General features: G+C 36.8%; 1 protein-coding gene across 1 annotated transcript; it reads right to left on the minus strand.

The window, feature by feature from the left end:
* Positions 1–20,772: 20,772 nt before the first annotated feature.
* On the minus strand, positions 20,773–50,736 carry LOC108556820 (methyl-CpG-binding domain protein 5-like; the record flags this gene model as incomplete). Its single annotated transcript, XM_017913094.1, has 9 exons — positions 20,773–21,189; positions 21,360–21,639; positions 23,409–23,796; positions 23,857–24,483; positions 24,548–26,529; positions 26,606–27,389; positions 27,453–27,571; positions 33,900–34,041; positions 50,613–50,736. Coding segments are annotated over 9 exons (4,597 nt in total), but the record flags the coding sequence as incomplete, so codon positions are not given.
* Between the last annotated feature and the right edge of the window lie 9,410 nt (positions 50,737–60,146).

Below are 60,146 nucleotides of genomic sequence, written 5' to 3' on the forward strand. Positions count from 1 at the left end.
GTTCTCTGACTACTTTCCAGATCTTGATGTACAAACTGTAAATTGGGTTGTAGATCCTTTTAAATGTGAAATTACTAACATACCAAAAGAACCTCCAGGTTTGGCAGAGGCAATTCTTGAACTTCGATCCAATACTGAAGCACGTATTCAATTTGAAACCAAAGCAATTCTGTCGTCTTTTTGGTTGTCAAAGGCTGCAAAGGCTTTCAAAATTGCACATGAGGAGGCGGTAAAAAAAATTGCTGCCATTTGCAACAACCTACCTTTGTGAACAAGGCTTTTCCACTCTAATGAACATAAAAACGAAAAACAGAAATCGATTAAACGCCGAAGACTGTATTCAAATTGCTCTTACATCAAAAAGTCCCAATTTTGAAGTAATTATATCAAACATGAAGCAACTTCATTTATCCAAAACTCGAAGGGGGAAAGTTTTCAATTAATTTTTGTTTGTTCCAATTTAAAAAATTCATTTTGTTAGTCTATTACATACTTACTATTTTAATGTAACTTTTTTTTATAAATATGTAAATGTAAATTAATTCAATAAATAATGTTTATTTAAAATTTACAGTGATTGTTTTCTTTTCAGAATGGGGATGGGGAATATCGACTTACGCAAAAATATTTTGGGGTAATTGTTAAAAAAGTTCCCCGCCCGCTGGTCTAAAAGGAATGAAACGTAATACAATTTCTAGAAATTTTTATATAACCTCAATTTTAGATTTAATATTACTCTAAATGCATCATCTGCACTATTCAAATTCTATTCATCCAAATCTTTGGGGTATAACTTATACAAAGCGCTGGAACACATCTGTCTGAAGACATTTCTCAGGGTCAGCCAATTTGAACGGTTCCAAGGCCAAACGAATTGGACATTCGACATGAATCGAATTGAGTCGTTGCAAGGTTTGCTGTAATAAAGAGGATTTCCAGAATTTCCTATTAAAAACATCTATATCAATACTAAATAATTCCATTTAATATTTTTTTGTATTACAACAATTTACTAAATAACTTTGCACGCTAATTACAATGCCAATTAAGATGATATTTCCAATTTATACTATATCATAAATTACTAAAACGTTACTATAATGTATACCGATGATAACTTCAAGGATTCACGGTAGAACCATTAAATCTCCGATTTTCTCATCACGTTTTTTTGTTCCCCGTCCTTACCTATCTACTTCTTCCACGAACCCGCCCTTTCGGCTTTTTCCTCCTTAGCACAATAAAAGTCAGCGCAGCCAATTCGCTTCTTCTTCATCCTCGACCGACGGGAATTATTGTTTTTGTATCAATCAATCACCTCCACCCACCATCCACCTATTCCCCATTCTCAAAGAGCCCTTCCATCCTCCTTCTATTACTTTTTATTGCCACTCGGCCCTTCGATTCACAATGCCCACACACAGAGAGAGTCATCTCTTAGCAAGGAAAGAAAATGTGACCCTCTAATAATGCGAAATTGCAGATAGAAGGATATAGTTTGGAATCCTAAAAGACCGCCAACATATCACATTTTATTTACTTGTTTGCTTTCGACGCCCACCGCTGAACACAAGTGGTTCAACCATAAATAATTGGAAAGAAGAATGTAGGAAAAGATGAGGAGAAGGAGATGAATAAAAAAAAAGAGAGAATAGGAGAGAAGGGTCTTCGGCTGCGCTTCTTATTGCATCCATAGACCCGACCAACTTTTATAACTTTATCTCAATGCCTGTCTGCTATTATGACTACTCCATTTCCTCGTAATAGTTTCCAAGAAAATAGATGAAAACCTATTTGCAATTCATGAAATATCAACAGCAATTGTAAACATTTCTACCTTTTAGTAATTAAGATATTTAAAACCTAACCTAAATTCATCAAATTAGAACTAATCTAACCTACAAATATATTAGATAACCTACATAACCTAATATAACCTTATAATACAAAAAACTTAACCTCATCTTTTAGAGCCTAATCTTCACATTAGAACAGGTCTTCCCAAACTTTTCTTGCAACGGAACACCTCATAAATCCTAAAATTTTCATTGAACACAATAAAATTTAATAATTATTTAATTCCTACATAATTTGGGAAATCTTATAATATATAAAACTTAATCTATAGTATATTTAAAACTGTTGTAATTACAACTGTCTCTTCGTGTAAATGTATTTTTTTAGATTTATTTCATTCTTCAGGCAGTAAGTTTCCAATTAAATTCTCAACAGCGGCAAAGTCTTTGAAGCCCCTCTGTGGTTGCGTGATGCATTGTTCGTCTGGGAGCCGAATGTCTTAATTGTTTCCTTAAACAGTTATTAAACTCCGATCAAGCCGAAGACGCGGATAGACCAGACGGTGGGGAATGATGGTCGGGGAGGTAAAGGGATGGTGGAGGCTGTTGTCTGCGCCCGTTTCTCCCTTATAATGAGCCGTCTTGAAAATTCACCGCCGCCGAAAATCATGCCGGCAGCAGCTGACGCCGTGTAATTACATGTAATATCTCATTAGTTTTACTTCTTGGGCTCATTAACGCCCGGCGCACATAAACGCACCGAACATCCTCCGGGATCCTTTCTCATCCTTGATGTCTTAGGTCATGTGGAGAGAGAGGCTGTTAAGGAATCCCAGGACGAGATATTTCGTGTTCGCCATTCGAGAAACCCGCATCCCTGTGGTCATGAACAATTTGGTTACAGAATCTGCTCAAGCATATTAACATACACTGATTACACTCTCTCCTCTATATATACACACACATACACACATTAGATTACAAGAAGATGGACCATGGGAGTAAATTAGCCGTAATTTAGGAGCCGCATACGTTTATTATTGCTAGACTGTTGATCGAAGCCCAAAACCCATAGCTTCAAACCAAATATTTGCCTTTCCTTTACGCATAGACGCAAGGGCAATTACTAAGGGCAAGATTTATAAATTTCAATCAAAAAAAGCATAATCATAACTGCAGATTAATTTGTCGCATCCTCTCGTGTGATGATATCTTCCCGTCATCGTCCAACCGACCGACATGCATTATGAATTATCCTTCGTCGACCACCTAGCTCAAAATTAATTAAACCTTCCCCGAGATGTTGTTATTAATGTCGCAGGACCTCGCACCTCTCTGTTATTAATAACCGGAGGTCCTTCGTCCGTGAAAATCGTCCTTCCTTCCTCTTAAACTTCGCCGCGCTTAATGATTCAATGAGCGGAATTGTCCGAAAATTTTGCGGCGAATTTGCATTAATCCCAGACCACGTAATTGAAACAAATTCCACGCCGATTAATCACGAAAATAAAACCGTCCTTTAGACCCGAATCCATCTCCATTCTTCTTTGATTACTCCCTATATTTTTAGCGCTTAGCCGCGCTCCATTTAATTACTCTCCGCCTTAATTAATTGCATGTTAAAATTGAATTTAATAACGACCGCCCGAACTCAATTATATGAATTGCATTCATTCCGCATTACTCCTGTCAAGTTAATATTGAAAACTGCCTCTTTCGGTTCAGTTTAGTTTTGTTCACAAAACCGATGATAAATTTTCAGTTTTCATGTTAAATACCCAAAAATACATTTATTTAGCGAAACGATTATTAATTACAAAAACTAATTAATTTTTATTACCTACATACCTTTCTTATTATTATCTTAACATCATTTCTGAAGAATTTTACAAATAATGATTTATTTAAATTATACTTCGAAAATAAATATATTTTATAAATTCTTCTTTCAATTCTTATTCTAGATTATTAAACTCATATTTTGAAATAACTTATGTAATCCAAGTAAAAATCCTTGCTTAACTTTTGAAAAATGTGAATTATCGAATATTTGATAATAAAATGTTTGTTTTATGTTTTAAATGTTTTTTATTACCTACATACCTTTCTTATTATTACCACAACATCATTTCTAAAGAATTTTACAAACAATGATTTATTTAAATTATACTTCGAAAATAAATATCTTTTACAAATTCTTCTTTCAATTCTTATTCTAGATTATTAAACACATATTTTGAAATAACTTATGTAATCCAAGTAAATCCTTGCTTAACTTTTGAAAAATGTGAATTATCGAATATTTGATAATAAAATGTTTGTAAATTAAATTTAATATAAAAATATACTCAAATTAAATGAAATAATTGCACATTCCTAAAAAGTCATAAATTTAAAATTACATAAAATGTAGTGAAAAGAATGACTGAAGAATTCAATGGATTGCAAATTCCTGAAATTGTGCAACGTTAAATGCACTAGATATTCAAATGGAATGGAATGAAATGAAACAAGAAATAAACACTAATAAATACGCAATTTCACGTGAATTCTCAATTGCGATAATTTAAATTGCACACATTTCGCATTAGCAAGCGTCCACTCGATAATGATGAAGTCAACAAAGTTTCGAAACTATTTAGATTATTGCAAACGGCACAATTCGAACTCTGTCCAAATGAAACCGGTCAATAAGTATTGAAACGCGTATAATTGATACACAAATACCGTGTTTTTGTTGTCGCTCTTTGTGCAGAACGTTTCCGTCATTAAAATCGCGTATTGTGCAATAAACGACGTTATTCACGCACGACAGGATTGGTGTGTATGTATGTTTGCGCACCGCTGCACGTATAATATTTGATTTGTACGTAACATATTTTAGCGTTTTGCGTTCATAACATTTCACCCTTCAAATTAAAATATCCTGGAATACAAAACAAAAAAAATGGAAAGGACAACGTTTATGCGTATCCTGATACGTGTGCGAGAGAAGGATGGAAAGTATAAAAAAAAATATGGACAAATACGTAATTGAAACTGAAAATGAAATACAGCGCGATGACAAGTTATTAAAAATCCCGAATTGCTAAATTGTGAACGCATTCATATTTTGTTTATGCATTTCGTTCGTTTATTTATATATTGTTTTACAGCTACATTTTTTTTTTTGATGTGTTCTATTCTATTACTAAATGGTTTGAATGCAAAACAAATCAATTTGGTTTCTAAATCCATTATTCAATGTTTTGAAAAAAAAAAAGTAGACTGATTATTATTGATTTCCAAAATCCTACTTTTCCTCCTTTAAATCGTTTGGAAGTTCATTGTATATTTTAATTCTTGACCACATCCGTTCTGCTCTTCTTCGTTCGAAAGTTGTTTTTGTTTCTTGTATTGTATGGGTATAATTCTCCGCTCATATGTAATTCGATATTTGTTTTCATTTTCTTATTCCTTATTTTGTCTATTGTAGTGCATGTCTGTATCTTCATTAGAGTATCCAGGTCAGGATTTCAGTTTTGTTTGCTGTCTCTGAATCTTATATACCTGGGGTGGCCAAACTGTGGCTCGCGAGCCACATGCGGCTCTTCAAGTGGCTAGTTGAGCCACAACAAAACACAGCTAGGTATCTCGGCGTCCTGCTTCATCGGACTCTCAACCAAAACACCCAAATTGTAAACATTCTCAAATCAGTTAATCTCAGGCTTCAACCTTATAGCCTGCTTCAGATCCAGACTGGGAGGATGCTCTTCTAACACACTACTACACATATACAAAACATACATCCGTCCAGTAAAGAATTTTACAATTTGAAAGGAAAATAATACGAAAAATTCTAAAGTTTCACTACAAATATCCCTCTGCTCAACTCTACGACCTTGGTCCCTTCCCCAGCATTACAGACTTCATAAATACACTCCAAGGAAATGTTCCCATTTTCAATGATCTTACTGAAAACATTCTTTCTGTGATATTCCATATTCCAATTTCTTTCTTATTTATATTTCTTAGTGTCTATAAAATGTGTGATCTTAATATTTTCTAAATGTGTACTTGTCTAAATGTGTTCTCTAAAATTTCTATTCATGTTCTAAATCTCTTCCTGATTTCAAGAATGTTCTGCATTTACTCTACAAATGTGCTTCTACCCTATAATGTAATGTAAAAGTCGAACCAATTCCAATTTTTTTCTTATTTACATTTCTTAGTGTCTATAAAATGTGTACTAGGTGTCCTTTAAAATGTGTGATCTTAATGTTTCTAAATGTGTACTTGTCTATATGTGTTCTCTGAGATTTCTATCCATGTTCTAATCTCTTCCTGATTTCAAGAATGTTCTGCATTTACACTACAAATGTGCTTCTACCCTATAATGTAATGTAAAAGTCGAACCAATTCCAATTTCTTTCTTATTTATATTTCTTAGTGTCTATAAAATGTGTATTAAGTGTCCTTTAAAATGTGTGATCTTAATGTTTCTAAATGTGTACTTATCTAAATGTGTTCTCTGAGATTTCTATCCAAGTTCTAATCTCTTCCTGATTTCAAGAATGTTCTGTTTTTGCTCTACAATGTGCTTCTATCCTACAATGTTAATTTTTTTTTTAATACTCATCAAATCTAACCCTTAAACTGCATGCTGAAAGAGCTTAGGCTTAAGCAGTATGAATACTATGCAAAATTCAAACAAAATGTAAACCACTTCATATATGAATAAAAACATTTGAAAACAAACAAAACACAAATATTATATATATATTTTATATTATGATTGAGATTTTCTAAAAAATATTATACCAAAAAGTTTAGGAGCGGCTCTTGCTGCAAAAAGTCTCTCCACCTCTGGTAGATACATTTCTGTCAGATATGTTTCCCCAAACCACCAATGAGTAGCGCACTCTAGATGTAAACAGCGTGAGATACAGCGGTACTCTGGGTACTCTGTCTCTATCCGAGAAATGCCCCACCGACCTATACATCATCCTGATCACCACCGCTGTCCTTCCAGTTATTGCATCTATGTGCGTATCCCAATTCATTTTCTCATTTATCGTTATGCCTAAATATTTTGTGTGTTCGACTCGTATATTTTGTTGTTGATCTTAATTTGAATTTTCTTTTTATTTTTTGACCTATTTCATCAATGATAACATTGATTAAATTTAAGATCGTGGTTAACATTAAATGGATAATAATTCCCGGTGAATAGTTACCATTATGGGAATTTGATTTTGATGCTCTGCGATTCCACTATTTCCTTTCATTGTGAATCTGCTGCTATCCTTAAAACTGTCATTGTCCATCGACTTAAAAGTTCATATGCTGAACCTCACTTGACTGTCCATCTGTGATGAACCCTATGGCCCTATTGCTGCAAGCATCGAGAGGGCTCACAAAGGGCCTGACTTGACCAGGATTCGAACCGGCGCCTACGAAATCGTTTGTAGGGCGATTTAACCGTTCGGCTATTAGTCGCCCTTATAGGTAGTTGGTTTTGTTTTCATTTATCGTCAGTTATTAAGCAAATTAAGTAGACAAATAAGTAAAATGTATACACAAATTTGAGTAAAGTAATAATTGTTGATAATTTACCTACCATTTTATGAATTCAATTATTTAAGTTTAAATATGTTATTTTTCAATTGTTCGTGAGATAAAATAAAAATGTAAATAACATTTACGTAAACATTTGTTTCTCCATTCGAAAGTTCTTGTTGTTTCTTATATTGTATAGGTATAATTCTCCGCTCATATGTAATTCGATATTCGTTTTTTATTCCTTATTTTGTGTATTGTGGTGCATGTCTGTATCTTCATTAGAGTATCCAGATTAAGGATTCTCTTCAGTTTTGTTTGCTGTCTCTGAATCTTATATACCAGGGGTGGCCAAACTGCGGCTCGCGAGCCACATGCGGCTCTTCAAGAGTCTTGTTGTGGCTAGTTGAGCCACAATAAAACACAAAAAAGTTTAGGTGCGGCTCTCAATATTTTCGGGTATGTAACAATGGCTCTTGTTGCAAAAAGTTTAGCCACCTTTGTTATATACATTTCTCTTAGATGTGTTTCCCCAAACCAGAAATGAGTAGCCCACTTTAGATGTAAACAGCGTGAGATACAGCGTTACTCTAGGTACTCTGCCTCCATCCGGCAAATGCCCCGCCGACCTATACATCGTCCTGATCACCACCGCTGTCTTTCCAGTTATTGCATCTATGTGCGTATCCCAATTCATTTTCTCATTTATCGTTATTTTTAAACATTTTGTCTCTTCGACTCGTTTTAATATTTTGTTGTTGATCTTAATTTGAATTTGAATTTTATTTTTATTTTTTGACCTATTTCATCAATGTGAACATTGATTAAATTTAAGATCGCGGTTGAATGGATAATAATTCCCGGTGGATAGTTACCATTATGATGATTTGATTTTGATGCTCTGCGATTCCACTATTTCCTATAACTGTGAATCTGCTGCTATCCTTAACATTGTCATTGTACATCGACTTGGCTGAAAGTCCATATTCTGAACCTCATTCATTTGACTGTCCATCTGTGATGGCCCTATTGCTGCAAGCACCGAGAGGGCTTTCAAAGGGCTTGACTTGACCAGGATTCGAACCGGCGCCCACGAAATCATTGGTAGGAGAACTTAACCATTCGCCTAAGGGTGACTCCTTATTAATAGGTAGTTGGTCTTGTCTTCATTTATCGTCAGTTATTAAACAAATTAAGTAAAATGTATACACAAATTTGAGTAAAGTAACAATTGTTGATAATTTACCTACCATTTTATGAATTCAATTATTTAAGTTTTAATTTGTTATTTTTCAGTTCGTGTTCGTGAGATAAAATAAAAATGTGAATAACATTTACGTACATTTATTTATATGTGAGAGAAAATCCCTACGGACAGTACAATATTTTAAATTATTAATAAATATATTGTATGAAGCATACAGCATGCATAACGCTATAAATAATAGAGAAAGAGATTTGGATTTAGAGTACGTCACATGCGGCGTTGCATTATTTACATACAGTGAAAGGACACGTATATATATAATTTGTGTGTGTGTGTATATATGCGTAATCCTCCTTCGTCCTTCTGCTCCATACGTTTTTGTGTTGCATAGGCTCACCCCATCCTGGAATGGTGTGCAATGTGCGTGTGTATATTCCCCATGGGAAAGAGCCAGAAATACGTACCTCCGGGCCCAGTCATATGTAAAGGCATTTCTTCTCATCCTCCCCATATACTCCGCAAAACACCCCCAACGCTTGGAATCCTGAGTCCACTCGGGGGAGGAGGCCGAAATTCTGGCGTAGAGCAACACAGAGAAAATATAGATTCTCATAAAGCTCGGAGACGGGCGATGGCGTAACACGAGACGCGCCCGCATTATTCAATCAGGAAGCCTCCCACGAAAAGGGGATTCTATTAAATTTCGCTGCAAAGCTTCTGGAATCCATAACATCATTGTTTGCTCGGTTTAATTACTTTGGCCGAGGGTTAAAAAATCAAATAAGGATACAATAATAAACAAATAGGATTTTTACCATATAATAAAATTTCAAATACAAATGAAAAATCATACACTTATTCATTTATAAAATATATACGTAATTTTAATTACAAGAAAATAAAAACTTAATATTTCTCAAAATTGAATACCCGGCACCTCCATCAGAATAAAATTCAGTTTGAAAAAGATAATTTTCTTAATAAAATTTAAATATAACATTTTTACTACTTTGAATATTCTTTTCAATTTGACATAAAAATATTCACAAAAATTATATTTTTAATTATTAAATTTTCATATTTAGAATATATTTTAATATACTTTTAAAAAGGTTTATTTGCTAATTAACAATAGTTAATAAAATTTGAAATTAGCTAAATCCACTAAGTATTAATTTTAAATTATGTTTTTTATATTTCATATTTGTAGAATTTTTAAACGTTTAATTTTTAAATTGACATTAGAAGCAATTAAATCCACTAGTGTAGTGATTAAAAAAGTTATTTTATTGATTTTTTACTTTATTTATATTTTTACTGATGGAATTTAAACATATCCTTCAAAATTTTAAATATTAACATAATTACACTACTTTTGATTAAAAACAAACATTTCAATGTAATTACATTTCTCATAAATGAATTATAAATTTGTCGACACTTTTTTGTTAATAGTAATTATATTTAATTTATGAAACTACAGTGAAACCTCTCTTAACGAGCACCTCGCATAACGAAAATGTTTAAATGCTTAACGAGCAAAATAAATTGTAAGAAAAATGTCTCGCTTAACGAGCAATGTTTTGCATAACGAGAGACGATGAGAAGAGTAGTCTCGAATTGTGCGCCTGCTACATCATTTTTAAAACTTATGTTGTCTATACGAGTAAAAATCCGGAAATTTTGGAACGGTTTAAACTCGTTAAACGAGGACAAAAAAATTATTAGTTATGAAGTGTTTACTAATTGTAATTTTTAAGCTTGTGTACACATATTACGTGTATTTTTTAATGTTAACCATTTTCCTTGTCATTTTTGTTTAAAGCAGACTATACTTTCCAAATACAATTTGTGTTTGCAGTAAATGCAAAAGACAAATGTATTGTGTCCAACCATTATTATATAAATGTATAAAGATACCGCCACCAAGTCCCCAAAAACAAGTAATATAAACAAATATAAACTCATATCACCGTGTGTGAATTGGAAATCAGCTCCTAGTATTAGTGGTCATTCTAGTTGCATCTTAGTGTTGTTTGTGATCACAAAATTTTCAAACTTGTTACTTGTGTTTTTTTTATGCAAAACTTAATAACACTTACATGTTTCCGAATAAAAAACCAAAGAATAAAAAGAACCATAGATATGAAAAGCAAAAAAAAATAAGACCTGGGTAGGCCTGTTTTTCGGCTGTGACACACACGATCATAATACGAGATCTAGAAAAAATATAAGAATGGAACGAAATACAACTAACATAATGAACAGGAGTTTGCTGGTACAGGGTGTTGCACAGTACAATATGGTTCCAAACGAAATAAGAATAGAAAACGACATAAAGAAGTTCAAATCGTAATCTAGAATCGTAATTTACATTAGTTTATATGGGAAAATCTGGAAATTTTGTAACAGATTAAACTCGTTAAGCAAGGTTCCACTGTATACCAATTTAATGGTAACATATTGATAATGTGCAGTTTAAGTGGATTGTATTTATGGGAATATAAAAGTGTGCGGCAAATTTAATGCCAGTCGCATCCAACAGAATTGAATTAGCCGGCTGATTGATATTAGGACCATTTTAACCGTCATCGATCGATCGGCTTGATAGGTTTTATTGGTCGAGTGCAAATTAGTAACAAATCAGTGTCAAATTAAAGGGATATTATTTAGGCAGTAAAATAGTCGGCGGTCGTAACTGGATGTTAATGCGTCGGGCATGGAATCGGAGGCGGCGGGTAGTGGATGTGGGACAGGGGGATGGGTATAACCACCCCCGCAGCAGTATTGGGCCCTATCTGCACCGAATATATGGCTTCAATGGGACCCGGAGGTCCATTATTCCCCGGCCCCGGAATGCATTCGCACTCTCGGCCACCTCCGATCCGGGACCCATTGTTGCTGCACCCGTAACCACCCCAACTCACACGTGGACTTAAATCACATTCCATCCCGACCGTAATTACACAAATACAATCTCCGACCATTCAAAATATAATACAGAAAAAGACCATATCCTTAATCCAAACCATCTCCGTGACCTTATTGATTGGATTTTGCTTGTATATATCTGTGTGTGTGTTGTGTTCACCGGTTTTCTGGATAGATAGAGAGTCTAGCGACAAAAGATCGATCTCTCTGACCCATAAGTTGTGTAACTTCTTTTCGGCGGAACTTTTCATCCCGCCGTGACTTTTATTACCTGGCACAAAAGGCCGCTTCGGCGGCGCGGGCTATCAAATCTATACGTTCTGGATTATTGCCAAAAGACATATCCGTACATCTACGCATACACACTTTATCCTCGCTCTCCCTTTCCAATATCCAAACGCAAAGGACGACGTCGTTTCGAAAGGGGGAGAATAAAAAATACCCGCAGCTCGCTGAAAAGGAACCTTTGTAACTGTAAATATTTGCCAGCTTTAGATGCCTCCACCCTCCACCCGCTTCTGGATTATAATATATGCGAAAAGCAAATTGAATCCTGTCCGTGCGTATTCATAGCGCAACATATCAAAAGCCTACTCTATTCCAATAGAAAGACATGGAACGATACCTTTGCTGCTCACATTTTATTTATTTTTTTTTACGTAACAAAAAAAATGTCAAAACCAATTTTTTATACATACGTATATCAAATTTTATATTTCTTTAAATCACAAAGTTTTCAATATCTAATAATTAAAACAAATTATTGGATTTTTCTTTAAATCACAATTAAAATTATCAATGATAGTAATATATAAATATGTTTCGAATTTTATAATAAACAAAACATAAATAATTAACAACTTATAATACAATATTCCTAATGAACTAATCAATTTTCACCAAATTATGAATGAAATCAAAATCAAGAAAATTATTTCGAGCAGTAATTCAAAGTTAATTTTTCTTCTCTACTTTAATTAAGTTAAATACACAAAGATTCAGAAAAAAAATGTTTTTAGTTATTAAATTTTCATATTTAGAATATATTTTAATATACTTTTCAAAAGCTAATTAAGAATAGTTAATAAAATTTGGAATTAGCTAAATCAACTAAGTAATTTTAAATTATGTTTTTTATATTTCATTTTTAAACGTTTAATTTTTAAATTGACATTAGAAGCAATTAAATCCACTAGTGTAGTGATTAAAAAAGTTATTTTATTATTTTTTTACTTCATTTATATTTTTACTAATGGCATTTAAACATATTCTTCAACATTTTAAATATTAACATAATTACACTACTTGTTATTTAAAAAAAAATTCAATGTAATTACATTTCTCATAAATTAATTATAAATTTGTCGACACTTTTTTGTTAATAGTAATTATATTTAATTTATCAATTTTCACCAAATTATGAATGAAATCAAAATCAAGAAAATTATTTCGAGCAGTAATTCAAAGTCAATTCTTCTTCTCTACTTTAATTAAGTTAAATATACAAATATTTTAGAAACTTGTAATTAAAATCGCATATTCCTAATAAACTAATCGATATTCACTAAATTATGATTGATACTGTCAACGATACTAATATATGTCCATCCAACTGACAGGCAATTTGGGTCACCATCAAATCATTAACAGAACACTTTATTCATGATTGATCAGCTATCAATGATCCCCAACATCTGCCACAAATATTCATAAATATTATATATATAAAATTAATGATTTATGTATTTTGTGAATGTTCTAATTTTTTTAAATAAAAACAAACAAATCTCAAATCAATATTAATACAAAATTATAATTTATTAATTTCTCAATATGAAAATTAAAAAAAAAATCAAATTATTATTACTTATTTTTTCAATACTTAAATAGAAATTCCCTAAACTAAAATATTTCAAGAAACATTACAAAAACACAATTTAAAAAAAAAAATTAATACATTTCAGTGTTAATTAAATAATGAATGTTTTCATTGAGAGTGGATGACAACAAAATCGTGCTGAAAACTTTTAATTTAGTTAAAGTGTTTAGTACGTTAATTAGTGAATGCAACTGGAAGCAAGTACGCCCATTTTAATGGGGAATCATTTCCAATTTAAATCGCGTGCATTGCGAATGGCGTGGAACGGCCACGATGAAATGTTTATGTTTCGCAATTTCGTTTTAATTACCAATAACGGGGGTGTACTTATTCAGACGTGAATTGCGAAGCTGTTGCATTAAAATATGTTAATCAGGGGGATCCCCCAGCATCGAAACGCGATTTACATTTATTATATACATATACGCGTATAAAACGCAACGCACCAACATTTCATACATTTATATTTATTACCGTCATTCCAAAATCCGAATGCAATTTCTATACACCTCATCAAATAGCTAATTTTGAATATTCAATTCATCATTCTCTTTAATTACAACATTCAATTTCAATACAATTATATTGCGTCATTTAATTACACACATCTAATCACTGCTATTTGTTATGCAAATCTTCTTTTTTTTTTATAAAATTTAATTTGAATAAAGCCATTAGTTTCTTACATCGATTGTGATCTTTCTTTGAGGTTGAAGACGCCCTCCATCTAATAGAGAGGATGTTTTGCGGATGCAAATGAAGTAATCGACGAAGGGGGATTCTCTCGATCTCACTTCGGGTCTTTATGTGTTCAGGCAGACTACCCCACATTTAAACCTGTTTCTGGAAACTACCCCATCTGCGGCTTAATTAAAAACTATTCGGATTCAAAGCGAACCCAATCGGCGTGCACCCTCGAAATTGCCGAAACTTTTAATAAAATTGAATGCGCGGTGGATGGAAAAGAAAGAAATGCATTTGGGAACAGGCGATGTTTGAAGTTGACGTACAATTCCTGGTAATTTTATTTCATTACAAGAAAACTTTTCTCGAACATAAGAATTCATATTATATAAGTGTTCAAAATACTATTATATTAGATTATATACAAACACTCAATATATATTAGTATAGTTAAAAAAATCTGAGTTTGTATAAATTCATTTGATAATTTTTGAGTTTTGAGACAGAAATGCCTTTGGGAACAGGCGATGTTTGAAGTTGACGTGCAATTCCTGGTAATTTTATTTCATCACAAGAAAACTTTTCTCGAACATAAGAATTCATATTATATAAGTGTTCAAAATACTATTATATTAGATTATATACAAACACTCAATATATATATATTAGTATAGTTAAAAAAATCTGAGTTTGTATAAATTCATTTGATAATTTTTGAGTTTTTCGCTGTAAATATTTAGGAAAATTGTTAAATTTCAAGTATTAAGTAATATTACAGATTGTTGTAAGAACTTGTCTGAGTATGTAAATTGCTAAGTATAGGGTTGGAGGATGGAATCAGTGTTCATGGAGTTGATTCAAACTATTGATTTTAGTTCTGTGATGTTTGTTTGTACGAAAGGGTTGGTATAAATAATATGCATCTCTCGTCTCCGTAAATAAATTCTATGAGGTTCCATAATGTCGGTGGGCGCGAATGAGAAATTCCGGGCACACGGCGGAAAAACGGTCTAAATGTAAATTTTTTCTACTGCAGCAAGCGACGGCAACAGCAGATTTCTGGATAGAAGGGCACGCAGATAAGGGAAACATTGTATAATCCGAGGTCCTTTTTTTTTACTCTCCTCTTCCATCTACCCAACCCACCCCGCTACCTCCATTTAATAATCACGGAATAGCTTGGCCTTTAGCATACATTATTTCAGACTACTTTTTGGAAGTCCTACAACAACAAAAACAGCACAATGGGGAATTTCGGGGTGGTCGGACGAACAATAAAACCTTATTACGAGGGAGAATAAAAAAAAACCGCGGTGGCTGCAGAATAATCGTCGCGAATTGATTTTTGTTGTGTTCAAAAGAGGAATACGGAATAAAAGAAAGTTGAAGGAGGTAAAGAGGGAGCGAAAAATATATGTATATTGACGAGAGATGACAATGGGGGCGGGGGTGGGTTTTTAATTTGCGAATGGCTCGTCCATTGATCATCGTTGCATGCATGTTGTTTGCTAGATACCGGATGGCGTGCACCTCTCTCTATATAGTGGACTAACTCGACAATGTATTGTCCTGTTAGCAACTGGCCGGAAGTGATAACGGCTACTTTATTATCCTGCTGATATTCTGGCAATTTACACGGCGCTTATTACACGTAATAAACTGTGCGCATCATATTATCTCTCTTGCAAACCCCTCACCCACCCACCGCATTTCCGACCGCCGCCCCCGTCGCGTCGTCGACGGCGGTGGCGGCAACACCTGACCTTAATATTTCGCAACCCCATCCCCCCGACAACCGTTGCTAACCCCCCACACACGCGTAATTAGACCCCGATTGTCTGGAGCCACATATAGCTACGTAACCAATATTAATTAACCCACCAAAAACACTCGAGATTATTAGTCGAAATTAATATGCTACAACCATCCCCCTCTGATTTTAAACGCGTTCTTTTATTGTTTTCCAGCAATGAATATAACACAAGCTATTCCCATTTGATCACCGAATAATTTAATCAAATATCAATAGGTTTTAATCGCTTATTTATAAACCAACAACCTTTCATTTTCTTCCATTCTAATGAAAATGGAAAAGTACTTGAATTACCATTAAAATCCTGGTGTATTTCAACCTCAATAGCATTACTTTAATGAGCTTATTTTCTTAAGATCAATTGTATTTCAATAAATAAGCTCTTTATAATACTATGTAACAGACAAATTACCACCATATTAAATGAAATAAAGCTAAGATGCAAAAACGCTAACAGTAAAGTTAATTTATATAAATACAAACATTGAATCAATTTCTCTAACAGAATTGTTTTCTATAGCAAAAATAATAGCATCTTATTACAAAAATATCTTAAAATTTGACAATTGAATCAAATTAAAATTAATCAATACGAACATAATATTAATCAACTATATAATAAAAGTTATATTATTATTATTATGAACTAATTATTGAAGTTAATTATGATGAAAATAATTAATAAACATATAAATATAAAACTCAACGGATAGGTGACGCTACTATACAATTATTAATCAAATATAGCAATTATCATAATTCAATAAATTAGTATAATACTAATGGGTCTATTTCGAGTGTATTGAAATCCCGAGTGTATCAAAATCCCGACTACCATAATCCCGACAATCAAAATCCCGACTGTATCGAAATTCCGAATATATCGAAATCTCAACTACCATAATCCCGACATTCGGAATCCCGACAGTGTCTTTTATTATTATAATTTCTACAATAACATTTTTAAATTATTGTACTATATTTTAATAGGTACGACGGATACTGAAAAAAATATTTGAGCTCTTTTGCCCGATTATTAATTGTTGTTATTTATTCTTAATAACAATAAATAATATTAATTATTATTGTATTTTTTTTTCGTTGACTAATTCATTATAAAATTTAAGAATAAGAAATATTCTATAATAAAATTAGATTATGTTATTAACAATAAATAACAACAATTAATAATCTTATTAAGTTTTAGATTGTCGGGATTTCGATTGTCGGAATTAAGGTAGTCGGGATTTCAATACACTCGGGATTTCGATAGACGGTATTTCGGTTGTCAGGCTTGCGATTGCCACCGAATACTAAAATACTGAATCATTTTGTTATTACATATTTTCAATTAAATACTTAATCCAACTTTGATCAGCGCCAAAGCACTTGAACTATTGACTTTGGTTTGTAACTTGGATGGAAATAGACTAATTTTTGAGCCATCTATTAACGTTTGCAGAAAGTTTATAGTTTAGCCATTTTAGCGCTGTTACTTTAATTATAATTGAATAAGATAGAATGTATTAATCAATTAATTATCTATCAATTAATAGTTTTTTTTTTAATTTTGTAAAGTGATTATGAAAATAGTTGTAAAACTTATTTAGTTTTGCTCAGAAGTACCATCTGGTGGTAAACAACAAGAAATATTTAAATTTAAAATTTAACAATTAAATTAATGTAATTAATAATTATCAACTGGATCACAAAAAAGACTAATTACTAGTAATTAAAATCGTTGTTCTTAAGTCTTTCTTAATTCAATCTTAATAGAAATGTAAAGTATTAGCTTCTACTACGATTTACTTACCAATATTCTTAAATGATTGCATTATATAATTATGTATTAATCTACTTACGTTTTCTTCTATCTTCAAATTGTTAACATTCCCAAATTACACAATTATTTCATATTCTAAGCACGTATTAAAAACTATTCAAATCTGAAGGTTCAATTGACACTAAGCTTTTTGTTTTGTTTTTATCCGGGAGATATTTTCACAACCCACTATGATATAATTTAGAATTAACAAATTTTCGTTTGTTAAAAATCACAAGTTGAGTTAACAATCACAACTTGCTAATGCATTAATTGAAAATTAAATTATTTAACTAATAGACTGTGTAGATTTTATGAATCTTGTAGAAAAATAATAAATTAAAAGTTAAGAAAACACAAGAAAGTCGCTGATTCAATTTATCTTTTATATTTCGATTTGTTCTTATGTTTTTTTTTTTGTTAATTTGTTTTTTAATACTAATCCAGTATTTATTGGGTTGGTTTTAAAATGTTCAACCACAACATAGCAGGCCAAACAGTAATACAATATATTTACATAATCAAAAATAATAATAATATATATATATATAAAAAGAAAAAACAAGACAAAGTGAAGTAAACCGTCGCGTCGTCTGCACGCGACGAGCACCTCCAACACTGGATTATATATATATTTATAAAAATTAAGAAGAAGAAAAAAAATAATTAGAATGACGCGAGTCACTATTTTGAACAAGAAATAATAAAATTATTTATATAATGACACCGGGTTACAATTGGGAAAAGAAATTGTAACATATAATATATATATAATGTAGAAACAGGTACCTCTAAAATATATATACACAATATGTATATATTGTACATAAACTATGTAAAGAAAGTGGAAATAAATAATAGACAAAAAAAGAGGGGCGTAGCGCGCCGCCGTGATGTGTAATAAATCGACCAATTGAAGTAGATCGGAGGGAGCTGTGGGCGGGTTTAAGAATTGGAAAGTGGGCGGGGCTAAACGGCGCGCCTTTTTTTATACACATACAATAATAGTAATTAATAATAGTAATAGCAATGTGATGCATGTTAAAAAATTAATTAATTAATTAATTAATTAAACGATCTCTAACAAATAATTAGTGGAAAACAAATTGTACAATATATATATATATATAGCAGTAAGAAATACATAATAATAATTAGAGATTGAGAAGGGGGCGGGATAGAAATAGAAGACACGCCTCTTCTTTCCGTTTCAATCCAATCCTTCAAAGAAGTAGAAAATAAAACAATAAATACATTATATTTATATATGTATATAAAAATATTATGTACAATTCACTTATTTCAAATAAAAAATAAACAAATAATAAAGAAAATAGTTAAATTAAAACATCGGTGTTGTTGTTTGTGGGTGTGAATGTGTGCGAGTGTCTGTTCTTTTTTTTTTCCGTGTCCAGGAGGAAAAAAAATCAAAAGCGACTACGAATTATACATGTACAATTAATAAAATAAAAAGGAAAAAAAACTCGTTCGAAGCCAGAAAATATACGATATACGCTTGCTAAGAGACCACAAAAAAAAAAGAATATGTAAAAAATAAAACAAACGAAAACATAATTTGATTATGCTTCCTGATCCTAAACACTAAATACTGTACATTTAAAAAAAAAGAAAAAGGATAATTAATAATTACTATTAAAACACAACAATTCGCTTCCAACATCCGCTACGAAAAAAAAATTAATTAATTAATAATTACAAGAGAAAGAAATAATCATCCTATTACACGTATTTAAAATATATGTATATATATTAGAGATATATATATATATATATACCCTTTTCAATAAAAAATAAAAAACAAACTAAATACTTCTTTGGATCTGAATTTCTTCTTCATCGTCAACGTCTTCGTCTGCTTGCTTCTTCATCGTGAAAAGTACGGTAAAAAAATATTTGATCTTGAGTTATTACATCATTATATCATACATATCATTTATAGCCTAAGTTCCGAGATTCTACGAGAGATTCGATCATCATCATTATTATCGTGGGTGCTGTGGTTGTTTGTTTGTGTTTCTATGAACGAGAAAAGAGGAGGAGCGAATCCGGAGGTTGTTCGGAGCGAGAGGGGGAGGATCTTGCGTTCTAAGCATTACTAAGAGACAAAACAAAAATGATTACATAATTACACGATAAATCTGCCTATCACAGTGTACACAAATTATATGTATATATATCAAAACGAAAATAAAATAATAATAATATACACGAACATTAATTATTTGTTATTGTCGAAAACTTTTGTCGCAGTGACTAGTTTATATATTTCGTGCAGGGCGGGGCCCAAATCCAACGCCTCCTCTCCTTTCCAAAAAAAAATAAAGAAAAACAAATCTTCCATCAATTATCCTAAAACGTTAACTTCTTTGTTGTCACTTGAATTTTAGAGCTCTAAACCCGTTACCCTGCACTGTTTATAAAAAGAAGAAAGTATATATATATTTAAAATTTGAGGCAACAAATGAATGAAAAAAATAAACTAAAGCAATCGAAGAAAAAAATATAAAATAAACGCGAACGGCCCTGCATATACCCATTCAATTATACATCATTATTATTTTATACAACTGACCCGCTATAATAATATCGTTTATTATTTAATATTATCATGTATTATTATATAAATCTACGTTATATATATATATATAATTCTTTTCATATTTTTTTCTTGTTTTTGTTATCGTTAGTTTATTTATATAAGTCTAAAAAAATTGTTTTTTTTTTCTTGAATCTCCTTTTTAATTCTTCTCTCTCTGTGTTTATATGAAAGCCCGTAATTACGAAGTTGAGTGTTTATGTGGTAAAGGGGAGGGAGGTATTTTTTGTTTGTTTGTTAAAGAAATACGAGGAGGAAATATTGTAAAACAGAGGTCGTAATCCGAAAAGCCACTTAATTCACGTTATTAAACTTTTTTAAAATCGTTTTTTTAAAAAAGGCATTTTTAAAAATATCTTTGTGTATATCATATATACTTCATCTTCTTTTTCTTCACTAACTTTGCTTCATTTCATTTATATAATATATAATATTTACGTTTAAATATTCTTATACATTTATATATATATATATAGATTTTTTTTTTATATATTATAATTCTTTTCGTGATGCGTCTAGGAATCATTACCAAAATTGTGTAAATATTGTTGGGTCAACTAAAAGAAACCACCACCACGGAGATGGTGGCGTCCGCAAACGAACTAAAAACAGAAAATAATCCAAGGTCGTCTCTCTTCTCTAAGACGAGTACAAAAAAAAACAACGTGTGTTTGTGTGTGTGTGCTTTTTTCTTCTTTTCTTTCGATGTTGGTCCAATTGGTTAAATTCATCAAAGGAAACGCGCGTTGCGCTATCTCTGGCTGCTCCGAAGACGGCCCCCAGACTTCCTCACGATGTTCACGGCGACCTCCTTCTTAGTCTTTCTGCTCTCGTCCACTTTGTCCAATTCCGCCATCGCCTCTTGGATGGCCTTCTCCAATTGCGTGTTCAGTTTACGGCTTCTAAATAGATACAAAAAAAATATATATATACAGAACGTGAGCGAACGGATTTTTGCATTGAAGCGACGCGAAGATGCATTATAGATATTTTGATAGTTTATGGTTTTGTTAGGTCGTATGAGTTATTTGTTTGTGAAATTGATTTTGGTGTGGCTAATAAACAAACTCACGTCCGTGATTTCTTGCTGGCGCGGTGATGGGCGTCGAGGCCTTCAGAGAGGGTCTGCAACAGGGCCGGATCGAGTTCACTGAGTGCCCTGTCACCGCCGCCCCCGAACCATCGCACCGTAACCCTGCTGCCCTGCTCTTTCACCTGGATCAATTTGCCAGGCCAGGCGGGACAGCCCCTCGCGGGGCCCCACACCAGATCTCCGATTAGGAACGTCTGATGAGGACTACCTTTATCACCATCATCTTCATCATCATCATCACCATCATCATCCCTCTTTTCTAAACAAAAAATCCATCTTTCACTTTTCCAAAAAAAAAAAGAACAAAATCTATTAAACTTAAAGATTAGAAGTAGAAAGTGCGTTCGTTATAGTGATGGAAAGTATAGAAGGTTTGCTGTTGATTCTTTTTATTTTTTTTTGCAAGTGATAAGCAATGCGCCGTAATTAATCAAGTCCCAAATGAAGATATAAAAACGCAAGCAAAACAAAAGATGATGCGATGGATGATCTTATTCTTTTGTACCCCCTGGGCTCAAGTCCAAAAAGTTATGTACAGAAGGATGGTTCAGACAGACAAACAAACAAAAATAGATATTAACACTTACACCTGATCGATTTGTTAAATTTATTATTCGTTTATCCGAGAAAATTTTGTTAGCCACACCAATTAATCACACAAAATAAAGATTATTTTTTTTTCATATATAATATTTCCTTTACCTAAATAATTTCATATATGTATATATACATTTTGTTGTTTTAATTGAAAAATAAACACATCCTAACACTGAGAAAAAGAAAAAGTAAATCGAACACAAAATTCGGTGGATTGATACAAACTACTGTTACATGCAATGTGCCAATTCTAAATTTTGTTATTCTTAAAAGTAATCGAATTATTAACATACAAATAAGTGTTAATAATATTAAAATTAAATATATTTATTTTAATAAAAAAAGTTTATTTGAAAAGTAAATAACAAAAATCCTTGTATGAGTTTAGATTAACTTAAATGAATTTAGTCGTGTATTCTCGTAATTTATTTGGTATTTAATTAGAAAATGTAAAATAAATATTTGAGTTATTCTAATTACCTAACTAAGCCCACGCCTGTAAACCGCAAAGTATACAGAGGGAAATTAAGTGTCAGAGATGTATGAGAAACAACGACTGAACTGTGTGAAAAAAATAACAGAAATCATGCAAAAAGAAACAAATCCTTCAAACCGAATATATTAACAATGAGCAAAAGCAGCGATTACAACAATTTAAAAGCAACATGAACATATCTACATAAAAGCAATTAAGTAATAATAGAAGAAAACAAGAGGAGATAATAGCAATAATGTAAGGATCGCAATTTACGGACAGTTGTTACACAACAATACGAAAACTGAAAACAAACACGCGCTCGGCAATTACAATTAAAAAAAAAACGGCATGTCATTATTATACTTGCAAATCGCGATTGCGTGACAATAAAGCACACATTAATGATGCTCTCCTACTACTTTATTACTATCATTCTCCATACTACGCAGCAAAAAAAAAAACGTTAGGAAAATCAAATGAGCCGAGGAATATTCTCGCGTTTCTCGATAATCAATCGACTGGGAAACGCGAATCGAGAAACGAAAACATTACGGCATTCTACATAAATTAAAATGGAATTACATGGATGCTAGGAGAATACATTAGCAAATGGAACATGGGAATTCGCAGTTTAAAAGCGGGCTGTTATATAATACGCTGGAAAACAATTAATAAACGTATTATGCGGTGATCTCAAGCGCGAACCAATATTTGAAGTATCAAGTTATATTGGGTTCGGACTATAATCGAAGACTCGAGGAGAATTAAAAGTTTTAATATAGAACGTAATTGGATATACAATTCTCGTGTCGAGGCCACGATTATTTGAAGATCCGGTATATCTATCTTTCAGTCTTAATTGAAGTAAATTATGATTTAAGATAGAAATACCTGACCTAAATATTGTGGAAGCAAATTTTAAGCAAAGCTGAGGAGTTAAGATAATATCGTACCTTCATCATCGTCAAATAATGAAGTGTGCATCTGGTTCGTCTGCATGACGACGACGGTGTCCCCGTGCTTCTTCTTGTGGTGGATCTTCTCGTAGGTGTTCCTTGAGCTGACGACCTCTTGCTGATGGTTATGCTGCAGCTGCTGCTGATGGTGGTGGTGCTGCTGCTGCTGTTTAACGCCTTCGGTGACAAAGTGCATCATCGTCGAGGATTCCGCATAAGCCACGTGCGTCGGCGTCTTCTTGACATGGACGGTCGTTCCATTGATATCGGTATACTCTATCTTCGAGCCCGAGGATATTGCCGCACCGCGCCAATCGAACTCTGAATTAGGAACGACCATGTCCGCGGAATCCGGCTCTGAGCTGGAGATGCAATGCACCATCGCCTAAAATCACGCAAACTCTTCATTTGCTTCGGTCCAAACAAATTAATGCAAGTATAATACCATCGAGGAATGCTGCCGTTGAAGATTGACTATATCGCTGCAAGAACCGGAGCAGTTGGAAGGTGCAGGCGATAAGCCATCGTCTGTGCTACCGGAGTGGGTGGTCGTATCCGCCGTGGGAGGGCTTTGCCCACCAGGTGCCAAAGGACTGTGAGTGGTCGTGTCCGGCGGGCTCCCAGCACTGGAGGTGGACGTCTGGCAGAACGTGTGGGTAGTCACCGGCTGACCGTTCTGATTGACGGCAGTCTGCGTCGACACCGAGTGCCTGTAATTTGGAGGTAGTTGTTGCGGTTGCTGCTGGTGTTGATGTTGTTGCTGCTGCATGGGACTCTGCCTCTGTTGCAGAACCACCGTCTGCACCGGCGGCGGCTTTTCCGATATAATGAAATTCTGATCCACGTTCAAGCTTTGATTCTGACTGCTTTGATTATTTGAAAGCATGGTCGTCTGCTGTTGTACTATAGTGGTGTTCTGGTGTACGTATGTGGTGTTCTGTTGATTAGAGGTGGAGGCAGTAATGTTTGCCGGAACCATCAGCGTTTGCCCGCACTGAATGTACTCCTGCTGGGGTTGATGTTGTATGCCGTTACTAGTCCTGATTTGTTGCGGTCCAGCGCTAAATGTTACCTAAAATATGCCCAGATGACATTACTAATAATCGATTCTAGTTTGCAGAAATTTACTAAAATACCTGTTGTCCTGGACTGACGTTCGCAACGAGCGGACTGAGCTGCCCATTGAACTGAGCGACGAACTGCCCACCGTTGTTGGGAGACAAGAACTGAGCTCCAGGACTATGCTGCTGTTGTATGATCTTCCCTTGCGGCCGTATCACCATCCCCGTCGGAATGATGCTCTGGCCGCCAGCGAACATCTGGTTGTTTTGTACCGGAGTCAGGACGTTCTGCCCATTAACGTTCTGAAGCTGCAGCTGCATCCCTAAGTTGTGAGTGTCCTGAACGATGGTCGCCGTTCCGTCCGCGTTCATGACCATCCCCGTCAGATTAGGCAGAACAAATTGCTGAATGGTAGGGAAATTCTGCATCATTCCTTGTGCCAGGTTTACCGGTTGCAGAAGATTGATTTGCTGCGATAACTGTTGGGTATTGGACAATTGGCCGTTCATAACGATCTGCGGTGGAGCTCCAGCTTTTCCGGGAACGATGGTAAGTGCTTGCATGACCGGCGCCGTCGTTATGCCTTGAGGACTGTGAGCCATTTGTATCTGCTGCGGAAAACCTACGACGCCGGAATTTTGTTGTGCTGCTATGTGAAGCATTGATGCTACAGTTTGCGAGGAAACCTTCCTCTTCTTACCCTTCTTTTTGCTTTCGGGAGATAGCATATTTGCGGTGGCCGCCACGCGTCTCGGGTCGGTCTGATCGATCTGAATTTGCTGCTGGATAACGTTCCCGGTGACGAGGTGCGGTATTTGCATATTCATGCTGTCCATTGTCATCGTCACGCCCGGCTGAAGGACGAAGGGCGCAGGAAGGGCATTAACGAGGACCGTCTGCTGACCGAGCACTTGCTGAGCCATCGGTATCATCTGTGTTACAGAAGCCGTGACATTGGTGACCATGGGCGAGACGGATATCGGTGGCATGGATGTTTGATTGGTGACGATTTTCGGTGGAGGCGGCGGAGGCATCACTTGGTTGTTGGTGCTGGCCATAATCAATTGACCACCGGAGGACACGAGGATGTGACCAGGAGGTAGGCTCTGTTTGACGACTTGTTGAGGGATGTTCTGCACGCTGAGAATGTTTTGCGGCTGATGGTGTTGAGGCTGATTGCTGTGCGGCACTTTTATGCTGCTCACAACGCTCTGAACCATTTCCAAAGGAGATTTAGAGATGATCTGAGGGGGCTGCGGCGGCGGAGGTGGAGCTTGATTGACCACCGACGGATTGGTGATGGAAACGGTGGCAGTGTTTGCTCGACCGGCCAGTACCGATGTTATGGTGTTGCTGCCGACTGTCCGGCCGCTGGCCATAGTCGTTACGATTCCCTGAGGTATTGGCCGGTGCTGCAGCAGTTGCTCCTCCGGCGGCTTTTGATAACTCGCTTGCATTTGATTGGGAACATTTTGATTCAATTGGAAAGCGTTTTGATTAGGCTCAGGTTGATAGTTGTAGGATATTTGTTGCTCTTGCTGCGGAGGAGTCGGCGTGTGGGAGGCGGGATTCGGGGATCCTGCGACAGGCGACACGTTGCTGGTACTCACGGTGCCACCTTGAATCGGCCTCGAATCTGGCGAAGGATGTTTCTCTAAATAATTCGATGACGTTACGGGATCTTCACTAGTACCTGTAGAGCTCGGCGTTCCCGGCTGGCTGCTCGGCCTCGGGAAAGCCACCACCCTCGCATCCTTCGCGTCTACAATTGCTTGTTGCTGATGGTACTCGACAGCGCATCCCTGGCAGTTGTTCACTTCGTTCATCGCGCTACTATCTGCATTCACCAAGTACGGGCTCATTCCCATACTTTTCATCACATTCTGCTGATTCCTCTGCGCTGCTGGGGCGTTTCCATAGGCATGCTGCGGTTGCTGCTTAATTTGAATATTGCTAGGTAAAGGCACTCCATTCGGCTGTGTCGTGTTTAAAATCTGCTGCTGCTGACCCGAAGGATTCGAAGTCACGGGACTATTACAAATATAATTTGAACAACCTAAAATTGAACATTAATTTTAATAAGGTGTAAAGAAACAACGAGTTCAGTTTGCTCGACGAGAAAGCTGCATTACCGGTTTGTCTATTAATAGTGTTATTGAGAAGGGCAGTTTGCTGGGCGAGGTAGCCGCTCGGATCCTCCATGAACGAAGGACTGGAGCTAGGCTCGTTCTGAAATTGGTTCACCATCATCCTGCTGTTTTCGATCTGTCTCACGTCCACGTTGGGACAGGGCGCGTGCTGCGTCGTCTCCATAGCGAACGACCTCTTCTTCAAACTCTTGCCAGGTTTCAGCCTTTTCCTGCTGATCTCATCCTGCCAAACGACGGGAGGAGGTTGATGCTGGTACAGAGGCGGCACACGTTCGTAAACATTCGGATTATGGGGACTCTGCGACGGCAATGGCACGCGATGATTGCTACTCCACATCTGCTGGTTGGCTTTCTGCGGAGGAATCACCTGGCGCATTCCATTGCTGGGCGTGAAGGGCCGCACGCTTTTCGACGGATCGTACTGGAAGGTTCCGTTCTGGCCCTGATAGAAGCTACGTGCAGGCCGACCCGGTCCGCTCGGTTCATTCGGTTGATTGTTCACGAAGACCCTTTGCTGATTCGGTATTCCGAATTGAGCGTTCACAATCTGCGGATTTGCTTGAACGGCAGGCGGATGGTGCTGGAGCTGCATCTGCTGCTGCGGTGATATGTTTTGATTCGGCGCGACGACGGTCTCGTTCAAAACCACCGGCGAACCGAGGCGGTTCTCTGGATTCTGGTACCTGAAGAACTGCGGATTCTGCTGGAAATCAGGCTGCGACTGCTGCTGTTGTTGCTGCGGCTGCTGTTGAGGAAGAGGCCACGTCTACAAGACAAGAGTATTATAAAATAAAACAATTCTAATAAATCTAACAAAAGATGAACGTACTTGCTGTGCAAATTGAGGCGCTGCCGAGTTCTCCTTGTTGAAGGGCTGCTTTTCCCGTTGCCCCAATATCTCGGATACATAACTAACGCATAGCTTCCTCTTTTTCTTCTTGTTGCAATCTACAAAATGGGAAAGCAACAAATATGAGTATTTTCAAGTAGAACAAAGAACAAAATTTATGCGAGAATTATGGTAAAACAGTAAATAAAACATGATTATTATGTTCCATTTTGGAATTGGCCGTGCGTGTCTTTGGGAACTAGGATATATCATCGCCGAAACCTGCATGCGATTAGGATCGAGACATTCCGTCAAATTCGCTCGAATAATCACGATTCCACAGCGTTTGCGGCATATACATCAACTTTTTGATGGATTATATTTTGTATATAAACGATGCCAATTCTTGACCCAATTTTCTATATTTACGTTGCGCTCAATATAATGGGCCGCAATCATAAATTCGCAACGGAAATGTGTGTACACGTAGCAGCACTGCATGCAGACCTAGTAATTATCCAATGCAATAATCTTGGCAAAGGTGCGCAATTCATCTTGCCTCTGCAGTTGGAAGCCCCAGATTTAGGACGCGTCTGTTTCCTACTCCAACGAGCAACTATGAAGCATTTTATACAGACAAGAACACTTCTCACAGATAATGATATAACGATCCCGCTTTTGATGTTTCGCTGTAAACTTGATGCTTACAAATCTTACATTTATATTTGTGTGTATTACAATTAATATATACATTTAGTATAAAGACTTGTAAGTCTAAAACATCGTTGAAGCACATACAAATAACAATGATTATAATAGAATTATCACTTTTTGTAAACGCAAAGCTTACGATCTACACCAATTTACATTTCTAGATAATTAAACCTATTGTCCTCCGTTATGTACAGCAGCGTTCTTCCTCGACGGGAGGGATTATTAATTAATGCAACGTGAAATTCAGTTTTGGGATTTAATTGGAAAGAATGCCAGAAGCAGCAGCAGGAGCCCCAGTTCTTGGCCTGCTAATAAAATCCCTCGCAGTAATTAAATAGCAGTAGCCCCGACTGCTGCTGCTGCTGCTTCTGCTGCTGCTGCTTCTGCTGCTGCAATGTTTTAACATTGTTACAGCTACTACATACAAATTAATTTATCTATGGAATTCTATGGTCCGTATGCTCCAGGTACGCCGCTATATATGAAATTTAATTATGTTTCTATCCGTTGCTAACTTTTAATTAAGTCCGCTGTGAGCGTGTGTTGGTTTTGTTCCTCGCAATTGTATTCGTACTCGTTCGTTGTCTGTCTCTGTTGTGGATGAGGATATACTACCAAAGGTATGTCTGCAATGTACATACACACACACAACCCATCTCATTCGTACGGAACAAAAGCGGCGTTTCATTGGAAAACAAAACGATCCATTCCGAAACGGCACGCCACTAATATATTCATTAAGCGCAAGAGAACACACACATAACATACATATAAACAAAAAAAAAGAACATGTGTATATGTTTAGCCAATTAGTATAATGCTCTGTGCACGAACGCTCATGTTTACGAAATAATAGGCTTCTTCAAAGAGACCACAACCATTTGACCTTCTGCACTACTTTTCTTTATTATTCAAAAACTACATAAATCTTCGGCATAATTTGTTCAAGAAAAGTCGTTTCGTTCTTCGCCTAAATACATGTATACTTTCTAATCCTCGCAAGATTTGATCATACACTTTATATACACAAAACATACATCACTTTTAACAATTTAATAAATTACATTATAATATAACTTATAAAGTGACCATTAATTTCATCCTTCCCACATGATCACCGTTAATTATATAAATCAAACCATAAAAGAGATATGGATATTTAATGACTTAATTTCCTCCTACTTATGACTATTATCGAATATCATAAAACTCCATGGAAGTCGCAGTGTCCGAATAGATTTTCATTGACCATTTACGGCCCCGCATTCTTCTCACATAAATCATCCCAATGTTAATGATTTATTACCGCATTTCCTCGAGCAGGATTAAATAGTAAATCACATAAATTACGCTCGTGAAAAGTATTAGTCCTTTTAAAATTTTAATTACGAGTTGAATCTGCAGTTTCTTATTATTCCACTGTTAAAGCGATAAATCACATTTCATTGCTTCCTGCAAAACAGTTGTAGTAAATCATCCATCTCTCTAATTGTCACTTCAATTTTGAAAACAAGAAACAACATTAGTTAATGTAAAATAATTAGATAATTTCAATTTAGTTGCAATGTTTCGATGAAATGTAAGTGTATTAATACTAACTATTTTATGTGAACATTTATTCATGAATATTTATAAATGTATTGTAACAAGAAAATCTGAATGGTGATCATTTTGCAGAATGCATGTTTCAATGGAATTTATTGTCTGTACCACAAAAAGCCATCTTGCATTTATATGGTAATGATTGGAAACCTTTACACAGTTTGCATGGATAATCTTAGATTCTAAATTAGTCAAGATACTAATATAACTGGTTTAAATTAACGTGAGATTCTGTTAGCTGCTGCAGCGTTATTTATATTGTGTGGGGTTAATGCTAGTTATTATAGCATATCTTATCTGCTCAATATTCAAGCATTAATTCTATGTAACTTATTATAAGTAATTTGCGAAACAAGCTGTACAAACATCCTGTAGACGTTACTTGAAAATTTTAGATAGTGTTAATAACAATAATCATTTTACAAAATACAAGGATGTAATTTCCATTGAGTAAAAAAAAAGGAGCTGTCTTGGTAACGATTGGGAACCTTTGCATATAGATAATGTTAGGTTGAAACTTAGTGTGGATAATATAGAGAACTGGTTTTAATTAACGTGAGAATGCAAGAAGGGTTTGACCCTTTGGAAAAAGCTCGGAGGCCTTTGTGTGTTTGGAATAAATAGAAGCGTGTATTAATTTATATACACAAAAAAGGATTTCGTGCCCGGCGCTGCGAATGGTATAAATCGCGCGCGGAATTATATGTGCAAATAATGTAAATCGTCGTGTTTTGGCGTGCCACGAACATAAGAAAGAGAGCCTCCTCCTCTCGTTTTCATTTTATTTGCGAAATCTCGCGCCGAGTCCACTCCGTAAGTGGCAGTTTATGTGTGAGAAGATTGTTTGCGTTTCTGGCCTGAGAGTTGTATGGTGGATGGATGAATGTATGTATACATGTATGTATGTGCAAGGAAATGCCTTCAGGATAAATGTAAATTACAAAGCAACGCTTTTAAAGTTCTTGATCACCTGGTATGATATTAAATTAATACGTATAATGTACTTTATTGCGTTGCCATTACATAGGTGGTGGTGTCGACCTCTGCGCGAGGCGTTGCTTTTTGCCTTTGGACTTCACTTCGTCTCTCTTTCTTTCTCTCTTCTCTTCTCCACTGTGCTAATCTTTATTTCTTGGTCTTTCGTTTCATTCGCTACGCCGCAGCCGCCGCCACCGCCGCCGCCCACACATATCATACACAAACATACACATATAATAAATCAACGGCAAGGATTTATTGCGACTCGGATTTTTTTCGCGTTCAATTATAATCGAAACCAGGGACGTATTTCAAGCGGAAATAAGGCTGGATCAGCGGCAGTAACAGCAGCAAAGCGTAAATGCAGCAACTCCTCCTTCCTCCTGCTCAACAAATCCACCTCTTTTGAATGTCATGTGTCCGCGTGGGCGCAGATACTAATTGCCGCAATAAATTGATCTCGGGTTACAAAATTGCTGCTTCACCAACTACCTCTGAACCTTCCACCTTTACTTGGTGACCGTTGGCTGCTGCATCCTCATAGTTCTCAGGATGGAGCAAGTCTTTGAACAAACGCAGCAGCCCCCGAGGGGGAATCGATAAACTAATTTCAATTTTAATGTAATTTAATAAAATCCTCAAACCCGATACTGACACGAAGGTGGAGAGCGGCCGCAGAGTGTGCAGCACACGGTGTATATGTGTGTGAGTGTGCACGCTCTGGAACCGGTTTCGACCAGGTTTCAGTTTGAATTTCCCCCCAAAGCTCTGCTGCTGCTTCTTGTATATATACGTGTATGTGCATTCGGTTACCACGGCACATTTAACTCGCACCACCTATAGAACGTGTAACTTAATCGGAGGATTCCGATACCACCATTCCACTACCACTTCTTATCTACCACACTCAGAGCTCAAGTCTTTAATCAACTGAAGATTAACATAGGCATTTGCTAATAACGCAGAAGCTCATTGATTTACAAAGTTGCACTTAGAGCCGAGCAAATTATGTACATTTTGATAGATGATTTAATTTCGTAAATTACAAATCAACTACAATCATTCAATTAACGCTTCATCAAATGCATTTGCTAATAATACAAAAACTTACAAAGTATATACATTTAACAAATACTTTCATTCCTTTTCAATTATATAATTCGAACTTCATCACAAGCATTTGCTAATAACTCAGAATCTCATTCCTTTACAAATCCTGTACATTTTGAAATCCACTTCTTTTGTACGAATTGGAAAATAATTCTGGAATAATTTATTTTTACAAACTGCATTCAACTTCAACATCCATAATTCCAAGATTGACTTTAAATGAACGTAATTGCGTATCCCACCCTGCTTCTACTCTTTCAACATTTCCCGATTTCCCCCGCAGCAATCACGAGGTCTCCTCCATCCACTTCTTCTTACAATGTTTATTTCATGTTTCCTTTTGCCTCTTTCTCCATCAATCTCTGTATCTTTCTTTAGTTCGCATACAAAGTTCTGTGTTAAATTCTCGCATTCGCGAATCCCGCTCGATTGCATTTAAGTCGCGGCAGAATGATTTACGTCCGTCGCTTTTGATGTGTATTTACATGAAAAATGAATCAATTTTTCTTCGAAACTCGGAGAGAGAAGCAGCAGACACCCCTCTTACTCCTCGACATGCACAAAACAACTTATAAATAAATCATAGCGCGCGAAGAAGCATTCGGGGCCTCGCAAATTTGCATACAATGGAGTTTTCATTTAAAATGCACCAATAATAAAGTCCATCCCCTTCGCAAGTGTGGAGAAAGAGTAAGAAAGGGAAAGATGTCAAAAATTAGTGCTGCAAATACTTTTGCTCCGCCGAATCTGCGAAGGACGCGCTGCCTTTCGGACACAAAGGAACGGGGAGAGCAAATTAAACGAGATTCTGCACGGGCAATTATGGAACCAGGTCACGGAAGCTGTGGTCTCTTTCGAGAAAAGTTTTGTCTCTCTCTAGGTGTCGGTGTTTCTGCAGATTGGATTGAAAAAGGGAGGAGGAGGAGGAGAGAACGAAACGGTATTGTCCGGCGCTTTGCTTCGAAGGAAGGCGAGAGCCGGTCGAAAGTGACCTTACCGGCAATTTCGAAACCCGTAAAAAGTGTGTTTCACAATGGCCATTAGCGATCCGAATCCGAAACGCAATAAATTATCGCTAATAACTTGCTGCCACTTTATTCCCAACACCGAATTGTTCGCAATTTGCAAGAACAATAGGACCTTCAATTAACAAAACAATGCTCTCAAATCAATACGAATCAAAAAGAACAACTACTTTTCTAATTTAACATTCTTAATGAAACTTTTGGAAATTGTCAAAATTTAAGATGAATAAATTGGTGCAATTTGAATTAGGTTTGGAAATGTAATTGTAAATGTTTTAGGTGGTGGTTGAGATGGAGCAAATGGTAATCATTGCATCAAGGGAAGGAGAGAAAGAAGTCCACTCTTGCGAGGTCCTCCAGAACCACTTAAAACATCTCGAGTTGTATACAGGCTCTAGCACACAAGGTCCATCAACGTAGAGGTAAATTGGCTATAGGTCGGAGGCGCCAAAGTTTGCGTACGCGTACGAGATGAATGAATGAAGAACGAAAATGGAAGAAGAGCGTCGTCGAGTGGGCAAAAGAAGGCTTGAAGAGCAGAGTAACACCCGGTATATGTGCATACGTAAATACGCGTGTGTATTCCGGGGGCAATAAGGTGGATGGATGGATGGAAGGAAGGACAATTAAAGTACGCACCGGGTGCTTGAAACAAAGCACCCGGTGTGACGCACAGACTCTTACGGTTCACGCAGGGGGAGTCGTCCACCCAGGCGTGACGCGTCTGCCATTGTTTACGGACCAGCTAAAACACACGGTCTCGCATTATGCACGAGCACTCGTACTTGCACCGTACTTGGTGTACTTTGGCCTGCAACACAGCTGTCCCGCGCGCCATCGCGGGACAGGTGGGGTAAACAACCCCACGGAAAACGAATTTACAATGGGGTGAAAAAAAACATACACTCACAACAACAACAACAACCAAGAAGAAACTAACACGACGACGAAGACAACAACAAACAAACAAACAACAACACCCACGCGTCTCGTTTATGTGCAGACAGACTGTACTCACCCTTGGGTAGCTTGTTCGACGCCGGATCGGGGGGTTTGCAGCCCAGCGAGGCCATCGCGATTATTTTCCTCTTGTGATTACACAACTTTGTCAGGTCCCCTGTATTCGTGTCTGGCGACAGCGTCCACGGTTTACTAATAATCTGGAACAAGACAAGAAAAAAAAACAATCAATATGGCGAACAGATGAAAACTAGAGGAAAGACGAACAAGAGGTAGACAGAAGAAGAAAAAAAAAATAAGAAACACATGATGTACAGCTGGGAATCTCCGGAAAATTTGAAACTTCCTTCTCATCGCTCTGAAGATACAATCATCGCCGCTCGTGGGATTATACTTTTTTTTGTTGTTATGTATAACATCCAACATTACATAACTTATTCAGACAAATGCATTATGTTTACTACCAGTAATAAAGATAATTAATTTAATAACAGTTTTAATAAACACGTATGTTTATCATATACATTTTACTTTTTATCCTAGGAAACAGTGTAAACAGAAACTTTAATTAGGACTAGTATATCTAGTTCACATGTTACATCATTAAATGCATGTTAATAAGATATTATATAATTTTTAATATCATATTTATTAAAGCGTAGCACGTGCATTTAAACAACTTTATACATATTTAATATAATATAATAATTACAAAAAAAAATATTAAATTAGAAGTTAATATCGAATTACTGAAACTTTATTTATGACTATTATTAATAAAATTAGTCTTCATATAAAATAACAATAAGAAAATCCAAAAAATTAACTAACTACAAGTAATATTGCTATCAGAATTCACAGCGTGATTGGAATGTTTATATAATATTCGATTTCAATTTGCTCGCGCCAAACTGCATCACGATATTATTATAATAATACAATAATGAAACGGTGAACGATTGTTAATGAAATTAAATCCGAATAAAATAACGGCAGACGTATGCATCGAGCGTCGGGCCATTCGCAAAACGAATTAAATTTATGAATTAATTACATTTCGAAAATGAAACGGACCGAATTTAATTTACGCGAAATTAATTACAACGACTCTCGCCATTAATCGGCTGCCATAATTTCACAACTCTCGTTATTTAATTTTTATTTATTTTTTTCTGATAATTCTCTCCGCCGTTGTTTAGTCCTCATTTTGTTTTTTTTTTCAAACCGATCCGAATTTCAATTTTCATATTTATTAAAAGGATTTTCGTGTGCGTACAAAGAAGAAATTTCAAAAAAGAAATGAACAGAAGGATTGATGTGTGTATGTATGAAAATGTGTGCGTTTGGAAGGCCGACGGAAGTAATAAATTTATTTATATTACATAAACGAGAGGAGAGAACCGGTCATTATAAATATTTAATTACGATATTATTAGTATTACCATTGCTGCTATTATTATTATTCAGTTCCCCATGCATATGCAACGGACAGAGGGCCTCCTTTTCTCCGACGATGATAATCTAATCTAATGTTGATGGTGAGATTATATAAATTACGTGAACAAAAAAAAAGGAGAATTATAAATGAAGAACAACTGTTTCGGAATGACCTGCTGCCGTTCTTTCACTTGACTATGCATGAAGGAAGCGACGATAAGAAACGTAACGGTGTCAAGGGTGTGCAATGGTATGATGATGCATTGTTGATCGGAAAAATCGAACCTTACATATACATTATCCATTTGAACATTTATTATTGCGGTTAGCAATTTCCACTTACATAACACCGTACAATGCAGGTGTTAATCAAATCTTAAACGTTTCCTACCAACCTGTTCTCAATTTATAATTATTCTATTTATTAATCATAATCTATTATTTTGATTCGAAGGACGTTATGTGACTTTAAACATCACTCTTCATTAGATACTTATTTAATTTAATATATTAATTACGTAATAGCATAACTGTAAAAAACAACAGTGAGTAATGTTCAAGACAAAACACCGATACTTTTAATGAGTTGCCCCACGTTGGTACGCTTTTTTTAGCGAATACAATTAAAAACCACGCAGTTACTATTTTTCGTAAACTTCAGTCGTTTATTTTAATGAGTTCGTAATTAACCATACTGTTAGTTACGACCGTTACTCGCTATTATTACGTTATTTTCAGCGATTTTCACCATCATTGTGATCTCTGTTATTCAATACTGTAATGTTTTTTTTAATTCAAGCAGATCAAATATGATTTTTGTTATTTTTGATACGATAATCCGTAAAAAAAATAACGTTGATTAAATTGAATAGCCTAAACCAAAGCAAACAAAAAAAAATATGAGGGTGAATTGTAGAGAAATGTGTATAATCCAGGACGTATTAATTATTTGAAATATTGCGTACAATGAGCGAAAAAAAAATGTATAGGAACAAAGCGGAATATATATATTCGTATATACATTTTATTACGCCCCAATTGTTTCCAATTCCGAGGCTCAGGGATGTTTTCAGCGTTTCGCCCCATACTCTCGCATAATAATATTAAAAGGGTTTAAACTGGCGTTTCATTATTTCGAATTGGCATGGAATTCGCGCTCAACGAACCGCAAGAGGGTTGTTCCGATCATGATGATCGTCAAACTACCAGCAGCATGATCATCAAATCATCCTCCGCGATGATCGTGACCGTAGAGGAGGGAAGGCAATAAACGGCGCAAAACTGCGCCGCGTGTATTTCAATTACTGGCCTTAATAAACTTTCATATTTTATGGATGTTTGAAATGGAATCGTATTTATGGACGTTTTATTGGCGCATAAATTGGTCGAGCTCAACGAGAGGTGACCGCGCGCGGCGTTTCAAATTTAAACACGCCATTCCGTATGCAATTGCTGCTCTACGTGCAAAATTTCTTCATCAATTCCGATGAAGTGCTACGTTTACACATTAACCATCCGAAATGGAAGAGCAAAAAATCATTTCAGCGGATTCGGAAAATCCGGGGGAAAACGCGCGCGCTTTCCATACATTCCGGCAATGTTAATTGCAGATCAGACATAACAGGATAAATTCGTGACATTGACAAGTTATATATTTGACATTGATGTACGTGCGAATCGTTGCAGCGGCAACACAAAAAAAAATCGCATCATACGAGCATATGCAGGCAATGAACAGAGTTCATACTCGCTCTATGTATGATGATGATGATCAGGAGAGAGCAAGAATGAGATTGCGAGGATGAGAGAAAGAGAGAGAGAGAGATGTGGAGCTGTGGAGGAGAAGGAGAGCTCAAGGCGAAAAAGATATATTGCGTTATTAAATCATTCAAAACGTAACGCCAATTTGCTGCGTTTTCCCATCATCTCGTCTTTTTCTATTTATCGCCGCTTCATTATCCATCTCGTTCAAATACCGACCAGTGGTGTACACGCGAATTCCGATCCATTATGGATGGAGTGCATCCACACACTTCAGACTCATTATCTTTAATTACGCAATCAAAACCGTAATTCATGAAACCCACCGCAACGTATGGGATGGCCTTCTTCAACTTCTTTTTATTTTCTTTTCACTACTGATTCTTACTAACAAATTGATTCCCAACGAACGGAAGAGATCTCGTTGATGTTACGAGGAGCAAAAGGATGTTATGGTTAAGATGTTTTGCGAAACGGACGCAAAATGGAAACACTCTCGTCGACCGTGACCCATACGACCCATTTTCTAAATTGGAAACTCCCAAGGTTCAACCAATACCAAACTTGTTTATATGAGATTTACAGTAAACTAGATCTTAAAACATTTAATGGGACAACATCAACAAATTAACATAAAAATTTGTAAACGAATTCTATAAAAGTTATAATTGAGTAACATTACAGCGATTTTAAGTAAATACAAATACAGTCTGAATTTTGATTGAGCTATGACTAAGTTGAAGGCAAAGGCGTAGTAGTACCTAAAACGAATCTGGGATAGTCTGTGACTAAGGCAATTTATCGACGAATATAAAAGAAGAAAAAAAGAAGGAGACGGACGGAAATGATGTAAAAAATAGAATACATCAGCGCTTAAGAATCTAGAATGTAAGGTAAATTGAATAATGCGAGCAGACGAAGGGAAAAAAAGTAGAGGCAAAACATAAATAACAAGGGGGTTGGTCGTCGGGTGACTAAGGTGTTTGGTATAAAGTTTCCCGGCTTACGTGTCGTCCGCTGCATTGGCACCATGTGGCAAGAGGGTGTTGTCACGTAATAGCCACCCTCCACAACCTACCAACTATCGCATTGATCAAAGCCGCATATTTCCGGCCGCAATTTTTAGTCAATTACCTTCACAATCTAAAACTATTGACGCAATTATTCCCATCGAAAGAGAACGACTTCTCCGCACTTAATCATAACTGTGAAATGTCTTCGTAGACTGTGTAATTTATTAGTGCTAAGCTATGCTAATACGCGCTCAAATCAAATAACGAATTCCATAATTCAATTACCATTAATGATTTATCATTTACGTCCGTATCATTTACATAATTTCTCTTCTCCCATCGATTGTTTCCACTTTATTTTTCTTTCTTTCTTTATTCCTTCTACGATTGCGACGCAGATACAACTTTAATAGAGTTTCCATGTAAAACTTTCGAGCGTGTTATTGAAAACAACGTCGAAGTAATGTGTATTAATAGACGGGTTCTATTTTCATAACGAAAACATTCCGCATCTCGCGTCGATCGAATATTGAAAAAGAAAGAAAAAGAAACAACTTAAATGTATTTTATTAAAACTTTTTTAAATCCCAAAATGTTGCATCATTACTCATGTCGCGTTAGTCATTCAGTGCGTGTTGTTATTGCTATTAGTTGAAACATTAATTAAACAGACTCGAATGCAGATTTGCCTATTACAACAAGAAATAATAAAATAAATAATGCGCAACTATAAAGATGACACACGTTATTTTGAGTCATCGTAAGCCACGAAACTGGATTAGATCACAATCGTGCCGCAATTACGAAAATCGAATACGTCTAAAAATAGAGACCAATACTAGGATAGGTTACCAATTCGCTCCTCGAGGTATTCTCGGAATGGATAATACCGAGAGCGGAGATGATATCAAGTGCGCAATCCATCTATCAATAAATGGATTAAAGGACGGAGGTTCTCTCTTCCTCACAACGGTTCGTCGGTGGGACACGCCCGATTCTCCATTAAATCAACTTTATTATAAATCGCCCCTCGTTTATACCATCCACAGAGAGACGAAAAAAAAAAGCAACAAGAGTAAAGAGATACGAAGAGAAAAGGAAAAACCGTGGATGGGAAACTGAGCGTGCTCCGCAGTCGGAATCGATTTACATTAAATCGAATTGCATATTAAGTGCTGATTTCAGGCGAAATATAAAATGCAGATAAGGCTATCATAATTGCTCCAGTCATCTGCAGCAGCAGCATTCAAATTGACACACACACACGCAGCAAACTATAATTTGCTTCTCGCTATCGAAACAACATTAACATAACTCTTCGACGCCAGAGCAATTATGTTAATATAATAATATTATGTGTCCTATAACCTGGCTGAACGCACTAACTAGTCGTCCCAAAGTAGTCCAACGATATGCGTCCTGCAATCTAGAGCTGGCTGCTACACAACTACTACTACTATTACAACCACCACTAAACGATACGCTTTTGATCCTTTGACCTCAAACCGTTTATAGTAACGTCGTAATAAAGTCATTCAAAAAATAAGTGTCACATTCATAACATTCCATTTAACGTGTTCGGTTAATATATGTAACTTAATGATAACCTGCTTCATTTACGATCAATTAAATTAAACAGTTTTTACTCAAAATTTGTGAAATCTGTACTTTAAACAACTTTCTCTGTATTATTGCGATATTAATAATTAATTATGTTTTAGAAGTCTTAAGTTTTAGTAATCGCCGAGTCATTTATAAGCCATTACATAAATATATTATTTCAATTTATATTATTAAAATTTACAATTTTGATTTCAATCTTTTTATGTAAAGTAAAGAGATTTGTATAGAATATCTAAATGGAATATTTATGAGATGTTATGAGAGTTAATTGAATCATTCTTTAGTAGATGTAGGTTGATAATAGTTACGAAATAAAAGTATAAGAAATTGATGAATTCTTCTATCTTGTTGAATAGAATCTACAAATTGATATAAGATGACTTCCTGATTCCATTATATGTAATGTAATCTTATAAAGCTTGTATAGATTAATAAAGTATAACAAATTGTGAATAAAATATACAAATTGATTTTTGATGACTTCCTCTTTCTGAATATGTTCTACAAACATAAAGGTATTAGATATAATAGGTTCGAAATTCGCGCGAAGTTCATGAAATTCTTATCAAGTTGATCCCGTTTAAAGGGCGTTTCGCTGATACATTTTTCATGGCTTTCAGAGTTTGTTCCGAATTGCTTGGCCGGCGATGATTTAGAGCGCGTCAGGTTCTCTCGCTTTTGTTTGCAAATCGAATATGTATGTCCATGTACATGTGTGTATATATATATAAACTGGAAATGGCTTTACGATTTTATTTTCGCCTCGTTCCATCATGCCCTGTTTGCCAGAGATGTATACCTCTTTTGTATGTGTGTGTGTGTTCATAAAAATGCAATTTTATTTATGAGCAGTCTCCGAATCCCCACGGAGGTTTTGCCATTGAAGAGAAGAGAGGTAGCGGAACGTTACGTTTTTGATACAGAAGTGGAACTAAAGTATACGAGATGTTTTTTTTTTTTATTAAAAAGAAGCAGAAATAATAATAATATAGTCGAATTGGCCGCGCGTTTTCAGAGGCGTCGACGACGTCGGCTGAGAATCGAAATCAATTTTCCCTCCATTCGCGCAGATATCATTTCCTCCACCCCGGTTAACCCATTTCCGTTTGCGAGCTTCATCAATCTTTCTGGGGGAATAAAAAGGAAGAGGGAAGATGCGAGGATGCGTGAAAGGGAATGAGATAGATAGATCAGTCTATATATCTATATAGAGCGCATCGGATGGAAGGAAAATAACATTTTTATTTGCGGGCATTATAGGCGGGGCCCATCCCGTTATCCTTGCGGGATTAACGCTCCGCGCTCCGGAATTTATCTTCCTGCTACCGAAATTTAATTCCGTGCGATCCTCTAAATGGAGGACTCTCGCGAACAACAAACTCGGATGAAAGAAGAGAAGAAGAAAAAATATTGGAGAAGACCAGGATTATGATGAAAGGGAGCGCGTAAAAAAACAGTCTATGTAATTACGGGAAGATCAAATTTATCATATTTTTTTTTTATTATTTTCAAGAGGGGAATTATGAACGAAAGTAATCGATGCTCGGGCTTTAAATAAACGAATAGAGCGCGTTAATAATGAAAACGCCCGACCGATGAAAATGTTAATAAATTGTAGCCCTGTGTGTATGCATGTGCACTACCTGTACCATGTGTGTAATTAGTGACATTTGCATATGACATACGAGTTCAGGTAACAGCCCGAGTTTCACACCTCTCTCTCTCATTCACTCACACTCTTTCGCCCTGTTGTCTGCGCGCAACCCAAACGCTTCTGTATTAATGTGCATACATATATACATACATAAACATATGTGAGTGTGTGTGTAATAATAAATGCATGCCATCGTAATTAGTTCGCCTGCTATATTCAATGCCTATCATGTTATCGAGTTTCGAGAATTAATTGCAAACTCCGCTCGGCACGCTGCATCGCACAAATTGAACAGCTTCATTTTGCAACTACCACCAACTTTCCCCCAACCCCTGCATTACTACTACTACTACAGTCTTCTTTTTTTTGGTTTCCTACGTGTGTGTCGTTTGTTTCAAAAAAAAAAATCCTTTTATTTTTGCAAAATTTATATTTTGTATCCTCTTTTTTTGCACCACCATTTTAATCAACGACCAGACGAATCATCTCGCAACAAAATGTTTCCAACAACTTCGCAATCCAATTTTCCTCAACCATAGCGTTTTTGTTACAATATAATTTTTGCACTTCGGCTACATGCTACACGCCGCATCGCACTAATTGAACAGCTTCGCTTCATAACACACAACTTTTTTTATTACTTTGTTTTCATACCATATTTTTATACTTTTATAGTTCACAAACATATCAAATAAACTTATTAAATGATTCACTGGCAATTACAAAATAATAAAAGATTGCTTTTGATATTTATTGATAAATGAAGAATGAGATGAAGAATCTTAGGTGTGTTAACATTATTTTTTTTTCGATTGTTCCAGGTGGTGGTTTGTGGACGAGGAAGTAGTGTGGTTCGATGATAAATTTATCGGTTGGGCACTTTGATTAAAAACCTGATTCCGTGTGCATACTTTTACCGTCCGGACTCGAGGATGAGAGAAGAAAACCGCATTCCTTCCACGTGGAGACGACGACGCGCTAAGCAAGAACAATGTAACTTAACACGTCGTCCAGTTTCCAGGGGAGAATGTCAAGAAAAGTAACAACAAACAAACAAAAAAAGGAGTAAAAATTGATGTTGATGAAACCAAAAACAAATGAAGAACAGATAGGTTGATGATACTAATATTATATATATTAATTAAAATGCAAGCGGTGCAAAATTTACTGATCCATAAATTAATTTTACACTGAGTTAGCGCAAAGTCATAAACGGAATCGTAAAATGATCAGCGTGTGTGTCTACAGTATATACTCTAATAAAATATCTGATCCCGTGGCAAAAGGTGGATGTGCAACGAGTGCTCTTCATGCCAGTATATCGAATCAAGGTATAAATTAATAACGAAGCGCTATGGAAGGATTTATGTTTATGTAAGCGAAGAATGCTGGGTGTGCGTAAGGCACCTCCGAAGGCCACCAAGAGGTCGATCCTCTCCAACCTTGTATGTTTGTATGTACGTCTATACGTGTGTGTATATACATTCTGGCTCACAATTGTGAGAGCAGATATCATCTAAATTTATCTCCTCGTGAAATTGATTCTCCATAAATAGAATCCTGTTTTTTTCGATGTCGAAAAACAGAGAAATTAAAGAATGACGAGAGAGAAGTGAGGTCCCCCGAAAGTCAAGTGCGCCAAAGGATTAAGGACAACCAGGACACAACCGCCACTCGTTTCGTTTCAAGTGGTTAAATACGACCTAGCCTTGAGGGGTTTCCCCCCTCTGATTGCTACGGGAGAGCCGGACGCAACAAAGGAAACCAGAAAGCCGCAAGAATTCAGCACCCCGGGTGAAAAAAAAAAACAAAGTAGAGTCGAGTCGGATGACAGGACAGATACATTAATAACGCCAAAAGCAGGAAGGGAAAAAACAGAGGTCGCTTCACATATATATATTTTGTTGTTGTTGTTTTGCTCCGGTGCAACGCCCACGCCTCATCTTCCTTGAGACAATGACAAAACGGTGCCAGACTCCGGACGATTATTTATGCTGAATCCTTCGTGGAATCCTGCGACACCCGAAGCGCACAAACAAAAACAACAGATTCGTCACAACTAAACAGAAGGACTCTCTTAATCAGTGATGATGATGATTCACTGTTGATTCGCCCATTATTGAGTCTGGTCGAAGCTTTATAATATTTTGTATTAGTCAATGGTTTGTTTTCATGACGACCTCACACAATGTCAAATAGGTAGTAACCAAGGTGAGCAAACCTTGTTCTTCAATTCAATACCTACAGCTACTACTACCCACAACAGCCAAGCATCCACACATACAAAGAAGCTTAAAAATAATTCGAGTTGTCAGCACTTTGCTTCAATAAAACGAAAATATATTAAACGCTTTATTTGAAATATCATTCCTACTGAAGATTTACTACTATCTCGAAAACAGTGAACGCACTTGTGCACGGAGGCATTTCATTTTATAGTTTCGTTACTTTTCCTTGTTCAACGCTTCGGAAGACTTTCCTGAAGTAATAGCTACCACCCAAAGATAAACTGTTTTATGGTCTTTGGATACTTTAAAATAACACTCATTATTTACACATCGAACTCAAATTTACATAAGAGAAATGACTTATAAAATCGAATAGTAAAATGAAACATTGTATACAAAAAATCTTATATTTAGTGATTTAGATAATCTTTGTATTAATATCAATTATATGATTTAATTTCATTTTTATCAATTTTAATAAGTAAATATAGATTATAATTGTGATAATTTAGAAAGTATGTTTGGTATTAAGTTGTAGGTAGAAAATGTTGCATTAAATAAAATTGAAGTTGAGTCTCGTAATTTAACAATAATGGTAGGTTGAGTAAACAGATTAAGAGTTGACAGTGAGTAATGATGGCTTTCACCACTTTACTGGTCTGTGTCAAAAGTGAAATTGAAACAGATTCACTAAGCACTGTCAATTAGTAACAATTTGTGTGCATCGACTTCCTTTCCATCTTTCCCTTCCTCTTGCTCTCTCTCCAATATCTCTTTATCCAGTTACTTCAACTTCTCTTCTATTTTTTTTTCCTGTTCTTTCCGACTTCTTCGTCCATTCATACTATTCGTATCAATTAATCGTCAAAGTGGGAAAGTTTTCGGAATTTATGGTGAGAGCCTCGCAACGGACGACTTCCATTCCAACTAGGATCTTGATACGACCTGCTGCGCGGCCGAAGCAGGAAACGCGAAGAACTATATACAATAAGTAAACGCTTTATATATATAGAGAGAGAAAGAAAGAGAAAGAATCGCAAAAAAAAAAGATGAACTGTTGAAGTTATAAAATAAAGTCTTTCTGTACTTGTTTGGAGTATCCCCGCGTTGCAGCGCGTTCAAAGGGATATGGGATGATTTACATTTTATGAATGCATGAATTTCATCGGCGCGGCCATAAATTGCCGTCGCGATTAGATCTTAATTGCGTATTTTAAGTGTAAAATAGGTAATGGCCATGCCGGATGACTACTACTATACCACTCTACTACCGCTGAAGGAGGAGAGAGATGTACAGATGGAGATGGCTCGACCCGATCCCGAGAACGAGACACATGTTTATGGCGGATAAAACAATGTAAATACCCTGGCCAAACATTCGGACGGACGAATGAAACGCTAATTTGCGATTACGAGAACCGTTTTTGATCTCCTCTCTACTCGACAATCTCACAGTTCGAGTACATTTTTTTTTTGTTCCTTATTTGTGGACGCAATCAAGATTTTCGTGTTCGGAACAACCATCGAAATTAATTAGCGTAAACCAATCATTGCCACTATCTGAAGCAGATTACACGCTAATAAAATAATATAACTGGTCGCAAATAGAAGGAAGATCGGATTAATTAATTTACATATCACCCACGTCAAAAATCAATCCGTTGCAACTGGTTATTTACTATCCACTAATAGCAGATATTAATCCGTATTTACTAAAGGATTTACTCTGTAATATGCGCATGAATCAGACGGTTTTATTAAGGTGCAAATCGCTTTTGAATTTATTGGCACGACGGCAGACAATGTCATTCAAGGGCTATCACCATAGCAACAGACGCGAAGAATGCAATATCCCAGCATTCGTGATTAGCGTTTTGCTTGATTTTGCCTCGGTCGTAACGAGGACATTGTCTGAGGCGATGATTAATCAATCATTGTTTTCCATAGTCCGGACTCCTCCGACCACATCAGACGCAATCCCAAAGAGGTAGTAGCAGCAGCAGCAGCGTTAGGTAGGTGGGCGTTAATAACGGCCAGAATGTGGGTGCCTGCCTCCATGGAAATTGGAATTCCAGTAGCAACTACCGTCGGTTGCTACCAAAACTTTTTCCCCATTGTTGTTTTTCGAGCATTTTCCCGATGTAAGCGATTGCCTTGGTGGGTGGATTCGCCAGACTGGCGAGGGAAGAAAGGAAAAACGAAGAAACTCATCGGAGAATAAACACGGGGAATTAATAATACATGAGAGATAGAGCAGCGCACATGAAATATTCCCCGGCTAATAAATCAGACCTCATCCTCCTCCGCCACCTCCTACTTTGCCGCCGCCACCGCTTCTAATGTAAACGCCATTAATAATTTCCAAACGCGAGACAAAGAGCAAAAAAAAAACAAAAATGATGAAGAAGAAGCGTAAATATACACACTAGTCTGATTGAAATCGAGCCACTAAAGAGCGGAGCTTCGATGTCGTGCATAAGCCATAACGGGAATCCCTACTTCGCTCTTTTGAATACTAAAGATTCTTCGCAGAACAAAGACTTTTCGGCCCCCATTTATCATAACTCATCAGTTGGTATTCTTCGGACGAACTCTAATTCGAAATAAAAATCCCATGAATATAAAACGATTATTCAATATTACAATACGAAAATGTTTACATTAACTTTACATATTAGTAAACTAAATTCATAAATTAATTACATAACTACGAACTTTTTATTGATTATATTATTAGTATTTGAGATTTTGTGTAATTGCAAATTAATTGCATTCATTTGAAGACATTAAATCTTGAGTGATGGTGTTTGTAAGTCGTTTGATTATGGCATCTGAAGACAAACCATCTGCCAAATGCGCAAAGTGCGGGAATTAAGCGATGATTAAATCATTCCCGTTAAGAAAAGCGCGTTTATAATTCCGAGATTTCTTCGCTCGATAGTACTAGAAATCCCGCATCAAAGTGATTTAACTACTTCGTGAAAGTAACACATAACGCATTCTGTCGTCCATCGGCGATTTAACATAACAGCCCGGGAATGCTGCGCCGTTAGAGGCGAGTTCATAATATCGAAGCGGTGTTAAAATATCTGGTTTTCCACGAAACGGTCTTTTGTGGTCTGACGGTCGGTCGGCTCGCGTTAATGGATTGGTATGCAATGTGACGAATGTGGAAATCCGTTCATTACTCAGGCTAATGGCAATTTATTATATTCATAATTCCTTCGTGCACCATAAAACAGTCACAATTAATTAAGGCCATAGGGGCGTTCGTCTTCTCCGTGTGTTTGCACTGCGTCCGCCGCTCCATTATATTTAGGAGCGAAAGAAGCACGCAAAGCTCGTGTAAGCACAAAAAGGAAACGAAGAAGAGGGAGAGGAAGAGTTATGATGACATCGCATAATTATATAATTAAATCTATCTAATTTGTAAGCGAACGCCAACAGGTGAACATGCGGGGTTGCATGTTGCAGACACCCCCGTCCCCCCGATCCGAGAGTTATCAGAAGCGAATCAGGTGGCGCAAAGCACAAAGCTCCCTCATCATACAAACCGAATACAAAGAGAACTCTGCTCCGCTTTCAACTTTTGTTACCCAAAAATTGCGAAAACCACGGATATTGGAGTGAGTTGGCGGCAACTCTGCGGTGGGCAAACATCGCGCCGCCGGTAATTGGAAACTTTTGGCCCGTTTTATTGACGTTCCAGAAGGGACGGCCTTGTTTGATTGATATGCGGGAAACGCGCGTGCGGCTGCGGCAAAATCCAACCCTCCCGCGATTCCATCACATCATCCAACCCCTCACACACCAGCAGCATTTGCAAACACACATCACAATAACTTTTAATTTACCACCATCACCAAGTGGAAATATAAAAGAGGATATGACGCTGTGAAAATTCCAAAAATTCGAATCGATAATGAAATACCAAAAAAACCTTCATTTGAATTTAATTTCCTGCGAGAGGAACTCGACGAAAAAAATAAAAATGAAAGAATGTCAGGGAGAGATGGGGGGGAAAAGGTTAATTTTCATCCGCTCTTTTGCAAACATAATTCCCCCATCCTGAACTTGTTTAATCATTTCGAAACTTCAGGGATCTCTGCTTGCCTCGCCGAGTCTAGGGGAGCGAAAAAAAAAATCAATCCAAAGCCTTAACTCATAATTTAACACCGCCGATTTGTACTGTAGTACAATTTCTTTTTCAACTTCCATGCACGGATAAAATCACGTTCGGCGAAACGTTCACCCTCTGATATATTAAAATATTCAGAGAGACGGAGGGAAAATATAAATAAAAATATAGTAGTGTCGACTTTGCAGACGAGAGAAACAACCAAGCCCGAGGGTTCAATACCGTCCCGCTTTTCATTTATTTATTTATTTATTTATTTTCTCCCTCGTCGTTCTATCCTCTCTCTCTCTCTCTCCTTTCCACCGCCGTTATTTGAATAAAATTTCAATAAATCCCCAATTTTCCGACCGCAATGTAAACATGGAATTTTATTACGCACCGAATTTCGCCCCATTATCGACATTGTTTCACCACGAAACACATTTCTAAATTATCGTTATTTATTTATTTTTATTTATATCCCACACTTTACGTTTCTGCAGTCTACTTGTATTGAATAAAAGATAATAAAAGATTGCCAGTAAAACAAAGCAAATGCTATAATCCGAAACTGGTGGATTTTATTCTTTTTGTTTTGCTTTCATTGATTTGGAACGCAAACATCAAGCGAATATCAAAGAGAGGACGAATTTAATGGAGATTGTAAAAGGGAAAAACCGGGGGCTTTTAGAGAGGGGTTTGGAATTTCATTGAAACAAAAGATTTGTGTTTGAAAAGCGCGGAAATAGCCGGAAAAGTCTATGCGTGAGCGAGTACGTAATTAATGAACGATATAATGAAGTTCATTTAAAAGACTCGAGGTCTAATCTTCATGACACCATTATTATCTATCATTAATGTTTACTTATTTTTATATTTCTGTTTAGAATTTATAGATGATATTCAAAAAGGATCTAATTGTAGGTGTTTACAATAAAGGGTAAGAATTGATAATTCTAATTTATGATCTTTAATGTCTTTAAAATTATTCATAAATCAAGAAAATTATCTGTTATTAAATTGATGTTGTAATAAATTAGCATGTTTACATTTGATAATTGTAATTTAGGATCTTTACAGTCACTAAATTGTCTGGGATTGAATATAAATCAAGAAACGAATGTAAATCAAAGCGGTCTTTAATTAAATATGATTAAGTAGACCTTCGAACTGAAATCGTACGGATGATGATGATATTGAAGGAGGTCGTTGAATGTTGTCTTTCGAAGTCACCAAATATAGTAGTGTAAGTATATGCCGAGCGAAAGTAGCGAGACAATGGCTTAAGGTCGGCCTCTTTGTTATTACCATTATTGTTATTATTATGGCCATCACATTTGGGTCTTTAATCTTCAGACGCGCTGCGCCTCCAATTGTGAGACAGACAGAAGGGGAGAGAAAGAGAAGGTGATTATAATTATCGTAATTAAACGTTCCACGGATACGAATTTGAGCGTCGGGTTAATTAGAAAGCGCGCTTCCTGCCCGGGAATAATTAAAATTCAGCGCACCTCGCGCCCTTGGTGATTAATCGTGCACGAGATACGGCAATAATGATGAATGTGGAACGTTGTTATTCAATCTTTGCCGAAGAAGAAACAGCATCTACCCCATTATTATATGTTTTTCCTTTCATCTCCTGATTCTCTCTTTTTCTTACTCATCTCCTCTTCTCGCGGCGAAGGGTCTGGAATCGATTTCGCCTTTATGCGAAGCGATAAAAGTAAATTCTGTTGCATAAAGATTGCGGGGGTGGATTGTTTGATGTTCGTCGTCTGTCTATACGTGCAGCACACGGGCGGGGGAGGACTTCATTCCACTCCCTGATGTTTACTCGGAGGACACGAGCTGATGGCATCTCCTCAAGGAGAAAACCCCAAGCGCAACCCCCAAAAACCCAGACGTCGGGAATTATCTGCAATTGCGTAAAACGAAAAGCGGGGCACGATAAAGGGGATCGCGCAGTCGGAAAATTGAAATAATTGATGCATTATTTATTGAGTGCAGAAGTTTAAAAGGAAAGCTCGGTTTACGGGGGATGCACACCCTCGACGCCGACTATGAAGATAAGGGTATTAGTGGCTGCAACTGCGGCTCCTCGCCGTCTTTATCCTGCTGCTTCGTCTGCAATCCGATGTTATGTTCAGTGTAAAGGGGGATGAGAAGTATTTCCATTAAAGTCTAATCTGTGACGAGAAATAATTAAGTGCGGAGCATTCTGAGGGGAATAGTTTACAATCCTATACTTTTCAAGTATTTAGACAAGTTCCGTATTAAGTATTCATATTATTTAACTTACTGTTTGAAAAATAATATGTTCGCATTTTATAAAACAATAAAAGGAATTGGTAGTAAATAACTCAACTATTATTTGTTGAGAAAGAAATTACTTTGGAAGTTTAAAAAGAAATAACTTTACAAGATAAAAGGTATTAGTGCTGCTGCTTATTTCGGGAAGGCTGCACGAACAATCCGCAGTTATTTAACAAGGGGGATGGTTTCTATTAAGACTAATCTGTGACGAGAGATAATTAAGTGCGGAGGAATGAAGGCATATTTGTCGTAGAACAATTTACAAAGCCTCCAATTTGCAAACTGCGCTAAAGCACAAGAGAAGGAAGGGCTCGTAGGGTAGTGGAGGGAAGCTTTCCTCCCTCACACCACAGACCCGTCGTTTCTGTGTTGAGTGGAAGGGGGATGGCTGAGGAAAATCAATTATCATTTGGCGCCGAGCAACAGTAACGGCGCGAATCCAATTTGCGAAGACTCTAATGCAGTTTCAAGTTTTAGGGGGGGAGACTCGATTATACATACTGCCTGCTCCACCAGTATACCATAAAATACTACAGTTCTCTGCTGCACTAAATGTGCACATATATATACACACAATGAATTACTAGCAAATCTATAAATACACATATTTAGATGTCGTGCTTACCTTAGGGTCGAAGTTGAAAACGCTGTCGTATTTTAACGGGCATTCGAGTCCACATTTGCACGTCCCAGGAGTCAGCAGGTACTCCTTCACCTGCTCCAGCGTGCTCAGGGCCGTATTGCTCGGACTGAAACAACAAAATCGCAATTAATAAACATTGAACTGTCTCTCAGATGGAAGGAAAATCTTGTGAAGGTGAAGAAAGAAGACGGTGTGAGAGAGTGAGAGAGAGGGAGGTTTTGGATACGGGATTCTTGTAAGTGGAAGGAAATGGCTTTTTGGGTCGTAACCCCGAACCGTCGCTTTAACGAAATTTGCATTCGAAATTCGAGCGAAACCGCCCCCGTATTTCCATAAAATAAATGTTTTACGACTATTACCGCAACTTTTAATGGGGCCGCACAATTATCGCAGTCCGCACACATTCCAAATCATCGTCAAAAGTCGACATAATCGCATCGTTTTATTGCCGCATCAAACTCTCAAACATAATGCCGATGGCAATTTCCACGCGCACTCCTCTAAACTCATTCTCTCACCCTTCCAATTTCTGCACATCCATGCAGATGTAAATCATCGATGAATATTCGATTCCGGAAAGCCTTTTGCTCCAGCAACTTTCAACAGTTCAATACGGACGCCACCGCCGCCTCAGCTTAGGTTTAATTAGGTGCAGATCAGATATGAATAATTGAAACGGAAATAATTGGATATTGCTTTATCCCAGATAACCCCCCCCCCAAGGGTTTATCTTACAGCCGGATCGTTGCTAACAACGCCTCATGAATTGCTTGATTAAATAACTCGAATATAAAGTACATCCCACAAATCTCTCAAATGCTCTTAACAAAAAGATAACGATTAGTTCTTTTGTTACAAGTAGACATCACTTTAGCTAATCTTAACTTCAGTAAGTCGTCAAATGGACATTTAATTACACAAAGTATGTGATTAATTTAGAAGTAAACAGTGGTTGAACCAGTTAATGGAAGCTTGTGTGTCGAAGACCTAAATGCTGCATTAAATAGAAAGCGCTTTGTTGGTGGCTTAACGGTTTCATCAATAGAGCAGGACTCCTCTCATCACCATCGCCATGATCACCATCAAAAGCAGTGGCTTAATTAGAACATCTGTAGTTTGCAAACGATCACGACACTCGATTCAATCCGATGCAGATGACGACGACGACGACCTGCTCTTCATCCTCCACTTCTCTTTCAATTACTTCGAATACCAAAGTGGGACAAAACGTGTATGCGGATTTCGCTTGAGCGGAAAAGAGAGCTTTGGATTCCGGCAGTTCCAATCAAACGAGAAAAGCCCAGAACCGCTTCCTGCTCTCGGATGCCGCTGAATGCAATCCCAGATCCCTTTCACGCGCGTTCTCTCTATCTCCCTTCCTCAGCAAATCGCTAAACAGACTTTGATGGCGCAAAATTTAAACCAAAGTCTAATTATTTGCCAACATGAAATGAGTGTGCACGAGAAAGAGAGAGTTAGAGATTGCTTCAGTTTTTGGAGGATGGGGAATGAGGGAAACAGAAACGAGCGAAGTGAAGACAAGTGGTGAATGTTTTGCGAGACAATGGAAGGGCCGTGAAACAAAGAGCGTGTGTATATTCCTCATTACTATAAAAGGGGAGCATCTCTATCTATCTCTCGTTCTCTTACTTTCTTTCGCTCCTTTTGTATGCGCGTTTTTCCACTTTTCGAGATTTTGATCACTTGGGGATGATTAAAGAATCTCCGAGTCTCCGTTGCTTGCGTTTTGCACGACGAGGCGATCGAATCACCAGACGGGCAAATGAAATAAAATAAGCGAAGAATAAATAAAAAGAACAACATCTCCCAAGATTGCGATCTCTCCTCTTTCTCTGCCGTTGCGTCCTTTCTATCTCTCCAGTCTGCAGATCTTGGAAAGTGACGCGATTTAAGCGGCACTAAAGCGGTGGTTATATGTGTGTGTCTATATACAAGATCACGCGCACTTTACCCTCGAAAAGAAAGGAAGGAATGGTGCGCGACCCTTGCTTTCCTCCTACTCCTCCTTGTTTGTACGTTGCAGCAGGACGACCTGAGCGACGTATCGACCAGCGAAGGAAAAATGTTTTTCAGGGGACTTTTCATGAGCCTGCATCCATCTCCTGTTTGCTCCGCGGATTTGCGGGGTCGACGGACACGAAAAAAAAAACAAATAAATAAAAGCAAACACTTGGAGGAACAACGAAAAAAAAAACGCGCGTTATTTAAGCGTTAATTAGCCTGAAAGGGGATCCGGGCAAATTGGAAGGACACTTCAGGTTGGAAATGCGAAGAGCTTCAGATTTGCTCCCGGGGTGGAAAACGAAGCGACGAGAGAAGCGAAAAGAGAAGAGAGAGAGAGAAAGTCCATTATGTTGCATGGAACACAAATCATTACGTTGCGAAGACGCCCGCCCTGGCTTCGCGTGTTCGGAAACGGTATGCTCGGGTATTATGTAACGATGCAAATTGGAGCAGAAGTTTTCGCTCCATCCTCGCCGCATCGAAATTCACGAAACATTGTATTTAATTTGTTTCGAGGACGAGTGATTCCTTTTGGATAGAGAACGATGGTAAGGGTTGGTTGGCTTTCTTTATTTCATTGTTTTTTTTTGCTGCCGTTGTTGCGGGTCAGAAAGGTTTCGATTAGGGCCCGGGATTATTCCATTTATTTCCCGGGGATTGCCTTGTATAATCGGTATACATTTTGTGCGCGAAAGTTTTCTGTTTGTGCTGTGACCCAGATTTAATGCGCTGAATATGCCGCCGTCGCTCGTAATATGTTGTTGTATGTGCGAAGCACAAAAGGGACTTTGGAGGCAGTCCACGGGCGAAAGGGAGAGAAGTGGCGAGAAAAGGCAAGATGGAACGATGTAGTAGTAGTGAACGTGCGCCTTTTATATAATATAAGCTCCTTATTGATTTTTATATGTACAAGTGTATGTTGTATACCTAGAGAAGTGCACACGATTTTCCCTTCTTCTTCGTCTCTCAGGAGACGCCACCACCCCTATAGCAATTTTCCGAATAACTCGCATACGCCGTCGCCCACTTTTTCTGCAAAATTAATTCCATCCTCTCCCGCTTACCTCCGTAATACCACCGAAGCACCAGATTTCAATGCGACCCTTGGAACGTAATCCCAACCCTTTACCACTTACGTTTATTGCATCCACACACAATCCCAACAAACTCAAATCACATAAAAACCCACATCTAATTACTTAATCTCAACCCAAACAATTCAATCATTTGACACAACACCTCCAATTTAATTATAATACACAAATCGCAATAGTTAATAAATCTTCAATAATTTTATATTCGATATTGATTTACAACAACTTTTCAAAGGTGTTCACTTTCTAATTACTCAATGATAATAAATAAGGCAATATAAATGCTATAAAATATATATGATACAATATCTCTACGAAATTGTTGCATATAAAAGCTTGTTCAGCAATAATCATCTCCGTCGCACTTTGCAGATTACAGTTTTACACTTTGCCAAGACGTTTCAATTTTATTTTTTTTATTTTTTTGCCTCGTATTTTACGCGTATTTACCCTGAGGTTAATAAAAGTCGTGCAATGAAAACATCAAACAACATTAAATTGTAGGCAGTAAATACACACGGGTTACGGTCCGGATTAACTGCTCAACCAACTACGAAAATTCCCCTGGTCTTAATCAAATTCTGCAAAATTCGTTACGTGCGAAGCGCGCATAATAAAAAAAAAACTATTAATATCCCAGTCATCCATTTCCATAAAATTTAATTAAGTGCAACTTATTATTATTATTATGCGTTCAGTAAACAGAAGTAAAAGATAATTAAATCAGAGTTCATTCCAATTAGTTGCTACATAATTCAATTGGTTTAAGTGCGAAAATATTTGGTTTTAAATTATTGAATTGCACTTTTACTTTTCTTAAAATTATGTTTTGTATAATAATAATAATTATGTAAAGTGTAGATTTGAATGTAAACGTTTGCTTAGTATTTAACCGAACGAACGCCTCTTTAGTTGAATGCAAAGTATAGAGAAGTGCACGAAATAAATTAGATTTAATTATTAAATTTCAATCTGCTTTAGAATGCAGCACGTTTTGGTGCACCGCATCCGCCGGTGCTTCGGATTAAGTGAAACAGATGGATACCAGAGAGTTCTGTTCTGTTGTTGTTTTTTTTTTATCTTCGGGTGGAGTGTGGAAATCGATTGGCTACGGTGGCCGATGCACCGAGGGTGGATTTAACGGTCCAATTAGTAGGTAAAGCCGTAGTTGGCAATTAGACATATTTGTTAATTGAATCGATTACATGAGTCGGCAAGTTGCTCAGTCGTACACGAACGCCGTGTTTGCGCAAATCACGAATTAGATTTTGGAGGTGGAAGGAGAATCCAGAGTTCGTGAAGGGTATGAGAGGATTCCATTAAATTAATTAGAGCCAATTGATTCCGAAGCATACATACATTTAATTACATCGTAATTGTGCTACGCGCACAAAGCGATGAACTTTCACCGCGGAAATATAGCTTCCTGCTACCAGGAAATAGCAAACAACAAACAACAACAAAAAATTAGAATGAACGTTAGGAAAACTTGGAATTCCTGCTCGAAAGAGATTTCCTTATCTTCCCTCTACAATTCTTATCGAATAATTTCGTTTGTTTGCCGTGGTGACTTAATGTTGGCGCAGTAGGAATGCAATCTAATCTGCCGGGCATTGGAAAAACGCTCGACCTAGGTATGTCTGATATGCTTGCATTTAGTCAAAAGGGGTTTATATATATATACGCAGTACGTATTGCGAGCTATTCAAAGTTCGTGGCTCATTACACGCGAACGTATTTAGCGCACGTGCACTAAAGGCCTTATGGCCACTCGACTAGTCTGCTGGAAGAGCATATTTGCGTTAAATGCGGCATTCCAAATGCGTTAATTGCAATTAACCAATAATTTTCCGCACGTGTTCCTATTTTTATAACCCTTTCACGAGTTGAAATAAACCTAAACCGGTGTAAAAGTAAATAAATCCAAGAATAAACCGGTATCGATTTCGTTCATTTTGCGAAAACGAAAATGCAACTGGTGGATTTATCAATTGAAACATATTCCCGCAAAATCCATAAATAATTCAGTTTAATTTATTAAATTTTGCGTGTACATCAAATAATAAACGTGCAGCAAACAACAACAATGCATTCGTTTAATTACGAATTGGAATTAACCCGTCGCATTATTATTATTATATAAATAATCACATCGATTTCGCGTCGAACGATTAATTAACATCGCTGCATTAAAAGCGAAACCATTTTCCATTCTGCCTATTTATTATTTACATTTCCAATATTTACAACAACAAAAACAACATTTTCAAAAACAATCTGTGTTACAAACAGTCGGTTAATTAGTTCGCAATGCATTGTGGAATTTATAGTAATTATCTTAACAACATCCAATTAAAACGGAATTGGAAATTGGAAGTGTTTTGAATCATTGAATCAAATCGGATTAATGTGTTGTTTAATTTAATGTTAGGATATTTCCAATGCAATTAAATTGATAGATTTAATTATATTTATCAATGAAAAACTATACTCATTTAATATTAGATTAGATGGCAAAACTTTTGTAAGGCGCGCAAGTTAAAGCTTGGAAAACGCTATCAAACATCATTAATTATTTGGCGGAGAAAGCAAATACCAACGAGGAGAGTAATATAATTTGTCCAATTTGTTGTTTTCTTTTTTTTCTTCCTCTCATCCACCCTACTTTCTCATCGAAGAATTAAATGAAGGCGCCCTTCTCGCTTCCCCCCCAATTCCGTTCTCGCTTTCATTTAATCCCATTTCTTTCCGCCACTTTCCTCCTTCGCATTCATCCACCGCCTCCGTCGGTAATGAATTTCGCAGAAATATAATTAAAATTAATTGCGCCGCGCGCTTTTCATTAAGCATTTTAAAAAAAAATGGAAATGAAAAAAAAAAAAAGTAGCGCGCCAAACAGAAACGAAGGATGGAGGGATGGGAAGCGCAAATATTTGCCCAAATGCCCGTTCGGCATTATCAAAAGCAGCGGATTTTTCCGCTTTTCATCGGAAATAGGGCTGCGATTTAATTTTTACTGTGTCAACAAAGTATTGTGTGTGTGTGTATATGTATGAGTAGTATTGAAGTTCCCCCCTCGACGAACAAACGGATGCATTGTTATGGCTTGGGGGGACTCCATCAATATGCATGAGAATTTCTCTGCTCTTCTCTGTTATTTTTTTTTTGTATATTACTGCTCTCTCTTTCGCTCTCCGTCTCTTACATATTCTATTTGCGCTCCAGGGATGAGACAAGGTCAGGTTAAGGGCGTCCATTTTCAGAGGACGGCCTTTATTCATCCTTGTTATTTATTTTTTTGCTGCTCGTCTGTAGCTGTTTGTGTCTGCGTATTAAATTCAAATAAAGCGGATTCCCAGGGCGCAGGGATCGTTCGTCTCGGTTTAATGGAAGATTGGCGCAGGAAAATGATGATCGTGTGCTGGAGGTGGTGGTTGTGGGATGGGAAGAGACGAGGAGATGGGTTTGGTTGGGATGGGATGCTGTTGGGATTCGTGGCGCAAGAAATCAAAACGTTCTCTCGCCGCCGCCCCGCAGTAATAATAGTTTTAAACGAGCTGAAATATCGCATCGTAGACAATACAATAAATGTACGTGGCCGGGGATTATGGGCAAAAAGCATTTATGGTAAGTTGAGTATGAGTTATGTAGGAAACGGACTACATATTACTACGTGCCCCGGTCTGTATCTCACTAATCGTGCCGATGTAAATCATTTCGCAAAGGCCCGAGCTCGTTCACTAGCTCCAATCTCTCTCTCTCTTTTTCCCCCCTGGAACGAACGATCTTTCATTCCCTTTCGGAAAATATTATTACTCCATGCACTTTGTATCTATCTCTCCATTTTTGTCTCTGCGCTCATGAGGAGAAACGGAGAACGAACGAAGACGAAGAACAGAGACGGAGAGCTGAGCGCGCCTTACAAATGGAATCGCTGTTGGAATGTTATACTAACGACATAATAAACTACCTCAACTCAATGTTTCTCTAATGCACTGATTTACATAGCAAAACTCTCTGTGAACTCGCGATTTCTTAATGACCTCTTCGTAACAGTTCCTTCTCCTACCATTCTGATTAGAACCACAATAATCTTCATCCTGTCCTAATTTGCTTTTCCATCATTTCCTCGATTTCCCACATATATACATATGGACATCGAAGCCTACGGAGAATCGGAGGCAATAATCGTTCTTAACTCGATTTCCTGTATATAAGGTTACTAATAATTGCTGAACAACAACAACAATCATCCATCCTCCATCGGTTCTTCGATTTTCTGCATACTAACTTTCCCAGAACCAAAGTCAATAAACCTTTCGGAAGCGATGACGCAAACAATGCTTTCAGATTTATTATATAATTAAGCTCCGGTTTTACAACTTCTCCTATACAATTCGAAGAGATTTCCTTTGGTAATAGTACGCTCTATATTAACGAAATTACAGTTAACATTCCATACTTATTTAATGTTAATAAATAATGTGTACAAAAGCAAACAACTGCCTAAAATAGATTTACAATCAAGTATTACTTATATATGGGCAAGACCATATTGGTAATTGATTAATGATTGTCACGAAAACCTAAAGTTCATTTAAAGTATGTCGAAATGCTTCGGATCAATAGATTTTGCAAGAAAAGCAACGTAATTGGTAATGGATGATGGAATGTTTGAAATCCGATCGCAGTGGTAATATCATGAAAGGTTAAAAATGAGTTCATAAAGTGGAAGCTGTTTTTATTTGGCAATTCAATAAGCTCAAGCTCAAGAGAGAGAACGCCAGCTTCTGCGGGGATAACATTATCGGTAACATTAGGAGCCAAAAGCACTTAGTCAAGAATGGTAACGGGGTTAATAAACGGTGAAATATGAAGGTTCTAAAATATAATACGCCCGCTTCTTCTCTCCCATTCTATTTCTTTTTTTTATTTCTTTCATTCACGGTACGTTGAATGTATGGAGGAGAGAATCGATTCCAATTTGCGAATTGTCGCCGCAGCGAAAATAACGATGACAAACATATTACGCTTTTCCGAGCGCCCCCCAATTCTGCTCCCTTGGCGTAATAATAAAAGTCTGCAGAGCGTGGGCGGGTTCGGGTTACGAGTGTCCATGTATAGATATACACGGGGAACGGGCAGGAGAGAGACGATCGCATAATGTAACGACGGTGAGAAGAGAAGGACGGAGAGGAGAAGATTTAATCTATTTAAACGCGTATCTGCCGCTGTATCCTCGCGCACATAACCCAATTATCTTTTTTGTGCTGTCGCAGCTGGTTACAGCAATAAAGCACTTGAAACTGTGTCGCTTTTAGTACATGCAGCAAGCATCAAATACGAAATTCCCTCATCCTCTCTCTCTCTTTCTCTCTGTGTGTCTACTATTCCAACTCGTTCTTTACTGCAACGGCCAGAGCAGAAATGCAATTAATTCGGAATAGTTTTGATTTTCCGATGGTCGCCGCCGCTGCCGCCGTTGCTGTTTTAACTTTCGGAATTTAATTTGAAACTTGTTCGGTATTTCATTTACACAGCAAAACGTACATATGTCGGATGGCAGAAGGAGAAGGATAGAGAGAGTTGGAAAATGAATGGAAGCAGGATGGACACACAAGCTTTATTAAAGCGCTTCTCTGGATGTGCAGTTTGTCGGTTCCCGGTTTTGTTTTGTCCTTTCGCGTTTGTTGTCATTTGATTCGTTTCGTTTGAATGTGCACGGCGGTCCTCCATTAAACCGGAAAACTGAAATTAATGGGGTCCCTGTCACCGTAAAACAAACCTCCCACGCATCCACACACAACACCCCGGAACTGCCTGCTCCTATTTATTACGCAAACCAAATTGCGAATTATTTCCATCGACCGAACATAATAAAAAAACGAACCTAATCGAATGATCATCTGTGAAACCATCAACAATCAACTAGAACAACCTCTAGAATATGAATGATCTAAAGCAGCGGTCGGGGAACCGGGGTAAATTACCCAAAATGGGGTAAAAATGAATTTTTTTGGGTAATAGGGAAATTTTTCTAATTTCATCTTACCAAACTCAGAGAGCGGTTCTCTGACTAGTTTCCAGATCTTGATGTACAAACTGTGAATTGGGTGGTAGATCCTTTTAAATGTGAAATTACTAACATACCAGAAGAACCTCCAGGTTTGGCAGAGGCAATTCTTGAACTTCGATCCAATACTGAAGCACGTATTCAATTTGAGACCAAAGCAAATCTGTCGTCTTTTTGGTAAAAAAATTGCTGCCATTTGCAACAACCTACCTTTGTAAACAAGACTTTTCCAGAAAACATAAAAACAGAAATCGATTAAACGCCGAAGACTGTATTCAAATTACTCTTAAATCAAAAAGTCCCAAATTTAAAGTAATTATATCA

The sequence above is a fragment of the Nicrophorus vespilloides genome, unplaced genomic scaffold, assembly GCF_001412225.1.
Source record: "Nicrophorus vespilloides isolate i.1.1-1 unplaced genomic scaffold, Nicve_v1.0, whole genome shotgun sequence".
Classification (NCBI taxonomy): Eukaryota; Metazoa; Arthropoda; class Insecta; order Coleoptera; family Silphidae; genus Nicrophorus; species Nicrophorus vespilloides.